The following is a 72,089-nucleotide window of genomic DNA, read 5'->3' as shown; positions in this document are numbered from 1 at the left end:
ACTGATGGAAGACATCTTGTTGCCCTTCACCAATGCATTCGTGGTGGTTTATTTAGAAGACATCTTGATCTTCATCCAGAGTTGGGAAAAGCACCTCCACCATATTTGATAGGTCCTTCAAACCCTTCGACAACACAAGTTGTGTGCTAACTTGGAGAAACACACCTTTGGCCTGACCCAGGTTCAATATATAGGGTACATCATTGATGAGCAGGGTGTACATGTGGACCCATCCAAGATACAAGTCCTTCAAGATTGGCCAACCCCAACCACTCTAACAAGCTCCGCATCTTTTTAGGTCTTGCCAATTTCTACCGTAGGTTCGTGTTGGGGTTCTCTCATAGCACTTGGACTTTAAGTCAAGTCACCAAGGGCGGAGCAAAAGAAAATTTGTTTTGGTCGAAAACCCAACAACGAGTGTTCTCCGAGTTGAAGAATCGTCTCCGTTCTGCACCAATGCTCACATTACAAAACCTACAACAACCATTTGAGGTTGAGACAGATGCCTCTGACTATGTTATTGGTGCAGTTCTTACTCAACACGGGCACCCAGTTTCTTACCACAGTGAGACACTTTTAGACACAGTGTGAAAGTAGCCCACTTACGAAAAAGAAATGTATTCCATTGTGCAGGCCTACCGTCAATGGAAGAATTACATTATGGGGAAGGAAACGATCATCCACATATACCACCGGCCTCTACAGTTCATACGGACACAAGGGAAGTTGCAGAACGATCACCATCAGAAATGGTCCACCTATCTGCAACAGTTCCATTTGAACATTAAGTATAAGAAGGGAAACATCAATAATGTCATTGATCAGCTACCCACCATTCATGGCACTAATCGCTGTGCTCGACTCCTATGGGAACGAGACATCGAGGTGGCCACACCTTTACAAGAGTAATCCAGAATTCAGAAGCATATACTGGACACTCCTGGAAGGGAAGAAAGTTCCAAATTTTCACCTTCACAATGCACCGTTATGCCACTTCAGACACATATGTATTCCTTCAAGTGAGTGTTCCAAGATGATATGGGAGGCACACTATAGTCAGGTCGCTGGATAATTCGAAGTAGAGAAAATAGTGGTGGTATTGCAAAAGTATTTTTACTGGCCGAAACTTCATCAGGATGTTGGGAAGTACATTAGATCCTGCACCGCCTACCCCATTGCCAAACCAACCATCAAGAAGCAAGGCTTGTATACTCCTCGACCTACTCCTAGTCGGCCTTGGGAATCTGTCTCCATGGATTATATGTCGGACCTTCCTTCTACTAAGCACGACAACTATTGCATTTTCGTGGTCATTGACAGATTCTCTAAGATGGCCATCATGGCGGCCTGCAAGAAGAGTATCACAATAAAGGCCACGTCTAAGCTCTTCTTTGAGCGAGTGTGGGTACAGTTTGGGATCCCACAGTCCATTATCTCAGATCAGGACAACAGATTCTTGAGTGAATTTTGGTCAAGTCTCTAGTCGATGTTGGATACAAAACTTACTAAGTCCACGACTTCCCATCCCAAAGCTGATGGCCAAATAGAGGTTGTTACCAGGATGATCGTACACATTTTGTGCATGTACAACTCGAAGCATCCACAAACATGGGATGAAATTCTCCCCTATGTCCAAAAAAGCTACAACAGAGCTCTCCACAGCTCAACAGGCCACAACCCCTTTCAAGTAGGGCTGGGATTTCAGCCATTATGCCCCATTAATGTGGTCATACCATTTGCATCCACTCAGGTAGATTCGACTCGTGTGTAGACCGACGCTGAAAGGGCTAACAACTTCATTGAGCGCATTCAACACATCTGCCAACAGGTCCATTATATATTGGACAGAGCCAATGCTAAGTACAAGTAGCTCCATGATCAACATCGAGTGTTGCACAAGTTCTAGGTGGGCGACAAGGTTTGGCTTCATTTGTAGAAGGAGCACCTTGTTGGACCCCACCACCATGGAAAATTTTAGGGGCTAATGTTCGCCCAGTGGGCTAATTTTCCATGATTTGTCCAAAAAAAAGATTCGCCAATTTCCAATTTTATAAAAGACGATTCGCCCAAATTTTAGAATATAAAATTATTTTACCTTAAAAATCGCCAACATTATATAGAGACTATATATAAAATAATTATAAATTTGATTAATTTTACAAATATATCAATAAACATTTATAATTTTCATATTATGGATTAGTGAGATTCGCCAATGTTTTAAACTTCAAGAAAATTTTCCATCCTTAAAATTTTCCTTGCCCACCACAAGCTTCACCCGCTCTGATATGGGTCATACACCATCACTAAGGCCGTCGGTGACAATGTCTTTGAGCTCAACATCCCATTGTTCCTTGGTCTGTACCCAGTGTTCAATGTAGATCGCATTTGGCCATACTTTCCACCATTGTTGGACACAACTAACATTGTCGAACAACTCACACCAACAGAGCTCAACCTAGACTGCATGGAATAGGCCACAACTGATTAGATCATGGACACACAGGTCAAGAACACTCAGCAACATAATACAACTATATTGAGGTTTCAAAGTAAGTCAACTCCTTCACAAGGGCAACTGGTTCACCACGGACTAGGTTCAACAGAAAGTTCCTCACCTCATTGAGGCTATGCATGCAATGGGGACAATTGCTTCCTAAGGGGGTAGGAATTATCTAGGTGGAGATTGGTGGCCCACCGCCTATTCCAGCTAGACCCCCCCAGTCAGTTTCATCTATTTCCTTAATTGTAGCACAATTTACTATTTTTGTAGTTTTTCGAGTCCTGAACTTCCAGAGCCATTTTGAGGTCCTAAACAATTTTTTTTTTGGAAAAATAGAAATTAGTGATTGTTGTGGAAATCTCATCCTCAGCTTTATTCCCTAGAAAGATGTTTTGAACAAGGTATCATACACGTCAAACATAGATAATATGACCAAGTGACGACCCCAGGAAGTTGGTTGCCCAACTAACCCCAAAGGGGCCTATAAACTCTTGGTGTTACATATCCTCGGGTTAGAGTTTTGGTTGTTTAGGGTTTTCTCTTATTATTCAATAATAAAATGGCCCTTGAGCCTCATTGTAACTCATTTCAGAGGTGTCATGCGGAAAGAGTCAATTTTTCGGACAAAACCGACCTTCCTAGCAACCAAAGGTCGTCTAGTGACAAACAAAACAATCAAGCACTATCTTTCCCTAAATATGCATTTAAAATAAAAGCAACCAGGTGTTTAAGGCTGACCTTTAGTCCAACGGTTGTTTGTTGTAGTCCATCCTCTCTGATCCAGATGAGCTCCTTCTCCTTGAAGCCTGCATTCACTAACAAGCAAACGATTACATAGCACCTGAATAACTCATATAATAAAACATTTTCATCATAAAGACCAAGGAGTTTATGAAACAAATTATATATAACAACTTGTTGAGAAAAATGAACTTTATTGTATTAATTGGAAACAAAAGAAACCATTACAACTAGTGCCTTGGTGTTGTGCAGGTCCCTTCCAGGGCCAGCAAGAGTTCTCCTTTACTTTGATCAGCTCACCCACTTCCAAATGAAGCTAGGAAAGGATTGGAATCTCTCCTCTCAAGCTCTATAAGAGAGTCCTAATTTCAGCAGCATCTACCCTTAGGAATGTTCATCTTTCAACCTCTCCTCCCTCTGGCCCAATGCCTGTACTTATAGTGCTTTGGAGGAAGTTAATCAGGTCCACCATCAATGGGATAAGCCCCTCTTTCAATGGGATAGCTCCCCTCTTGATGGGATAAGTTCCTCTTTCATTGGGATGCATGAACCATCTAGAGGCACTCAATACACGTCAAACCATCTTCTAGAATGCTCTAGAATTGACCACAAGTAAGTTTTTTGGAGTAAAACTTGCGCCTTTTGACCTTTGCAGGAGTACGCACCCACCCCTTTACAGACAGAGCGTACAAGTACGCAGGTATTATGAACAAGAGGTGCGTACACGTAGGTAAGGGTAAGAGAAACTGCGTAACCAGGGTTATATAGATTTTTAAGGACTTTCTCTCTTTCTTGGAGTTTGACATGAGAAGCAGAGGTATGAGACTTGCCAAGGAGGACAGTATGACTATTGACGAAGCCATACTGACTGTAAGTAATCATGGTGACAAATTTTAGTGTAACAGATTGCCCCCTAAAGTGCGAAGCCTGTAGTAGATTAGGGTTTCATATCATCTAGGAAGGGTGAAGTAATTTATCATTTCAAGGATTATCTTGTGGAGAGCCCAGTCGGAACCTGCAAATATTCAACACAAAATACATGTATGAGATCATATCATCGCTGAGGTAGGCATTCCCATACTTAGAGCAAAAAATTTAACTAACAAACTAACTACTACTCTGATATAGGAATGATTTCGCAGTACATCATAATCATAGACTCATGTAGACACAGTATGGACGCAGCCATCTGTTTATAATTAGTCTACTATATAATGAATACAAAACTCCTCGCAGCCTAGATGGCGGAAACTAGATCCAGGGTCTTCATTTCTACTTCCCGAAATAGTACGACCCTATCCATGTGAATAAATGAGTTGATGTCGAACATGGCAGAAACCACTAGTCAATGATGTAAACTGTTAACAAGTGTGAGAGAGACCACCAGTGATGTCAATGGTTCTCAAAGTACCCAGTACAATCCATGAGATGTGAATGAATGTGTTGATGTTGAACATGTCACGGAATCCTTCGATCGAAATTCAATGATGTAAACTGTCATCGAAGGCGAGAAATTTGCCATTGATGCATGTGGATTTCAAGGTAGTGACGATTTCTAGATAATGTGCTGATGTCGATAGAAAGCGATCTGTCGTAGGCAAGCCCACAACACGAAATCATAAATCAAGTTGAAGAAATGTAGCTGTAAGGACTGACTCAGGGATGGTCAAGATGGATGACAGGTATTTTGCAGATGAATGTTTTATTTGCAGTGACCTCTTGAACACATAACGACACAACAGATGGCTTGGTGACAATTGACCCAAAGTTAATACCCGGAACCCAGCTGAAGACTTTCAAATGTGGTTTGATCAACTGTGAGGCAAAGGATTTCCCAACCCAGGTGAACGAAAAGTGTCGTGTTCAAGAGTGGTGATAAGGTTTCTCTGAGACAAAGGATAACAAATAGGCTCATTTTTCTCTCTTTTCCCCCACCATTTCTGGCAAGTACCTCTTTATTTTTTACAAGCTTGAGGAGGATAACATTTGCTTGATTATAAGCTCATCCTTCGGATGAGTCCAACTTAGTTTAGATTCGAACCCTAAGAAGGAGTGGTCCGTTCCTGTTTGTAATCGAACAGGTCCTTTACTGTGAAATTTTAACGAGTCTAGTATAGGAGAAACTCGGCGTTTTTCAATTTTGGAGAGTCTGAAAAACTTAAGAAGACTCCAAGGTTGACCTTTTTCGTAAATTTGTGTCCCCCAAGCCAGAAAAAGTATAAAATAATACTTGAGAGAACCGCTTGATCTTTACGACCAAGGAGTACTTTCATGATTAGTGTCTCTGACCTGAAAAGTAAAAAGCGATCAAAGACACGTCGTTTTATTTCCAATATCGAATTTGAAACGACAAAAATCCGGCAATCTTTTCATGTTTTTACGGTCAGAAAAGGGCTATAAGAGGACCGTATTTTAATTCCGTTTTAATGAGTGTAAAATAAACGCTCGACAATCTTTTCATGTTTTAGGAGTCAGAAAAGGGCTTAAAGATGACTCTGATGTTTTTGTTTGTAAAAAATGACAATTTTCCTTGAAAATCCTTCATCTTGCACAAAAACCAACACATTACTCATACCTGTTGACGATAGATAAAAATACTTTGAAAAATACCTTTTCATGGTGAAAAATAAACAAATTTACCATTCATTTACCCAAAAAACCTATAAAAAGGGCTTTTACCAATTCATTTTTACCATTTTACTGTTGAGGAGAGAAAAAGGGCTTTTGGCAAGAAAATTCCCGTGGACATTGCGGAGAATCCGACCGTCAAAACCAAACGCCGTCTCTTTCAGGTATTCTACAACATCCTCCTCTTCATTTTCATCTGTTTGGAATTCGTTTTTAGGCCCTAGTTTCATTTTTTGGAGGCTTTGGGGTTTCAAGATCCGCCTTTCGGGGTACACAGGTGCTCCACTGGTGACCTGCGTACCCCGACATTTTCTCAGTTGGGAAAATGCCGGGCGTACGCACCTTACCTTAAGGGAACCCACGTACCCACGCTCTGTTCCTAAAGGCGGGGTGCGTACCCCGCAAAACGAGTTTGCAAACCTCAATTTCTTCAAAATGGACCAATTTTTTTTTATTTTATGGAATCTAACAGATGTTTTTTGGTGTGTAGATTGCCCACCATGCTTGATTGGCACGAGAGAGAGCACGAAGATGTTGATTTGGCTGCCATTAATCATCAACCATCAATTGATGCTTTAAAGGCGTGCGGCCTTTATAAATACTGGGCCATACCTGGCATGAGGGCCCAAGTGAGATTTCTAGAATGGCTGGTAGAAAGGTGGAACGTTCAAGACCAATGTTTTTATATTGGAGGGCACCAGCTCGAGATAGAGCCCTCAGATATTTACTTTCTCACTGGTTTTCCCAAGAGAGGCGAACACTTGACTCTGTTCGGGACTAGGCCGGGTGGCCAGTCCATCACTAGTTTCCGACTAGAGTGGTGTAACACTCAGAACCAGGAGAAGGGGATAGAGATCAAAACTATATCCCATCCTGAACTTATGGTGATTGCCTTCACAGTTACCAGACTTTGCGGGGCTACCGCTTTGCACATTGCTACAGGGTCCCAGATGCGGATGGCGATTGATTGCTATCGAGGTACCATTTTTAACTGGTGTGATGATGTGTTGGCCAATGTAAAAGGCCAACTAACTACAGCCAAAAACGGGCAGCTGAAGACTTTTTGTTATGGGCCTTTAGTTGTGAGTTTTGGCTTAGAGAGGGTTCCGATGCTGATCCCACAGCAGCTCACTGTTGGTGTTGGGCTTCCTCGAGAGCCCAAATTGATGCGATGGGTTATGGTTATGGCCCGTCATCCTGATGAGGGAACGGAGGTTGTTCGATTTACTGAGGAGTACTTTCACTGGTTAGAGGACCAGGTCTTTTCCATACAGGATTTTCCTTATGCCGGAGTAGATTTTCGTGGAGATCCGGACATGATTCTTCCACCAGGAGAACAATGGGATGATATAGGTAACTTCATTTTCCACAAGTTTTTAAACTATCTATTTTTTTTTGTTTTTATACCGTCTCAAAATTCACAGTAACAATTTTCAAAATGCAGATGTAGGCCCACATCGACCAGCCAATCTCCGACCTTTCGAGAGGAGACTACCAGTTGCAGCGACACCGGCCCCACAGGACGAGGCCACAGAGACTTTAGCTGAGTTGGAGCATGACCTAGAGCATCTTACAGCAGACATACCAGAGACTACCATAGATGATATTCCTATCAGGCTTCAGCGCTTTGTAGTCGGGGTCCCAGGACCTTTTAGGAGGTTCTTGTGTAGGGTGGCTCGTGCAGTGGTGTCATATAGAGATCATCACCAGTGATTGGATGGTCGTTTTTGTAGACACATGTGACATTTTGGTTTTTTGTACTTATCATTTTTGCCGATCATAAGGTGCTTTTCAACCTATGATCGAAGACGATGTATTTTTTGACAGACTCCTATCTATATATATCATTATTACCGGCTTATCTTGTAAATCATGTTATGGAATGGTTTTAAATTTGCATGTATGACTATTGCAAATGTCTATTTAACATTCGAGAAGCAATTGCATCTGCTAATGTATTTAAAGACCTTGGAATATGTTGATATTCAATGTAATCAAACTCACGTTCCAAGAGACGCACTCTCAAAAATAACCTTAATAACACTGGATTTCTAATGGCATACACTCTATTAAGCTGTAATACAACGAGTTCAGAATCTAACCTCACTATCAAACTCTGAATCCCAAATGAAACAGATTCAGACAATAACTCAATCACTGCACTGTATTCGGCAATGTTGTTTGTTGTTTGACCGAGGCTCACCCCATGCATAGAAACTAACTCGTCAGAGGGTGAATAGATAACCCAAGTTGCGGAAGAGATATTCCGTGTAATACGACAAGCACCATCAGCAAAACCAATGTATGTTTGGAGAGGCATCGACATCTGCATCACCAAGAGTAAAACCAAGATAAGCCAGAATAACGACGAAAACACACTTTCTAAGCTAAGCACACTGTCTAAACTAACAAACACACCAGCTAGAAAGAAAAACTAACCTAACTAAAATCTCCATACCCATCTTTTAAGCATAATACCTCTTTAGGTAAAGTTCATTTCTAGGTTTACCCAAAGAGTCCCCGTTAAGGTCTACCAGCTGATAGGCCCCTTTGGCAAGCTTTTGCTTGACAATATAGGGTCCATGCCACATAGGAACGAATTTTCCAGCACCTAATTTATCATTAGCTTGATCATATAATAACACTAGGTCTCCTTTCGAAAAATTTCGAGGGGTCACATTTCGATCATACTGAGCTTTCATCCGTTTTGCGTGAGTCTCGATTGCCAATGCAACATTACGTCGATTCTCATCTAATTGAGCTAAGTATAATAAACGCTTCTCCTCTTCGGAAGTAGCTAGAAGCAACTCGATGGCCATTTGCAGTGACGGTATTTCGCATTCAATGGGTAGCATAGCTTCCAAACCATAAACTAGTTGGAAAGGAGTGAACCCTGTTGATGTTTTCACTGAGGTTCGGTACGCCCAAAGCGCTGAAAATAACATGTTGTGCCAATTCAACTGATGAATACCAATGATTCGTTGGATCATGATAACTAAAACTTTGGCAAGCTTTAGCTTGACAATATAGGGCCCATGCCACATAGGAACGAATTTTTCAGCACCTAATTTATCATTAGCTTGATCATATAATAACACTAGGTCTCCTTCCGAAAAATTTCGAGGGGTCACATTTCGATCATACTGAGCCTTCATCCGTTTCGCGTGAGTCTCGATTGCCAATGCAGCATTACGTCGATTCTCATCTAATTGAGCTAAGTATAATAAACGCTTCTCCTCTTCGGAAGTAGATGGAAGCAACTCGATGGCCATTTGCAGTGATGGGATTTCGCATTCAATGGGTAGCACAGCTTCCAAACCATAAACTAGTTGGAAAGGAGTGAACTCTGTTGATGTTTTCATTGAGGTTCAGTATGCCCAAAGCGCTAAAAATAACATGTTGTGCCAATTCGACCGATGAATTCCAATGATTCGTCAGATCATGATAACTAAAACTTTGTTGATGGACTCAACCAGACCATTCGCTTGTGGATAATAAGGAGTTGAACTATCGTGACGCAAACCAAGCTGGCATGTAAGTTCTGTCATCATAACGTTTCGAAAATGGCGCCCATGGTCAGTCATTATCACTTGTGGGACACCAAACCTAGCAATTATGTGATTGAATATGAAAATTGCAGCTGTCTTGTCGTCTACCTCGAATGTAGGCATCGCCTCGACCCACTTAGTAAAATAATCTACCGCAAGGATGATATACGCATGCCCCCCGACCGAGCGAGGGTTACATGTAATAAAATCGATACCCCATTTGACAAAAGGACCAACGGAAATTATAGGGTGGAGAGGAGCAGGTGGAGTGCACATCTTTCGATCAAACACCTGACAGTTGTGGCATTTTCGGACCACAGTAATACAATCTTTAAACAAGGACGGCCAGAAGTAGCTAGCGCGCAATATCTTTTGCGCTGTGGCATACCCAGACATATGACTGCCACACGCTCTAGAGTGACAGTCATTTAGAACCCTTTCAGCCTCTTCGTGAGTTAAACAACGTCGAAAAACAGAGTCCGCCCCACGGCAATAAAGAGTATCTCCAATAATTTTGTATTGTTGGGACTGGAATCGAATTTTACGATGTTCCGACCTTGAAGCTTTGGGCCGAAAGGATTGGGTCTGGAGATAGACAATGATATCCCCATACCATGGATCTAAAGTGCTGATTAGAAACAGAGATTTGTCTGCAATGGGCTCCTCTGCTACAGTTTCCGTGTCAGCACGCGGGAAGTCACACATTAACTCTGCAAAAACTAAAGATTTCTTAGACTTAGATTTCTCAAACTCCAAGTCGAACTCCTGCAGGATAACAATCCATTTGGAGTATTTTCCCCCTAGCAATTGTTTAGTCAAAATGTAAATCATAGGGTTGCAATCCAAAATCACTGTGGTTTTACGGAGTAAAATGTAGTGACGAAAACGCTGGACAGCTTGAACGGCTACCAATGCCAATTTCTCCACATGTGAGTATTTTAGCTCAGTGGGATTTAATGTCCTGCTAAGGTAATATATCACATGTTCCGTTCCGAATTCATCTTCCTGAACTAAGACCATTCCAATGGTGGAATGATTGGAATGGGAGGCGACAAGGTACAAAAAGTAATCCTGGTTGTAGTTGGGAGGATGCAACAACGGTGCATGGGTCAACGCGTGTTTGAGCGCATCAAAAGATTTTTGAGCTATCTCATCCCAAGAGAATTGAGCGTTCTATTTCAACAACCGGGTAAAACCCTTTGTAACCTCGGCGTAGTTAGGAATGAATCGTCGTAAAAAGTCTGCTTTCCCCTGCAAACTTTGGAGTTGGCGAAGACTCGAAGGAGGAGGCAATTTGACGATAGCTTCTACCTTCGAGGGATCGACGCGAATGCCGGCTTTCGAAACTACAAATCCTAGCAATCGTCCCACTTCTATACAGAAGACACATTTGTGTGGGTTCAACCGAATACGATAATGCCTACACCTCATGAAGATTGCTCGTAAATGGACAAGGTGATCAGCTCGATGTAGTGAATGAGCGGGCAAATCATCGAGATATGGTTGCACGATGTGTTTGATGTCATGAAACGCATAAGACATCACCCTTTGAAAAGTTGCTCTGGTGTTCTTAATCCCAAAAGGTAATTTGCAGTAAGCAAATGTCCCCCATGGACAAATGAAAGCCGTTTTTGGTTGATCGGCAGGTAGAATATTGATTTGATTGTAACCGGAAAAACCGTCCATAAAGGAAAATATTTCATTGCCGGCACAATCATCAATGATTTGATCGATATAGGGCGTTGGGTAGTTGTCCTTTGGACAAGCTTGATTAATGTCCCTATAATCGATGCATATTCTTATTGTTCCCTGTTTTTTGTTAACTGGAACAATATTCGATACCCAATCCGTTAACGGGATCAGATAAATGAAACCCGCTTTCAACAGCTTTTCAACTTCTACTTTAATTGCAGCAGCTTTTCGTGGGTGAATCTGACGCAAACATTTCCGGATGGGTTTAGCATCCGGTTAAGTCTTGATCTCATGAACAAGAATTGCGGGATCAATTCCTGGCATTTCCTCATAGGACCAGGCAAACACGTCGCAGAATTCTTGAAATAGGGCCTTGTATGTCTGAATTTTGTCATCTGTACACGAGGCACCTATATGAATGTTTTCAACAATTCCGGGCTTGACTGAAATGTCAATGGGAATAGTACGAGAGATATTTCCCAAATTCAACTCTGAATCATGATGTTTTATGGGATTCTGAGCCTCTTTGACATATTCAGCTGTAAAAACTGATGAGAAATCATTTTCAAAACGATCGTCCTCGGGTAAAAACGAAGATCTATGATGGAGATCGTCCCATGGTAAGTCATCTATACACAGGACTTCACGAAGTTGTTCGTCAGATGACACAACTTCAGGAAACGCTATTAACTCCGAGGTTGATGTGAAAAGTGATTCCTCACAGAACACATTCATTTGGTCGATTCTGGTTGAACACGGGTCGGTAAAATACTGCACAGCTTCATAGGCAATTTCATATGGACTCAATGGCATATAATTACCAAAGGAGTCTATTTCAGATTCAGAAGGAACGATCCAAGGATCGTCGTAATAAATAATATCTAACGTAATCATATGAATGGCTGCAAATGAAGATGATGCGTTGAGCAGAGGAAAAGGAAAAGTTCCCAGTAAACCAGCATCTTTAACTAATCCTACACCAACATCCTTATATGGGATAGTCGTTTTACCGACATGCTGGATACTCTCTGAAGAGGTTGGGTCGGATGGAAAGTAAGTCAGCTGGTCTATTGTTACGATCTTTCCATTATGTGGAAACTTTATTACTCGGAAGACTGATGAAACGACCGCTGTCACAGCATAAGTCCAACTTCAACCCAAGAGAAGGTTGTAGTCTAGAGGGGCATCAACCACTTCCACATCTAGACTAATGGTTTTTCCTTCAACCCCTATAGGCAAATCCTATAAAATGCCAAAAGGACAGAACCCACGGCCATCAAAGGCCTTAAGAATTGTCGGGGATTGATTTAGTGAAGGAGAACCAAGCGATCTCCAACACTGCATCGACATAATACACGTGGAAGCTCCCTCATCAATTACAGTCCGATGAATAGGCCTGTTTTTTACTATCATTGGGATCTGGAAAGCCATTTGATGAGGCAAACGCGGTGTACTATTTTCTAGATCAAAGATTATTAGGTTCGGGTCCTGAACATCAATAGCTCCTATAGCCGACAAAAGTAATTTGCGTTGTGCTAGGCATGATTGCAGCACTTCCAAAGCCGACATTCCTGAGGGTGAAACAGCTAAGTCCTCAACAATGTTGTAATTCTGGGCCGCTCTCGCATGTGGATTGAAAGCATACCTTTGAAGTACACCCTTGGCGGGTGGTTTGATTACTAATTTTGGGTTAGGCTTCTCGATCTGTAGTGGATCGGAACCGGGAGCTGAGGTTGATGGATTAGAAGGAGAAGATTCTGCTTCTTTCGATCCATCAACAAGACTTTTACTACCATAATCTTGCGATCGAGTTGCAATCCTTACATGAGACATCATCAATATGGGTTCTTCAGTGGCACTCGAGGAAGAACCTATCATTTTGCTATCTTTCGGAAATGGATCCTTCAAGACAACAGGAATTTGGGAACCCTTGACGATTTTCGCAACCTCTGCTCGATGAGGGCAGTCTCTTGTAAAGTGTTCTTCTTCACAAATAAGACATGGATAACGAGGCTTGTGCTTTTCATCATTGGATTCCGCCTTTTCATTTTTCTCCTTTGGAGTTTTGTCTGCTTTATTCTTCTTCTTGCCTTTCTTCTTCCCACCGGATTTTGATTTAGCCGTAGATGACTCTACAGCGTGAATATCGGCGGAGAGTTCAGCAGAAGAATCTCCTGTCGGGGAGTCTGGTAAGGTTATAATTGGAGAAGAATTCTTGGAAGACTTCTTCTTGCTTTTAGTATTCACCGTACAATTCATGCCATCTGCAGCATGAGACCCTGACGGAGCAGCAACGATTTGATTTGACTTGGGAAGATCTGGGATCTTTTCGTGTAACGTACCTGACTGAGTATAAACTAAGTCAAGGTACTGTTCTTGAGCAATCACTTGCTCCTCAGTAACTACTCCGGCCTTAGCTACATCTTCAGTAATCTTCGGTAACAATGATTTAACAAACCATTCAGCTAAGATCTGGTCCGGGATAAAAACTTTCACTAACCGCCTTTGAAGTCTCCATTCATGAATGTGATCAGAAATATAAGTGGACGTCAATTATTTTAATGAAGTTAGTAACTCCGTGCCATTATCATATCTGACCGGCAACTGAAAATGAGTTAAAAACGAAGTAGCTAACTGGCTAAAATTATAAAAAGAGGCCCGTGGTAACTCAATGTACCACTTGGCCGCGAGACCAATGAGAGTGTGTTGAAAAAGACGCAAGCGAATCGAATCATCCAAGATGGAATTTGAGGCACACCAGAGGTGGTAAGTCATCACATGATTCGACGGGTCCTCTCCAGACTTACCCTCGAACTTGGGAATGTCACTGGGCAACTTATTCGGCATTGGCGGCCAAAATAGAAGATAATTGATTGGATCGTTCGTTAGGCGCGACAAGTCTGGTAAATCCAAAGTTGCGATAAACAACAGCTGCCGATTAGGATCCCTAAAACTCTGGGTCATTATACCAGCCCCAGAAGGAGGATATCTAGGATAACTAGGAATAGGAATCACATTCGGGATATTGTATCCTCCTAGAAAACCAGGATTAACCGGACCGTACTGGGGTTGTTGTGATTGTTGATAAGTGCACCCAGGATACGGTTGATACTGGTAAATTGGTTGTTGGACAGCAGGACCGAATTGGTACTGTCCCTGGTACGGTTGATAAGTGAATTGCGGTTGACTTGTGACAACCGTACTTAAACCAGGTTGTCCTACATGCATCTGAACTGTAGTTTGAATTGTGGATCCAGACGATGGTAAAGATGTCTGAGGAGTAGTTACAGGGACAGTAGAAACCGGAGTTGTCGATACTCTAGAAGTAAGTGTGGTAGATGGAACAGATGTTGCGGTAGTTGCAGCAGTCGTTTGAGATGGAGTACGAGGCGAAATAGGCCCAGACTAAGAGACTACCGAAGGTACAAAAGTTTGAATATTAGACTGGACTGGTTGTTGGGGTGAACCAAAAACTAAGGGTTGTCCAGTTTGAGATGACAACTGTACACTTGGCTGCAACACCTGTTGAACTTGTGATGGATCCCACACTATGTTTATTCCAGGGTATTGACCCATAACAGGTTGAGGATATTGAGATCCATAACCGGGTTGAGGGTAGGATTGATAATTGAAAGGCACATTTCCCGTACCTTGAACATAAGATTGACCTTGGGGTGGTTGGAAACCTTGACTCGAGTACTGACCTTGGGGTAGATACCCTTGAGGCATGTACTGATACTTGGGTTGACCTTGATGTATAAATTGATACTAGGGTTGACCTTGGGGTACATATTGAGTCTGGGGTTGACCTTGAGGAATGTAATGTACCATAGGCACGTACTGTCCTTGAGGTTGCCCCCCAGATGCAAATTGTGTACCTTGAGGTTGCCCCCCAGGCGTTAATTGAGGCTGCCCCCCAGGCGGTAACTCGCCACCTTGAGGTTGAGAAGCGGGAATAGAACCTGACATCATAAGAATGTCTTCTACACTCAACGGATTTTCACCATTGCTTCCAGTGAACATCCTTTGTTCAATGGGTTGAGGAGATGCTCCCGAAAAAGTACCAGACAGAGACTGATACCCAGCAGGAACAGAAGGACCGCCGTACAAAAAAGATTCAGGTGATTGAGTAAACATGGACGACTGACCTGACATATTTACAGGAGTATAAATACCCCTAGGTGGATAAGAAACATGAGGTGGTGAAAAACTCGACACTGAGTTGTCCAAATAATTAGTTAAAGAAAGATACCAAGTAGTACTTCTAGGTGGACTGTAAAAAATGGATTCACGCTCCCTTAGATCAATAGTAGGTTGATCTTCAGGGATAGGGATGCCTATTTCTTCTTCCGGAGCAAGTTCTTCAATAGCTATCAAACCAGAAGGAACATTTTCGGTGATGACTCTTTCTACCCTAGGTGAATTAGGAACACTAGAAGCCGGAGAGACTAACCCCGATGTTGGAGTAACAGGTTCAAATATCTCAGGTTCTTCGCCTATATCACTAGTAGATGAAAAACTACCAGCAAGCTCGGAAACCGAAACAGCTTCAGGATTATAACCTGTTTCTAGACTTTGGTAATCAGGATGAACAACCAATGAAGACTCTCCTTCTTCAGGTGACCTTACTTTACTGCCACTACGAGTTACAAGGACTTTCAAACCTTCGTAATGGCCTAGGACGTCTTCAGGAGGTTGGCCCCAAAGTCTACGGGACTTCCTCAACAAATCAGCCACGGTTACAACCTCAGGAGACTAGCCCCGAAGTCTACGGGACTGTCTTGGTAATTCAGCCACAGTTAAAAACTTTTAACTACTGCACACGCAAACAAAGTAAAATCTCAAAGCAAACCACCTAAAGTCTCTAAAGAACCAAAAAAATTCGAATCACACGCCTAAAGAATCTAGGGCGTCAAACCAAACACAAAAAGTAACCTTCCTGACCGAAAACACTAGTTGGTGATGAAATACAACATCGCCGAATTCAGTACAGAAGTGGCGGGTGGAATAGTTACCCGGCAACTTGCTTAATGAATAGACTGGACCAAGTTCCTCCACTTAAACCGTCTCGAGTGAAGTGAACCCCCCAGAAAATCCAAGTGAGTCTAGCCGACATCTGCTCCAGGTACAGTGGGATCTTCCCTCCACCATCACCTTAGGAAGAATCCTAAAGATAATAGTCACTAAGGTCACCAACAGCAACAAATATACCTGGGGGAACAGTCTACGATCCGATAGCACGCAAGGGCAGAGTAACAAGCTCAATCCCCTTGCTGGCTCCTTGACAATAATCCAAGGTTTACCGACAAGTGACCCCAGGCTCCTCGACAATGGTTAATCCAAGGTTTACTGTTTTTAGTACGTGCGTATCTGGCGTCGTTCCCAATGAAGGAGGATTGATTCCCTCACTGGTTCGGACACGATCTCGTGCTTCTCCTTTAAGAGGAGCTTTCCTAGAGTACAAATGAAACAGTTGGATTTATCCTACAACAAGATAAGCTACTTGTTTGGTTTTACTGTCTTGGAGAGTTAATTACTCTCCTACTCCAAGACACTAGCCTGATCTATATTGGTGTTTCAGAGCCCTAGTAAATAAAAAGTTACTAAGTTGATTTTACTTTAAGCGTTAATTTTTATGGCTTTTCTTTAGAACAAAAGGTAACGGAGATGAAACTGATGGTATGTAGACTCGACTCAAATCCACTAAAAAGATGCACCTAGGATGAAACAAAACAATCTTTCCTTTTCAATGAATTCCCTAGCTAAGAGAGTTGGAGAATGCAAAACTTATAAAGACAACTTTCTTGGCAATGAAAATCAAAGAAACAATCTCTTTTATCTTTTCCAAAGCACACAACACATGACCACTAATTATTTCACGAAAACTTCCTTTCTCTTTTCAAAGACTTCAAACGCTACTAAAACAAACTTTCCTCAAAAGAGATTTTGTATTTTTTTCTATTTAACAAAGCATGTAAAACTACTTAAAAAATCAATCTTAAGATCTATAACAATCAAATCAATCTAAGATCTATGAAAACGAAAACCAATTTTAAGATCTATGCAAATCTAAGAGAAATTCACCTAAAAGCAAATCTAATGAGGTAAAAGCCTACAAAATATAATTCCAGGATGTTTTACTCAGTTACAATCCAACCAAGGACTAATTCATGCAGAATCATAAACTAGTCAAAAACAAAATAAAAAGTTTTTGTTCTTTTTCTTAAGAATGAAATTCACAGCTTAACCAACAAGCCTTCTCGAAATTCCGCAAAGAGACAACACAAAGGTAGGTTTCTCACAAAGGTGGATTTTATGAAAGGTCTGACTCCTAAGAAGACTGAAAAGACCAGGGAGATCCAAGGTTTTTACAACTTCCAAAGCCAAAGTCACTACAAGACCAATGCAAAAATCAAACCTAGGGCTAGAATCTCTTTGAACTTCGCTAAAACCCTTGATGCTAATGAAACAAGCTTAGATGAAAACTTTTGACAGGTGAACAGTGGATATGGGCAGCAAAAACAAGTTATAAACAAAATCTAATAGGAGAAAAAGGAAAAAATGGAAATTTTCTAAGCTTTTGACAGGGGTATGCAGGCAGCCTGTTTGCACAGGTGCGGCCACGCTCTGTGTACACAGCAAAAGTGCGTATAGGTACACACTGTGCTTAACGCAGAGGGTGCGTACTGCTCTCAAAATTAAGAAAAATAAAAACTAACTTAACCCTAAGCTATTCCACCCAAATTCACAGTCAATCAGTCAAAAACTAGAAAGAAATCAACTTTTCTCAAATCAAAGTATCAATCAAAAGAGAAGTCAATCAAATCCATGGATTCCCTAGTGCAGTCGCCATTTTGTCATGCAGAAAGAGTCAATTTTGCGGACAAAACCGACCTCCCTAGCAACCAAAGGTCATCTAGTGACAAACAAAACAATCAAGCACTATCTTTCCCTAAATATGCATTTAAAATAAAAGCAACCAGGTGTTTAAGGCTTACCTTTAGTCCAACGCTTGTTTGTTGTAGTCCAGCCTCTCTGATCTAGATGAGCTCCTTCTCCTTGAAGCATGCATTCACTAACAAGAAAACGATCACATAGCACCTGAATAACTCATATAATAAAACATATTCATCATAAAGACCAAGGAGTTTATGAAACAAATTATATATAACAACTTGTTGAGAAAAATGAACTTTATTGTATTAATTGGAAACAAAAGAAACCATTACAACCAGTGCCTTGGTGTTGTGCAGGTCCCTTCCAGGGTCCAGCAAGAGTTCTCCTTTACTTTGATTAGCTCACCCACTTCCAAATGAAGCTAGGAAAGTATTGGAATCTCTCCTCTCAAGCTCTATAAGGGAGTCCTAATTTCAGCGGCATCTACCCATAGGAATGTTCAGCTTTCAACGTCTCCTCCCTCTGGCCCAATGCCTGTACTTATAGTGCTTTGGAGGAAGTTAATCAGGTCCACCATCAATGGGATAAGCCCCTCTTTCAATGGGATAGCTCCCCTCTTGATGGCATAAGTTCCTCTTTCATTGGGATGCATGAACCATCTGGAGGCGCTCAATACACATCAAACCATCTTCTAGAATGCTCTAGAATTGACCACAAGTAAGTTTTTTGGAGTAAAACTTGCGCCTTTTGACCTTTACAGGAGTACGCACCCACCCCTTTACAGACAGAGCGTACAAGTATGCAGGTATTATGAACAAGAGGTGCGTACACGCAGGTAAGGGTAAGAGAAACTGCGTAACCAGAGTTATATAGATTTTTAAGGACTTTCTCTCTTTCTTGGAGTTTGACATGAGAAGCAGAGGTATGAGACTTGCCAAGGAGGACAGTATGACTATTGACGAAGCCATACTGACTACAAATAGTAATGGTGACAAATTTTAGTGTAACAAGAGGCATGTAGCCGCGACATCTCTTCTCATAGATAAGCTACGATCGCTCGAGCTATCTTATTTCCTTTTTGTTTGTAAGCATAGTTCAGTATTTTTCTATTAATGAAATAAAGTGTTTTTCTGCTGCATCTCTATGTTTATTATTATATATGTAAGTTGTTGCATTCTTGTTTAAATTCATATCATTAATAGCTCGAGCTTGACATCACTCGCATTGCTTGCATGGAAAGTACAGTGGTGGGGAGTGTGCGGTACTTGGATAGAAGTGCCTTGTTCCACATAACAGGGAATAGAGAATTATTCAGTGACTTGGAGGAGAAACATCTCCATATACACATCGAGATGGGAGATGATGGAAGGTAAAATGTGACTAGGATTGGTACAGTCACCTTTCAGAGGAAGTCAAGCTCCCCTCTTAGACTCAAGGATGTGATGTTTCTTCCGAGTCTAAAGAAGAATCTCGTCTCCATTGCAGTTTTGGAAGACTGTGGTTATGATGTGATTTTTAGAAAAGGGAAATCATTCCTGAGACACATAGCCATGGGAAAAGTGAAGCAGATTGGGGTTTGTGTGAAGAACCTGTACAAGCTTGATGTGGAAAAGTATGTTGCATTAATCATAAAGGCGGAGAAGGTGTAGAGCCGAGATGTTGGTGAAATTTGGCATAAAATACTTGGCCATTTGCATCATATATCCCTGAATATTATCCAGTAGATAACCATAGGCCTCCCCAAAGGAGCACTTGAATAGTAGTATACATGCAAAGGGTGTGTCTTGGCGAAGTTCATAAAAGCCTCATTCCATGATCGGGACAACAAAGCACATGTAGTCCTTGAAAGGATCCACTCTGATGTATGTTGACCTTTCTCGATAGCCTCCACTACAAGGAACAAGCATTATGTTATCTTTGTAGATGATTTCTCATGGAAGTGCAGGATATTCTTCATAGTCATGAGACATTCTCCAAGTTTGTTGAATTCAAGGCACTATTTGAGAAATAAACCGATAAGAAGGTGAAAGCCCTCAGGAGTGATAATGTAGGTGAGTACATGTCGAATGAGTTTAAAAAAATTTGTGCAAAAGAAGGCATTTGACGGGAGTCGACAACACCCCACACCCCACAACATAATAGGGTAGCTAAGAGGAAGAATCATAGTATTGCGTGAGTAGCAAGGGCGATGTTGCATGACCAAGGCCTACCTCTATATTTGTGGGCTAAAGCATACAACAAAACGATATATTTGTAGAACATGATTCCTCATCAGATTCTTGGCATGACTACACTGGAGGAAGATTTCTTGTGGAGGAAGCCCGATGTGTTGCACTTTAGGATTTTTGGAGCCTTAGTTTACTGCCATGTCTTCAAAGAATCAAGGAAGAAGCTAGAGCTGACAACAGAGTTGGGGGTATTTGTTGGTTACACAAAAAATCCTCACAACTATCTTGTGTATTTTACATCTCTCAGAATGACAGTTGTGCAAACGGAAATAAAATTTGATGAGGAGAAAGCAATGAGATGTTCTCCTAAGGGATATGATAAGTTATAACAGGGTTGTGATAAGTTATGACATTTTGTAATAGGATTTTAAACAAGTTTTTTAATAAGGATACTGGTGGTATAACCAAGTATAGGTGGTATAATATATTTCCTACAAGGAATAGCAGGTTGGTAATAGGTCGCACTAGATTGGTCACAGGTGGGTGAGCGCTTCCTTGCAGGTTGTAAAAGACTTGTCATAAGATGGTGACAAGATCATTATAGGATTATAAATAGTGAACTAGTCATACGTAGGTGATAGTTATATTACAAGTTATAAGAAGTTGTCACAGGTAGGTGATAAGGTTATAATAGGTACTACTTGTTACAATAGGTGGATTGGTCACAGGTTTATCACAACATGATAAAAAGTTGTAACAGGTTTATAAAAAGTTTATCACAGGTTATGACAGGGCTTCTAAGAATTCATGAAAAGAATACAACAGGGTTGTAACTAGGCCATAATAGGCGTTATGGAAAACTTATGATAATTTGTTATAGATTTTATGGCAGTTCATAAAAAGTATGAATAATAAGGATAACAAGTGTTATAATAGCTTCTAACAACTTTTTAACAAGTTTGATACAACTTTGATAGGATAGGCTATTATATAAATTTAGACAGAGCAACATGAACAATGGTAGCCAGAAATGTGAGAATATCAACTAAATAAATATGTTTGTATACATGGATTGCATGTAGGAATTGTATGTAGGGACAGTGTTTGTGATTGAGGCACTTGACAGCTAGCTATGTCTTTTACATTACATGAAATTTTGTTTACCATATCTTGTTTTATTAATGATTGTATGCATTTGGTTGTTGTTTCTCTTTCTGAATGAAATAAAATGTATATGTCACCATATATACTTATATATGTGGGAATTAACTATTGCATATATTAATATGAATTGTTTGATTTCCTCTAGGTGCGAGGATGATGGTGCTAAGATTTCTCGCTCGTCAACATGGCAAGGACCTCCAAAACTTTTTTATGTGTAGATGGTACTAGACGCATGAAGGAAGCCATAAACAAGTACATGGAATTGCGACTAAAGAGTGTGAGCTCAAGTCATTTTGCAGCAACAGACTTAGATTATGGACATATGATGCATTGAGGAAAATGCATAATTAGGGGGCGGGGAGGAATGTAATACCCCTATTCGGACCTTGTGTTGTACATGCATGTATGTGTGATGTTGAGGTTAGTGTGCCTCTGGAATTATCCACATGATTAGGTTGATGGGATGAGTTATGACATGTTAAGGACAAAGTGCCTAAGTAATGGGTTTGAGGACGATGATATTTAAGTTGGTGAGTTAGATGTATGTGACTATTAGGTTGGTGAATCAAATTTATTTTGCGGGCCTGTGTGCCTATGTATTTATGCTTATAGGTGTGACAAGGTATATATATTATGGTTTTGACTACGTGGCTAGAGGGATGAGATTGTAAATATGATGTAAAATTTTGTACACATATTATAATAATAAAACAACCTAGTTGTGGAGCCCACTCAAAAGTAAAGGGTATGGGGGGTGGTATAACCCCATGGTGAAAAAAGAAACAGAGTGATGTGACAAGGTTGATGAAGAGGACACTTGGTGCACATGTGGTCTTGGAGGGTGCCACGTGACAAAGAGAGGCCATGCAGTTATGTGTGTGTGTGTGTGTGTGTGTGTGTTCTTGAGAAGTGGGGATGGATTGTTGTGGGGAAAAATGCCTATGTAGGACGATCCTATCCACCTAAGGTGTGACAATGCCTTAGCAACAAACAGAAACAGCTATTCTAGTATTCTTCCTTTATGAATTAAGAATGAAGAGAGATGGATGGACTAACCGGTGTCTTCCGTTTGTCCCTTGATCCGGTTTCTCTTCTCTTTGAGAGTTCCCAGCTACTTGCCTTCTCGCTTGCCCAGCTTCAACAGGTTTCTGCAGGATCACAAGAAGAGAACACTACACAAAGACATAGATTCATATTCATAACTAGTTCAGGATTAGAAATAAACTAAACATACTAATGCAATCATACATCAAAGACACATCAGCATATAGGAGAAACCAAGATAGCTTTATTGATGAATAACAAGGTTCAGGAAGAGATACAACCCAGAGGGCTCCAATCCAGCATCTCCTTCCCAGTAAATGAAATTCCTATCTTCACCTTCCTTCAAAGCATTAAGCACCCAATGATTCCAATCTCAAACCAACAACAATTCTTTGCAATAACAAAATTCCAGCCTCTAGATCTCATGGAGGGGAGATCCATATATAGATGTTTGGAGAGAGGATGAGTCAGCTTGAGATCTGACTAGTGTCCTCTCCCTCTGTCAGTTCTTGCTTCCACTTGGAGACTAAGAGCCTCTTACTCATCACTAGTCGAATTCCTTGAGGCAAGTGTCATTGGAGAAGATTCTGGAAGCTTCCAGGGTCTTTCCACCTCGTTGAATGAATTTTCCATTTGTCACTTCTTGCTCAGCGCACCCTGGTAGTGCTTCTACCTGCGTTGCAGTGCACCTAGCCAGTGTAATCTCTGCATTTCAGCGCAGACAGCTAGTGGAGCCTCTGAATTGATCCTGAATTGACTTGTTTTTGAGCAGTTTCTGGTGGAGAACTCCTGTGAATTACTGTGGTTTGTTAGCCTTGTTCCTCTAGGGGTAGGAACAACATGTTTAGGGACTTTGGATCCCTTAGATTATGGAAATTTCATGCTTATAGCTGTAAGGCACAAAAATGTCTATAACAGTTGCCCCCTAAAGTATGAGGCCGTTTATCGGGTGAAATGCTTTATTAGGAGGATCCGAAGTTCTTTCATTACTGGGAGGAGACCTGTAATACAATACAATACAATACATTATTTTTCATATTGCTTTTATGATCTAGCTGAGGCGGGCATTCCCATGCTCAACTTTATAAATTCATTTTTCTGTACATAGAACAGACAATCGTCTGATGGCAGACTGATAATTTTGATGAAATTATCATCCTTTGGGTAGGATGATTATCTGCTGCAATGATGTACATGTCAATGTCTTTATCTTTCATGAATATATATCGCAGCCCGGATGGATGAAACTAGATACGGGGTCTTCAAACTCGTTCGATCTTCACTCTAAGTACAAGCCGATCCATGTGAGAAATGTTCTGAAGTCGAACATGGAAAGACATCGCTTGATTACCGGTCAATGAGGTAAACCATTAACAAGCGCGAGAGGAATCACCGATAATGATAATGACCCTCAAGGTACTGCAGTACAATTCACGTGGTGTGAATAAAGGACTTGGCATCGAACAGCACGCAAAATCTTTCGGTCGAAGGTCATTGATGTATACCTGTTGCCGGAAGTGAGAAACTTGCCATTGAGGCATGCAAGCTTCAAAGTACTGAAGGGGTGTTCCTAGATCAACTTCTTGGATAATGAGCTGATGTCGACAAGAAGTGATCCGTCAAAGGAGGGCCTTAATGTATCCCACATCAGTGACACGGAACAGAGCAAATGATTTTGATGGAGGTGAAAACGATCTGATGATATATGATTCAGGGTGGCGGTCATGAAAGGATGAAGGATAATGTATGGCAGTGGATGGGACACGGTTGACTTCTTTGAACGACTTCTCTTGAACATATGGCGAAACTTATGCGATGGATCGGTAGCATTACCCCAAATATGGATGGTATGGCAAGACCATGCTGATGTGACTGGTGAATGAAACAACCCAACCCAACTGTGGTATGGAGGAAAAGCGTCATGTTCAAGAGCGACTTGCTACCATCAAAGTTTTCTTGAGTTTCTTCCAATTTTTCCCCAGTCATTGCTGACCAGTACCTCTTTATTTCTGTCAAGCTTGAGGAGGATAACATATGCTTGTTCTATAACTTGCCCTTCGGGCAAGCCCATCGCTATGTTTTAACGATCCTAGCGATAGTGAAACTCGTTCTCATCTAAAGACAAGTTTGTCGCTATTTAATGCTTTTAACGAGTCTAATGACAAAGATAACTCGGTCCTTTTCATTTTTAGAGAGTCTGAAAAGGTACGTAAAGTCAACTCCGGAAGTCCTTTTTCGTCATCTAATCCCTTAAGTCTGAAAAAGTATAAAACAATACAGAAGGGATGAGTTTTCGATAGTTTTAACGAGCCGAACAAAACAAGCGCTCGATCTTTTTGTGCAATAATCCCTCAGGTCCAAAAATATTAAAATCTAGAGGAGGGATAGCTCTTCCGGTCACTTTATCGAGCTGGAAGGCCAAAAATCGGCAATCTTTTCACATTTTACGAGTCAGATGAAAAGAGCTTAAAGAAGACTCGTCTTTTGAGGAACGAGTGATAAAACGGGTTAGCAGCTGATTCCAGGTATGGGTTAGAATTTTCCAATCACGACAGTGTCACAAGGATGGCTAATGAAATCACTCTTCGCAGCTGTTCCTCAGAATGGGTAAACAATCATATGGAGGTGAACGATCGGCCAATGAAAAGTGGAGGTGACGGTGCAAACACGACCAAGACTTTAATGGCTGATGATATTACATTCACGGTGGTTATTTACCGGAATAGTTCATTTTTTAACGAGCTTAAACGCGGGTGGAAACATTTGCTCGATCTTATGTTTATTTTTTAACGAGCATGAACTATGCGCTAAAACTGCTCGGATCTTGCGTTTATTTTTTAACGAGCATGAACTGTGTGCTAAAACTGCTCAATTACCCAGTTATATGATAAGAATGTCTCATTAAGATTCTATTTTTTATGGAGCTTCATCTTACAAAGCTTTGCTCCGGATCCTTTCGTTATGCAAGTTCGGAAACGACTAATCCTACAAGTTTAAAGGGTTAGACCTACAGGTTTAAAGGGAGGACCTAAAAATTTAAAAAATAAATAGTCGCCCCTTGCTTGCACTCCAAAAGGTTTGCATGCCCCCAAGCATAAAGTATGATTTCAAGGTTACCCCTTCTTAGCCCAATAAAACATTTGTTTTACCGGGAGAGGCCTACCTCTTTCAGGTTACCCAAAGATTGTCTCGTTAATCTTTCAAACAAAACACTTCTTCGGCGATATCTACCGAAATAGACAAAGGTGAGAGACTCCGTCTGTCAACTCACATAACTTTGACAAAAGAATCTTATTCCTGAACAACCCCACTTCCAACCACGGACGGGGTACGGACTAGTCATATTCTCCCACGGAAACCTACCTTATACCCAATGTTTTCCTGCCGAAGCATACCAGGATGCATGCCCCCTGGGTTCCAGTCATATCCTTCCAGATTACTCGCGCTCATCGGGAGGACGGACCGTGGGTTGAGACATTTCTTGCATGAAGAGACCATTTAGGGATGGTATATGACTATTTGCGATGCGTGATCCGAGAAATGAAAGCTGGTCCATGAGCTTGACCACTCTTCCTTCGTGCGGAAAACACATTACTCTAAAGAGTGAGGAGACGATAGCTCCCATGCAATATATATAGTCTCGTCCAAGGAGTAGGTTACAATCCAAGGGTCCTTGAACGACCATCACGTTCATTTGAACGGTCTTCCCTTTCAATGTAATAGGCACATTGGGGAGGATCCCTAAAGGTCGACTGGTTCCTTTATCAAAGCCTGTCAGATTTCTCATTTCAGGCAAAAGCACTGGCGAACCCAACGCTTTCTAAGCAATAGAGGAAAGGATACTCACAGATGCCCCCTCATCAATGATTGTGCCAGCCATTACCATTCTGTATATTTGAACGATAATCCTGAATGGTATGCTTGCTGGCAAACGGGGTCTGCCTAGTTGGTTCCAGTCGAACGAGACAACTAGGTTGCTTGGTGGAGGGACCGAATAGACGGTCGGGTATGACTCTGACGAAGTTCCTTCCTACGATAAAGGAATGGGCAAATTGCCCCCTTGTTCGTCGGAGTCTGTGTTGATGAAGAGAATTTGGACGGTGTCGTCTTTATTCTCCTCTGTGATGGTATCATTCGAAGATAGAGCCTCTGAAGGCAAAACCGGGTCAACTTCCGTCTCAACCTTTTGACTTTCGTCAGGTATGGATTCAGACGGTTCATCCTCAATGATAGGTGCTTCGGCTGACCACCTGAGCGGGCCAGCCGGGTTCTTAACTAGTGAAGGACTTGGCAGGAGTTTTTGATATCCAGGAGGAAGTTGCGCTCGTAAAATCGGGCGATCTTCCAAAACTCTTTTAGCCTCGTCTAAGAAGGGACAACGGTGGATGGCGTGGTTGCCTTCGCACAGTCTACAGGGAGATCTAGCTCTCCCTTTTTGTCCAAGGACTTCACTCTCGCTAGTTGACAGTATGCATTCAACATGGCTGTCAGAGGTTGATGCTACCGGATTGTGCAAACGGGGAGACCAGTCCCTTAGTATCCGAGGGATGCAGGGACAATCTCTGTGGAAGTGGTCTCCCTTGCATATGACACATGGTGATTTAGGCCTAGTCAGTGCTGTGTGTGGATTTTTGTCAGACGACACTTGTTTGCCCCCAGTCGCTTTTGGCTCCTTCTTCTTCTTCTCTTTCTTCTTCTTTCCCTTCTTCTCCTTAGGAACTTGGTTTTTTGTTTTACCAGTTCCGTCAAGCGAAGAGGAAGGAGGAGAGGAAGAATTAGATGAAGTAGAAGGCTGGTGGGTAACTCTGGTCTGGTCTAACTGTTGATTCAACTGTTCAGGAATAGTGGTGTTATGAACGACATTGGTTGAGAAGAGCCAGACCGGCAAGCCAATCTTCAGTCCTGGAAGCGATAATGTGGCCATATGGGGCGCACCAACATCTCCCCAAGAGGAGAAGGGACTAGGATTTCCACCAAGGGGAATTCCTTGGTTGGTATGCTCCATTTTCTCAACCTAAAGATCAATGCAGGAAGAAGGGGTGATTGTTCCATTTAAAATAAAATTTAACGACGCTTTAGACACAACTTGCTTTTTCAATTTTAAAGAGTCGAGAAAAATCTAAAGATGACTCTAGTCTCCTTCGATGTTTTAACGAGCCCGAAGTGACAAATGCTCGGATGGACTTTTTCTGTTATAGAGTCTGAAAAAGGCCAAAAGGAACTGCTCTGGAGTTCTAGGTAGAGGGTGTGCCAAACTTTTCGCAAAACCGCAGAATACTTTTTAAGGTACGGGCGGTCAATCTTCCTGAATGCCGTGTTCAGTGCATTGCGATCAGTAGGGCGGCCGACACGGCTTCCTAAGGATAAAGGTTTTATGCCTATAGGGGTCTCCCAATATATACTCGACGGTACGTGGGAGCACAATCCGTACTGGCGCTATCGTCCCTCAGGAGGAATCACCCACCATCAGCGAGATCGACAGTCACCAGGCTTTACGACGCCGGAACACGTCTCTAGCCTAGACCTCTATGTTGTGCATTAAGTTACAAAGCATTGTTAAGTTCATTCAATTTATTTTAGGTTGATCTTTTTAGAAGTTTTCCTTTTGAGGTTCACCACGAGATGTATGATACAATTCCTAAATGCAGTCTAAAGATGATAAGCAAGCTTTTATATCTTTTCAACAATGAAAATCCTAGCCACAAAGGGAAAATAAAGACACCATCTTTTCTCAAATATCAATCAGCACACTCTAATGCACTTTTCCTAAATCAAGCATGCAAACTATCAAGATGCAAATGCACAATGCAGGTGTTTGTTTTCTTCTCTCTTAATATTGATGCCTAAAAAGAGAGCTTTTTGTACAACTTTGAATTTGCTTTTAAATGACAAATACAAACAAGTTCACTTTTTCGAAATTAGAAAGGGTAGAAGAGATTACAACACTTAACGATTTTTGAAATGAATACTTGTTTTGACACTCAAAAGAGAAAAACTCAAACCAAAAGCAAAAATGAATGTATAACCAACTGTAAACAGCCAATGAACTCTCTCCTAAGATCACAATCAACAGATCTAAATCAAGGGCTACAGGATGACTATTTCACTCTTGCAAAGGAAAACTGGAAATGACGCCACAAACACATAAAAACACTCACAGTCTCTTCGTACAAAAGGAGGCGGAATTTAAGCACAGAAAAGGAGTTATCAGACAGGTACCTATGCTGGTTACAGGCTGCAAAAAAAAAAGATCAAAACAAGGCAAAACAGAGCAGAGAACCCCAGCTGCACAAGGCCTAACTGGATCAACGCACCCCTAACACAGAGGTTTTGACATTCAGCGTAGGTAGCCTTCACGGGACCTGCGTTGAAATGCAGAACCTCTTCACAGAGTCTGCACTGAAGGAGAAATGAGAGTTCCTCACTGGGTTCTGGGTCACAGTTTGCTATTTAATCTACAGTTTCAGGCCAAATCAAAGCAACAAGCAAGGTACAATCAAAGGGATGCTTTGAGGGAGGACTAAGATCTATCACAAAGGATCATCAAATCATTTGTGAGTCCATTGTTCAGATCATAGACAAATCCAGTGATTGGATCAAAGCAGCAGCTGTCTACTTTGCATCTGAGAATAGCAGATGCAGTTCGATTGCTGCTCTTGAGTTTATCAAACAAACAATGATAGAGACACAAATAAAATGACTAAGCAGATCTTCCCCAGTGGAGTCGCCAATTTGTTGTGGGGAAAAATGCCTATGCAGGACGATCCTATCCACCTAAGGTGTGACAGTGCCTTAGCAACAAACAGAAACAACTATTCTAGTATTCTTCCTTTATGAATTAAGAATGAAGAGAGATGGATGGACTAACCGGTGTCTTCCGTTTGTCCCTCGATCCGGTTTCTCTTCTCTTTGAGAGTTCCCAGCTACTTGCCTTCTCGCTCGCCCAGCTTCAACAGGTTTCTGCAAGATCACAAGAAGAGAACACTACACAAAGACATAGATTCATATTCATAACTAGTTCAGGATTAGAAATAAACTAAACATACTAATGCAATCATACATCAAAGACACATCAGCATATAGGAGAAACCAAGATAGCTTTATTGATGAATAACAAGGTTCAGGAAGAGATACAACCCAGAGGGTTCCAATCCAGCATCTCCTTCCCAGCAAATGAAATTCCTATCTTCACCTTCCTTCAAAGCATTAGCACCCAATGATTCCAATCTCAAACCAACAACAATTCTTTGCAATAACAAAATTCCAGCCTCTAGATCTCATGGAGGAGAGATCCATATATAGATGTTTGGAGAGAGGATGAGTCAGCTTGAGATCTGACTAGTGTCCTCTCCCTCCGTCAGTTCTTGCTTCCACTTGGAGACTAAGAGCCTCTTACTCATCACTAGTCGAATTCCTTGAGGCAAGTGTCATTGGAGAAGATTCTGGAAGCTTCCAGGGTCTTTCCACCTCGTTGAATGAACTTTCAATTTGTCACTTCCCGCTCAGCGCACCCTGGTAGTGCTTCTACCTGCGTTGCAGTGCACCTAGCCAGTGTAATCTCTGCATTTCAGCACAGACAGCTAGTGGAGCCTCTGAATTGATCCTAAATTGACTTGTTTTTGAGCAGTTTCTGGTGGAGAACTTCTGTGAATTGCTCTGGTTTGTTAGCCTTGTTCCTCTAGGGGTAGGAACAACATGTTTAGGGACTTTGGATCCCTTAGATTATGGACATTTCATGCTTATAGCTGTAAGGCACAAAAATGTCTATAACATGGATATTATGAATTCATTAATTCATGGTTATGGATTAATCCATCAGTCCTAAGCTTAGACTCTGCAAATGACTGGAGTTCTAATAAATTGGGTTTTTGTGAAACCAGCTGGAGAGCCCTACACTGGGCTCTGGAACTAGCTGGAAGTTATTTTAGTTTATGACCTAGAAAGATACATGGATGCCTAGAGAGAAGAACGAGCTCATGGAAGCCTAGAGCTAAGACTATCTTGGCTATCCATAAGGCGGCCTGAAGAGGTGGGCACTGCCAAGGGACTAACAGAGTGTAAAGAAGGGGTGTGCCACTTGGGTACAGGTTCAGGAGAGTGGGAGCTTGTGGTTGGAGATTTGTTTGTTGGGTTGGTAACTTATCCAATGAAATGTATTTTTTGTTTGGTTTTCACAAATTCACATGGAATTGTATCCCCGAGTCGAGGGTGACCCATGACTGATATATATGAACAATGTAGCCGTTCCTTGGGTGGAAAGTGGAGGGCCCACAAGTAGTTGGAAATTTTATTTAGAGAAGTGTTTATTGTGCATGATGGTATTTTTATATGTATTTTTATCTGAATATATGGATTCTAATTATAAACCCTAATTTGGGTATTTTTTGTAATTATTGAGTACGATGTGATGCATTTGCTTATATATTTATGCCTACGAACCCTAACTAGGAATTTTTTTTGTTTAGTTTAATGTTTTATTGTGCATTAATGTTATTTTGATATGCTTAATGTTGTCAATTGGATGAATATATACTTAAATTTCACATGGTGCTTTGAGGGTATTGCAAGTAATCTATTTGTAATCATTATAACCAAAATAATTATTGCTAAACACATGGATTTTGCCTTGGCAGACTGATATAAGTATGAGGACAAATTTATAGTATGGAACTAGCTACAAAGGACTAGTAGTGGTCAGTGGACCATTTGGTGAATTTTGGTTTCTAGGTCAGTAGCCTCACCGAGCCGAGGGCCAAGGATGTTACATTTGGCCCTGAATCTATAACTAATTACCATTTTTACTCTTTTAGAATTCCATAGCTATAAACATTCCCATGAGTAGAAGCAATATCACTCAATCCATATTCTTAATTCAAGGCAACCTTGATCAAAGTTTACTTCACAAATCCATATAAAATTATTGGGAAGAAAACTAAAATAAAAATAATGTTTTAAAATATCCATACCTAGGGAAACATAGCCCATGGATTCTTTTAAAGAAAGTGTTGAACTAAGAATATCATTGGAGTTTTCACCAATTAATTTTGCAATCCCAAATTCTATTACAAGGTCGAACATGTTTGCATCCAACAACACATTACTTGGTTTTATGTCACAATGCACTACCTACGCAAAATAATCGTGATGAAGATATTATATGCCATGGGCTTTATATATAGTGATGCCTAATCATGGTTTCAATCCCAACTCACACACATCCTCGACATTGTTGTCATTTTTATCATGATACAAATGCTTCTCTAAGCTTCCATGAACCATAAAATAGAACACTAAATCTTTGAAATGGAGAAATAAACATGAGAATATAACTCTTACAAGATTTCAAAATCAAACATTTTGCAAGATATTACACTTTTTTTAAAACTCTTCAAAACCTAGTCATTTTCGAAATTTCAAACCTTCACAATGACAAGCATACCCTCACCCAAAATTCCTTTTAACATTGATGCAAAACTAAACTTCAAGATATTACAATATGTTTTAAAAATCTTCACAACCTGGTCATTTCCCAAATTATAGACCTTCACAGTGACAAGCATACCCTCACCCAAAATGCCTTTGCACATTGATCTAAAATTACCCTTCCCCAGCATGTTGGTTTCAATAAATAAACCCATTAGTTTCTCTGAAAATCTCTTCATATGATTTGTTTTTATGCTCTGAATTATGGCAAATAACTAAGGGAAAATCAAAGTTTTTAATATGAAAATCACCACTTGAGAGAAAACCCAAATAGAACACAACATAACATAAAACCAATAGCACCATAAATTAGCAATATAATTTTTCTTAGAACATTAAAATGACTTCTTGGTGTTGGACATGTCAGTAAGGAAAATACTTGAAGTCCATAGAGACCTGAAGTCCCAATTAAGGATATGATAATGGTTTGATTTGTACAACATTTTCCTTTTGATATTTCTCCTTTGATATTGTTAAAAGATAAATTCTAATAGTGAAATCTCTTTCAACTAGTTAAGAGTAATTGGTATTGGCCTTGATAAGGAGTTAGAAGTGAGATAAAATTCCATGAGATTTTGTAGATATCCAAGTGAATCTGGGATGGAAGCTTCTAATGAATTGTTAGTTGGATTTAATGATTCAAGTGCAATGCAACTTCTAAGTGTTGGTGGAATGACAACAATCAATAGATTGGTAGATATATCTATAGCTAAACCATTTCCAAGTTTCTGTATCTCTATAGGTAATGGGTCATCCAAAAATTCCATGACAAATTCAAATAAAATTACAAGTAAGAAAGAATGGTGACTTCTCATGTTATGCTTCTACTAAGTCTATTGTAAGACAAGTCAAGCAATTCCAATTTTTTGCAATCTTCTAAACTAGTAGGTATTTTATCAAATAAGTAGTTGTGACGGAGAGAAAGGGTCCACATATGTTCAATATGGTGTAAGGAATTGGAAACTATTCAAGAAAGCATGTTTATACCAATATATATGAGACAAAGATGTTTTAATTGTTCAGTATCATAAGCGATGTTTCCTTCTAGTCTATTATTTCCTAAATCCAATACTTTTTTTTTCAAGGTTAACTAATGGTGGTATAGTGTCATTTAAAATATTTTTATTTAATTTAAGAAAGAGAATGCTACTAAGATTGCCAATATTTGGAGGGATGTAACTTCCTTCTATCATGTTACCAGATAACCACAAGTAAGAATTGGTGTTGTCATGTTTGTGTTTCCATTGATGTCACCTGTTGAAGTCATGTACTCATGAGTCTATATGTTAAGACTTGAATTTGTTGTATACTTGTTGAAGGCTATCATGCTGATGTAAATTGTTGTCAAGGTCTGTAGGAGAGGTGCCATGAGGTATTAAAGCCTCATCTGAAGTTGAGCTACACTTATTCTAGAAGTCTAGTTGATGTTGGACGTGAAGCCTTGTTGAAGTTATGCAGTTGGGTACCTAATGTCATGATGCATTTAGAAGGATGGTCTATAAGTCATTTTAATCCCCTGAAGCTCTGTTGCGAGTTTGAGAGTTGGATTCTTGATTTAAGTTATGTTTTTCCCCGTCCCATGGAAGGAGGCTCATCAGAGCAACTGGAACAATCCAGTCATCTGCAGGACAAGCCCATGTGAGTGACCAAACTTCCAGGCAAATTTGTCCAGGCTTGTGCATGCGACTGGGAGGTTTTATGAGATTTTCCACGCATTTCTTGCGCTCCTATGGTACCAATTTGTTTCTTGTGGAGTCTATTGTCAAAAAATTCCTAAAAAAGTTGAAATAAGTCGTGGGGCCTCTAGAAGGAGGTTAAAGTTGAAATATCAATGGGCTAGTGGAAGGAGTGGTTTGATATGGTCAATATGCCAAATTCAATCAATTCTAAAGTGTGTGAAAAGGTTTCGTGTGAGATCCATCATTTGAAAAAATAATTGACTTAATCATCTCCATATTCTACAAATATGAGTAGGAAAGAATCTCATTTGTTGGTTCTCAAGAACTGTGAGTGAGTGAGTGTGAAAGTAGAGAAAGTGCATAAATCAATGATAGTAGCAGTGATTTCAGAGTTTCAGAATTATCTTTTAGTTTTGTTTTCAAATTTTTGTGCAAAGATTGAAGATCAGATTGGAGAGTGTGTGTTGAGAGAATTATTCTCTCATTTGGAGTGTGTATTTGAGGCTGAATGAGTGTGTTTATTTGTTGCATGTCTTGTTTATGCAGTAATATTTTCAGTTCTGAATTTCATTATCATATTGCAAAATTGTTTGTACTTGGAGTGGGGGCTTCAAGCTAAAAACCTAGAACTACCTAGAACTACCTAGAACTTGTTATAACCTTCAGAATCCAATCCTCACCACTACCTAGAACTTGTTATAACCTTCAGAATCCAATCCCTAAACCGAGACTTTTCCCTCAGGCTTTACTGTGTATCCTGCCAAAACCAGTCAAGAGATTCCTAGGCCTTTGGGAATGAAACTTGAGACCACATCCGCCCCATATTCTGAAATCCATCAGGAAAACCAAAGCTCAAAACTAAGATAAACATACCAACATACCATGGAATTCGGAAAAATGAAAGGCTAAGCTAAAAACCATTGTCATAACCTAGCAAAACCATGCCACCGACAGTAAGAGAACCATACACCAACATGCAAAGCCATGAATGGCCAAACCAACTAGGAAATCACACATGCAAAAGATTACCTGCAAGTATTCTTGCTGAAGCTGTGGTTGATCATGCTTTCTTTTCTTTTATCATCGCTTTCCTTCCTTTCCCTTGATTTCTTTTATTTTCTTGCTCCAAAACTATAGTGCTCCAAGAAAACTCTAAGTGACCAAGAGTGAGTGAGAGAGAGAGAGAGAGAATAATGAGAGAGCTCTAAACTTGAACTAAAAAAAGGTTACCAACTGATCCTCATAATCCTTTTTATTATTGAGGCCTCTATTTTCTTAATTTTCCATTATTTTCCTTCAATTTCCTCCTCACATGCAACCTGTGACCTTTCACCTTACTTTTCTCCTAATTTCCTTTATTTTCATAAAAAAATGTGCCAAAAATACCTTTTTCCTTTTAATGCCTTTGCCTTGACCTTTTCCAATTTCCCTTATCCAAAACACACATCCAATTATGCCCACAAGGATATCTTTTCCCAACATTCAGCTTGGAATAATTGTCCCTTAATCGTGGTCTTATTTTGCCTTTATTAACTTTTATTACATGAAATTTTCACCAGGGCTATTACACTCAAAATGTGCTTTATGTTGATGGTTTGAAGAACAATGTCCTGAGTGTGAGTCAAATGTTTGATAATGGGCATGAGTTGACTCTCAGATCTAAACAATGTGAGATTAGAAATGCACATTCAAGAAAGTTGGTGGCAAAGGCTATTAGAAGTGACAACAACATGTATGTTTTTTATAACACTAAACACAGTTGTTGCATGAGAAAAATATAAGAATCTTGGATATGGCATAGAATATTGGGACATGTTAATTTTGATAATCTAATCAAAATTAGAAAGAGTGGGGAAGTTAGAGGTTTACCAAGATTGGCCAAACCAAAAGCACAATATGCAAGTCATTCCAATTTGGGAAACAAACAAGAGTGCATTTCAAATCTAAGGAATTCACTACAAGAAGACCATTGGAGCTAGTGCACATAGATGTATGTGGTCCTCAAGGAAAAAAAGTCCAAGTGAGAAGTATTCTATATTATTGGTTGATGATTTCACTAGAGCCACCTCGATTATGCTTATGAAAGAAAAATCTGAAGCTTTAAGCAAATTTAAATATTTTAAGGCACTTGCTGAAAATGAAGTTGATTTGAAGATAAAGTGTCTTAGATATGATATAGAAGGTGAGTTCATGTCCAAATAATTTGATGAATTTTGTGAAGAGCATGGGATCAATAGGCAATACTCCATAGCTAGAATTCCACAACAAAATGGAGTAGTGGACAGGGAAGATAGGTTGGTCCAAAACATGGCACGAGCAATGTTAGATGAAGCTGGTGTATTAGATAATATTTGGGAAGAAGTGATCCAGGTGCATATTGGTGGCCGCCCACCTATTCCACGTGGACCCCCACCATTGTTTCTTTCAGTTTTTCAGTTTCCTTAATTGTAGCATAGTTTATTATTTTTCACAGTTTTTTCAGGTCCTAAACTTCTAGAGCCGTTTTGAGGCCCTAAATGACATTTTTTTGGCAATATTCCTCCAAGATCTTTTATTGAAATTGTATTTTTAGTTGTATTCCTCATAGATATATTTCCAATGAGGTATCATGCGTGTTAAACATAGATAATATGACCAAGTTATGACCCCGGGAAGTTGGTTGCCCAACTAACCCCAACACGACCCATAAACTCTTGGTGTTACATCTCCTCGGTTTAGGGTTTTGGTTGTTTAGGTTTTTATCTTATTGTTCAATAATAAAAAGGCCCTTGAGCCTCATTGTAACTCAGTTCAGAGGCATGTAGCCGCCACATCTCTTCTCAGAGATAAGCTACTATCGCCTAAGCTAGTCTCATTTCCATTCTATTTGTAAGCATATTTCAGTATTTGATATTAATGAAAGATAGTGTTATTTCTGTTGCATCTCTGTACTTATGGTTATATCTATAATTTGTTGCATTCCTATTTAAATTCAAATCAGTGGTATCAGAGCGGTCTGCTCTTTCTCTGTTTTTCTTTGCATATCCCCAACGAAGTCGGGATATAAGGAGTTAGGGCTCAAACTGGTCGAATCTTTGCAAGACCAACCTCGGAAATCCCGAAGACCTCCCATGGGGTAAGAAAAGAAATACAAGGGAGCAGGATATCTTATCAAAATATTGCTTGAGTAGGCCCTTGCGAAACAAAGGAACGCGATGATGGATAACTTTGCCGAGATCCTTCAACGGTTGCCCATCGACGGCACATCCACATCCAATCGCCACTCTAGAGGCTCCACACCTTTTAAGGTACAAGTAAACTTTGACATTCCCATATTTGAGGGCCAAATACATGCAGACACAATAGATAAATGGTTGAATCTAGTAGAAGGATATTTTTCTATTCATGATTTTTCCAGCTGATAAAATATTACTTTTGCTCTTCTCAAAGCCACCCCCCACGTCAAGGATTGGTGGGAAACCTATTGTGAGCAGAAGGATGAAGGTACAAGCTCATTGTTTTCATCCGCTCCCACGTGGAATTCATTCCGAGACGCCATCAAGGAGCAGCACTACCCTGTTGGGAGCTACGAGGACAAATACATAAAGTGGACCATGCCGCGGCAGGGAAGGGACCAAAATGTGTCGAAGTTTACCAATTTTTTTCATACCCTTCACACGAAGTTGGGTATCAAGGATTCTGAGAAAAATTTGGTACTAAAGTACTGCAACTGCCTACTTAGATACATCTAGGATGAGATGGAGTTCTTGGACATCTCCTTGCTTGGCATGGCGTACCAATACGCCGTCAAGATCAAGAAAAAGTTTAAATAGAAGAAGCGATATTTTGGATCTGCAAATTCGAAGCAAGGGAAAGGTGCCCCCAAACCGCAGAACAAAGGACAAAGCCAATGCAAGATGCCCTATGACAACCCGCCAAAGGCACAAGCAAAGGACAACACTACGAAGCTGAAGAAGGACATGGGAAAGTGGTGTGAGTTCCATAAGAAATCCACCCACAACACAAGTGAGTGTCGGGCCAAGCAGTCATTGGTGGCCAAACTGAAGGCTTTAGAATCAAATGCGTCTTCCAATTTTGAGTCAGAACCTAACAAGGGGAATGACAAAGGGAAGCATATTATTGATGCAGAGCCCAACTCGACCATTGCCACCACAAAGATCCAAAATGAGGAACTCGAAGGCCCAGAGAAGGAGGAGTGTCTCTTCCACTCCCAGATGTGGGTAAAGGGTTCCCCGCTACAGTTCATTTTCGATAGTGGGAGCCAAAAGAACTTCATTATAGCAGAGGTCGTGAAGCAGTTGGGCTTATCAACCACAACACACCACAAACGTACACCATCGGGTGGCTTTACGAAGGATAGGATCTGCGCGTGAGCCAACAATGTTGCCTTCCATAGAGCATCAAGCCCTTCACGAATGAAGTATTATGTGATGTTGCTCCCCTTAATGTTTGTGATGTATTATTAGGCCATCCATACTTGTGGAAGTGACATGCTGTGTATGAGTCAAGGCCTCGTGTTGTTTTGTTACATTGGGAAATAATTTGTACAGGATACTGGAGGTAGCACCGCCTACCACCATCTCTCTGGTTACTACAAAACAATGCACTAGGCTCACTTCCAAAACCGGGAAATTTGTTTTCCTGATGATATGCCCTCAAGAAAAGAAGAAGATGGTGGCCACTACCTCCATACAGGGCCCTTCCACATGATAACAATAGATGGACAAGTTTTTGTAGGAGTACGAGGACATCTTCACCTCCCCCACAGTGGTTCCTATGCATTATCAGGTCAAGCACTCCATCGATATAACCCCTGGTGCATCGTTACTCAATCGACCAATTTATCGGTGCTTCATTCTGGAGAACGATGAAATCAAGAGGAAAATTCAGGAGTTGTTGTAGCAAGGTCACATTCAGCTGAGTTCATTTCCCTGTGGGAGCCTGGTTGTGTTGGTACAGAAGAAGGATGGGACTTGGAGATTATGTATTAACTATTGGGCTTTGAACAAGATCACTATATGAAGTAGGTACTCAATCTTGAAAATTGATGACCTTTTGGACCAACTCAAGGGGGTGGAATATATCAGCAAGATCGACTTGAAGTCCGGATATGATCAGGTACCAATCGAACCCTCTCTTGTGTGGAACACTGCCTTCAAATCCAAGGAGGGCCTTTTCGAATGGTTGGTTATTCCTTCCAGGTTGACGAATGTTCCTGCAACCTTCATGAGGCTTATGGATAACATCTTATGGCCATTCACCAACTCATTTATAGTGGTATACTTGGATGACATCCTGATCTTCAACCAGAGTTGGGAAGAGAACCTCCACCACATTTGACAGGTTCTCCAAATACTGCGGCAACACAAGCTGTGTGCTGATTTGGAGAAATGCACTTTTGGCATGACCAGCCATGTGGATCCAGCCAAGATCCAAGTCAATCGGGATTGGCCAGCCCCAACCACTTTGACGTAGCTCCGCAACTTTCTGGGTCTTGCCAATTTCTACTGGAGGTTCATGTTGAGGTTCTCTCATATCACTTGGTCCTTGAGTCAAGTCACCAAAGGAGGAGCGAAAGCAAAATTATTTTGGTCTGAATCTCAACAGAAGGCATTCGAAAAGTTGAAACATTGCCTCTGCTCAGCACCAACGCTCACATTACCAGACTTGCAACAACCATTTGAGATCGAGACAGATGCCTCTAGCTATGCTATTGGGGTACTTAGTGGCATATCACAGTGAGACACTTTCAGACACAGTATGGAAGTATCCCACTTATGACAAAGAGATGTATTCCATCATGCAGGCCTGCCGACAATGGAAGCATTATATTTTCGGGAAGGAAACGGTCATCCACACAGACCATCGACCCCTGCAGTTCATACAGATGCAAGGGAAGTTGCAAAATGATCGCCATCGGAAGTAGTCCACATACCTGCAACAGTTCCATTTGAATATGGAGTACAAGAAGGGAAGCACAAATAATGTTGCAGACTGCCTCATCCGACCATCGATCATGGCATTAATCACCGTGCTCAACTCTTGTGGGCACGAAACTTCTAAATGGCCACTTCTCTACAAAAGCGACCCAAAATTTGGCCACACTTACCATATGCTCTTGGAGGATTAGCAAGTTCCATATTTTCACCTCCAAGATGCTCTGTTATGCCACCTGGGACATGTTTGTGTTCCTTCAAGCAAGCATGCGAAGATGATTTGGGAAATGCACTATAGTCGGGCCACTGGGCATTTCGGGGTCGAGAAAATGGTGGCAGTACTGCAGAAGTATTTCTATTGGTTGAATCTTCGACAGGATGTCGGGAAGTACATCAGATCCTGCACTACTTGCACCATTGCCAAACCGACCATCAAGAAGCAAGGTATCTATACTCAATTGCCTACCCCTAATCGACCTTGGGAATCCATCTCCATGGATTACATGTCAGGCCTTCCTTCTAATAAGCATGGGAATGACTGTATTTTTGTGGTCATCGACGGATTCTCGAAGATGGCCATTATGGCGGCTTGTAAGAAGATTATCACATCAGAAGCCACTACTAAACTCTTATTTGAATGAGTGTGGGTACACTTTGGGATCCCACAGTCTATCATCTCAGATCGAGACAACAAGTTCCTCAGTACATTTTGGTCTATTCTCTGGTCGATGTTGGACACCAAGATCACTAAGTCCACAACTTTCCATCCCAAAACTAATGGCCAGACAGAGGTCATCAACAAGATGATTGTACATATTTTGCGCATGTACAACTCAAATAATCCACGCATATGGGATGAGAGCCTCCCTTATGTCCAACACAGCGACAACCGGGCTCTCCATAGCTCGACTGGCCACAACCCTTTTCAGGTGGGCTTGGGATTCCAACCACTATGTCCCATTGATGTGGCCATATCATTTGCAGCGACTCAGACAGATTCGGCTCATGTCCAGTCTGAAGACGACAAGGCAAATAGCTTCATTGCGCACATTCAACACATTCACCAACAGGTCCATGAAATATTGGACAAAGCCAATGCTAAGTACAAGCAACGACATGATCAACATCAGGTGTCACACAAGTTCCAGGTGGGCGACAAAGTTTGGCTACATTTGTAGGAGTGCCTTGCTGGGCACCATCGCAAGATTCACCCCTTTCAATATGGGCCATACACCACCACCAAGGTTGTGGGAGATAATTCTTTTGAGCTCATCATTCCCCCATTCCTTGGCCTACACCTAATGTTCAATGTGAATTGCCTTCAACCATACTTTCCACCATTATTGGACACATTTGACATTGTCGAACAACTCACACAAACAGAGTTAAATCCAGACTACATGGAACAAGCTGCAACTGATCAGATCATGGACATGCAGATCAAGAACACTCGCCAATAGAAGATCCAACTGTATCGAGCTGTTAAAGCCGACCAACTCCTGCACCAAGGAAAATGGCTCACTAGGGACCAATTTCAACAAAATTTTCCTCATCTCATGGAGGAACTCAACGCAATTGTTGGGGGGAAAAGTATCTAATGCAGAATGCCTCTATCCCTACTCTGAAGGTGATAGTACTCCAGCAACAACTGAATGCAAAGCTATTCAAAGTTTCTTCTTTATGAGATGAGAGAGGGAAGAAAAGGATGATCTGCTAACCGTTATCTTGCGCTTATAGTCGATCCAGTCTTCACTCCTTGCTGCTTGCTCCTAGCTCCTTGCCCTTTCAGCGGCCCAGCTACACACAGATCCTGTAAAAGCACAAGAAAAGGAAACTACAAGAAGCATACATCCATAATAGATTATAGGATTAGCATAAATCAAATGTACAAACATCTATTCATCATAAAGACACATGCACATAGAAGAATCTTGAATACTTTATTGATAATAGAAGTAAAGTTATGAGAGAGTTACAACCACAATGGGCCCAATCCAGCAACACCTCCCAGCTGAAATAAATCTCCTCTTCACCTCCTTTAAGCAAACACCCAATAGCTCTAATCACAAACCAACAGCACTTCCTTACTTGCACAAAATTCCAGCCTCCTTAGACCTCATGAGAGAGCTCTATATATAGGAGATTTGGAGAAAGGATGAGTCAGCTTGAGGCTGGCATAAAGCTGACTAGTGTCCTCTCCCACTTTAGTTAATCTTCAGTTCTTGAGTCCACTTGGAGAATCTTGCTTCCACTTGGAGATCAAGACCCTCTTACTCATCATAGGGCGAATTCCTTGAACCAAGTGTCAGTTTGGAAGCTTCCTGGGCAGTTGACACCTTGCAAAATGACTGTGCCACTTGGCCAATCTCGCCCAGCGCAGGTAGCCTTCATTGATTTTGACCTTCAGCGCAGGTACAAGGAGGAACAGTTGACATTCAACGCAAATGCTCAGTGGAGCAGCTGACATGATCCAGAAATAGCCTGTTTTTGAGTGGAGAACTGATTCTCAGTGTTGTGGTTTGCAGACCTTGTTCCTCTAAGGGTAAGAACAACATGTTTAGGGACTTTGGATCCCTCAGATTATTGACATTTCATGCTCCATGCTGTTAGGCACAAAAATGTCTATAGCAGTTGCCCCCTAAAGTATGAGGTCGTTTATCGGGTGAAATGCTTTATTAGGAGGATCCGAAGTTCATTCAATCGGCTGAGAGGTGCCCTGCAATAAAATACAATACAATACATTATTTTTCATTCTGCTTTCATGATCTAGCTGAGGCGGGCATTCCCATGCTCAGCTTTATAAATTCATTTTGGTACATATAACAGACGACCGTCTGATGATAGACTGATAATTCTCTGCTGAAATTATCATCCTTTGAGTAGGATGATCATCTGCTGCAACAATGTACATATCAAATGTCTTTATATCCTGAATATATATCGCAGCCCGGATGGATGAAACTAGATCCGGGGTCTTCAATCTCGTTCGATCTTCACTCTAAGTACAAGTCGATCCATGTGAGAATTGTGCTGAAGTCGAACATGGAAAGACATCGCTTGATTACCGGTCATTGATGTAAACCGTTAACAAGCGCGAGAGGAATCACCAATAATGACGATAACCCTCAAGGTACTACAGTACAATTCATGTGGTGTGAATAAAGGACTTGGCGTCGAACACCACGCAAAATCTTCTGGTCGAAGGTCATTGATGTATACCTGTCGCCGGAAGTGAGAAACTTGCCATTGAGGCATGCAAGCTTCAAAGTACTGGGGGGGGTGTTCCTAGATCAACTTCTTGGATAATGAGCTGAAGTCGACAAGAAGCGATCCGTCAAAGGAGGGCCTTAATGAATCCCACATCAGTGACACGGAACGGAGCTAATGACTTTAGTGGAGGTGAAAACAAACTGTGAGATATGATTCAGGGTGGCGATCATGGGTGGATGAAGGATAATGTATGGTAGTGGATGGGACATGGTTGACTCTTTCTGAACACATCTCTTGAACATATAACGACACTAATGTGATGGATCGGTAGCATTACCCCAAAAACGGATGGTTTGGCGAGGACCATGGTGATGAGACCGGTGAATGAAACAACCCAACCCGATGTGATACGGAGGACAAAGTGTCATGTTCAAGAGCGACTTGCTACCATCAAAGCTTCGAGATTCTCCCAATTTTTCCCCAGTCATTCCTGACCAGTACCTCTTTATTTTTGTCAAGCTTGAGGAGGATAACATATGCTTGTTCTATAACCTGCCCTTCGGGCAAGCCCATCGCTATGTTTTGATGAGCCTAGCGATAGGGAAACTCGTTCTCGTCTAAAGACAAGTTTGTCGCTATTTAATCATTTTAACGAGTCTAGCGACAAAGACAACTCGGTCCTTTTCATTTTTAGAGAGTCTGAAAAGGTACAGAAAGTTAACTCCAAAATTCCTTTTTCGTCATCTAATCCCTTAAGTCCAAAAAAGTATAAAACAATACAGAAGGGATGAATTTTCGGTAACTTTAACAAGCCGAATAAAACAAGCGCTCGACCTTTTTGTGCAATAATCCCTCAGGTCCAAAAAGATTAAAATCTAGAAGAGGGATAGCTCTTCCGGTCCTTTTAACGAGCTAGAAGGCCAAAACTCGGCAAACTTTTCATATTTTACGAGTCAGATGAAAAGAGCTCAAAGAAGACTCGTCTTTTGAGGAACGAGTGATAAACAGTGATAGCAGCAGATTCCAGGTACAGGTTGGAATTTTCCAATCACGGCAGTGTCACAAGGATGGCTAAGTGAAATCACTCTTCGCAGTTGTTCCTCAAAATGGGTAAACAATCATATGGAAGTGAACGATTGGCCAAATGAAATGGAGGTGGCGGGTGCAAACACGACCAAGGCTTTTATGGCTAATTAAATTTACGATCACAATGGTTATTTACCGGAATAGGTTCATTTTTTATTTAAAAATGAGCTTAAACTCTGGAGGAAACATTGCTCACTGCGTATATTTATTTTTTAACGAGCATGAAGACCGCGTTAAAATTGCTCGGATCTTGTGTTTATTTTTTAACGAGCATGAACTTTATGCTAAAACTGCTCGATATACCAGTCATAAGATAAGAAATGTCTTCCTGCAAGATTCCAATTTTTATAGAGCTTGCACCTCACATAAGCTATGCTCTTTGGCAATTTTTTGACCTTTGCCCCTCATCCTTTCTTTATGCAAGTTCGGAAATGACTAATCCAAAAAGCAGATAAATAACCGCTCTTTGCTTGCACTCCAAAAGGTTTGCATGCCCCCAGGTATAAAGTAAAATTTCAAGGCTGCCCCTACTTATCCGATAAAACATTTGTTTTAAAGGGTGAGGCTTGCCTCTTTCTGGTTACCCAAAGAATGGTTTCATTTGCTGCCGCAAACGAAACTCTTTCTTCGGTGATGTCTATCATTAGGTTACTCAAAGATGGTTACTACTTGTTGCAGCAAAGAGTCCCCTTCTTTGGGGGCTGCCCCTACTTATCCTCTAAAACATTAGTTTTAAAGGGTGAGGCTTGCCTCTTTCTGGTTACCCAAAGAATGGTTTCATTTGCTGCCGCAATAGAATCTCTTTCCTTCGTAGCCTACCTTTTTAGACAAAGATGAATGACCTTTGTCAGACAAGTAACCTTATCAAAAGAATCCTATTCTAGAACAACCCCTCTTCCATCCACGGACGGGGTAAGGACTAGTCATATTCTTTCGCGGAAATTCTACTTTATACCCAAGGTTTCTTCTGCCCGAAGCAGACCAGGATGCATGCCCCCTGGGTTCCAGTTCTATCTTTCCGAATCACTCGCATTCATCGGGAAGGAGGACTGGGGGTGGAGACATTTCTTGGGTGAATAGACCATTGAGGGTTGGTATTTGACTATTTGCGATGCGTGATCCCGGAAATGAAAGTTGGTCTACGAGCTTGACCATCCTTCCTTCGTGTGGAAAACACATTACTCTAAAGAGTGAGGAGACTATAGCTCCCATGCAATATATATAGTCACGTCCAAGGAGTAGGTTATAATCCAAGGGTCCTTGAACGACCATCACGTTCATATTAACGGTCTTCCCTTTCAATGTAACAGGCACATTGGGGAGGATCCCTAATGGTCGACTGGTTCCTTTATCAAAGCCCGAGAGATTTCTCATCTCAGGCAAAAGCGCCGGGGAACCCAGTGCTTTCCAAGCAACAGAGGAAAGGATACTCACAGATGCCCCTTCATCAATGATAGTTCCAGCCATCACCATTCTATAAATTTGGACTATGATTCTGAATGGTATACTGGCTGGTAACCGGGGTCTGCCCAGTTGGTTCCAATCAAAGGACACAACCAGGTTGCTTGGTGGTGGGACCGAATACACGGCCGGATACGATCCTGACGATGTTCCTTTCTGTGATAAAGGAATGGGCGCATTGCCCTGATGCTCATCAGAATCTGTGTTGACGAAAAGAATCTGGATGGTGTCATCATTATTCTCTTCCGTGAGGGTGTCATTTGAAGATGAATCTTCAGTGACGGTGTCATTTGAGGATGAAACCTCTGAAGGAAGAACCGGGTCAACTGCCGTATCGACCTTTAGACTTTCGTCTGGTCTAGATTCAGTAGGTTCATTTTCAATGACTGACGCTTCAGCTGACCACTCGAGCAGGCCAGCTGTATTTTCAACCAATGAAGGACTTGGCATGAGTTTTTTGTATCCAGGAGGAAGTATTACCGGAGAAACCGGACGATCTTCCAAAACTCTCTTCGCTTCGTCTAAGAAGGGACAACGGTGGATGGCGTGACCGCCTTCACACAGTCTGCAGGGGGATCTTGCTCCCCCTCTTTGTCTTGAACCTTCACTTTCGCTGGTTGACGGTAAGCAATCAACATGGCTATTAGAGGTTGATGCTCCCGAATTGTGCAAATGAGGTGACCAGTCCCTTAGTATCCGGGGAATACAGGGACAATCTCTATGGAAGTGGTCTCCTCTACATATGACACATGGCGATTTAGGCCCGGTCTGTTCTGTGTGTGGGTTTTTGTCAGATGTCTTTTGCTTTCCCCCAGTCACCTTAGGCTCCTTCTTCCTCTTCTCTTTCTTCTTCTTTTCCTTCTTCTCCGTGGGAGCTTGGCTTTTGCCAGCCCTACCTTTTGAAGATGAAGGATTGGAGGAAGGGTTAGAAGAAGTAGAAGGCTGGTGGGATGCTCTAGACTCATCTAACTGTTGACTCGACTGCTCAGGAACCATGGTGTTCTGAACTACACTAGTTGAGAATAGCCAAACAGGCAGGCCAATTGTCAGTCCTGGAAGCGACAATGTGGCCATGTGGGGCACACCAACTTCTCCCCAAGAGGAGAATAGACTAGGACTTCCATCATGTGGAGTTCCTTGGTTGGGGCGTTCCATGTTCTCAACTTTAAGATCAACGCGGGAATAGGAGGTGATTATGTTCCGTTTAGAATAAATTTTATAACGACGTTTAGACACAACTTGCTTTTTCACTTTTTAAGAGTCGAGAAAAAGCTAAAGATGACTCTAGTCTCCTTCGATGTTTTAACGAGCCCGAAGTGACAAATGCTCGGATGGAATTTTTCAGTTATAGAGTTTGAAAAAGGCCAAAAGAAACTGCTCTGGAGTTCTAGGCAGAGGGTGTGACAAACTTTTCGCAAAACCACAGAATACGTTTTACGGTACGAGTGGTCGATCTTCGTGAATGCTGTGTTCACTGCATTGCGATCAGTAGGGCGGCCGACACGGTTTCCTATTGGATAAAGGCTTTGATCCTATAGGGGTCTCCCAATATATACGCGACGGTACGTGGGAGCACAAGTTCGTATTGATACTTATCGCTTCACCGTGGAGGAATCACCCAACCACTCAACGCTAAGATATCACGTTTAACGATGCCGGAACACGTCTCTAGCTTAGACCTCTAGATGTTTGAGTTATGTTTCAATGCGTTGTTATGTAAATTCAATTTATTTTAAGGTTGATCTTGTTTAGCAGTTTTCCTTTATGGATCACCACGAGATGTATAGAAACACTCCTGAATGCAATCTAAGATGATAAGCAAGCTTTTCAATCTTTCAACTTTGAAAACCTTAACTACTGAGGGAGAAGGAAGATAACACCTTTTCACACAGATCAAAGAGCACACACTAATGCACTTTCCTAAATCAACATGCAAACTGTCATAATGTACATGCACAATGCAAGTATTTCTTTTCTCTTTCTTAATGTTGATGAAATGCAAAAAGAAAGCTGTTGTATAACTTTGAATTCAATTTCAAGCGAAAGCAAACAAGCTTGTCCAAAACCGAATGACACCTTACGATTTACTTGTTTCGACACTTAGAAATATGTAAATTCAAACCATATAACGAAAGCGAAATTACTCAATCAGCTATGACCAGCAAATAAGCTAACTCTTAAGATCAGAAACGACACTTAATCACAGATCTAGATCTAAGAGGTCAATGCAAGACTGGTTCACTTTTGTTATGGGAAACTGTAAATGACATAAGAAATACAAAAGAACAAATACAGTTTCTTTATACAACTGAGGCGGAATAATGACAAAGGAAGATGGTTTCAGATAGGCCTACTGACTGGCAGCAAACAGCAAAAACAACAGTGAAAACAAATCAAGACACAGCAGGAAACCCCAGGAACTCAAGCCAAGACTGGTCCAGCGCAGGTACAACACTGCCTGTTTGACCTTCAGCGCAGGTAGCCCCTTCGGGAACTGCGCTGAAATGCAGACTGCTAGTGTACAGCCTGCAATGAAGAACGAGACTTTCGTCCGTCTTGGTTTCCGGGTCACAGATTGCTCAAAAATTCACAATTTTTGCTCAAATCAGAAGCTATCAGTCAAGGAGACACTAAGGGATGTAAAGGAGGATGAAAAGCTATCACTAAGAGATTATTAGAGTCCTTGTGGATCAGCTCTTCAAATCATAAACTTGCTCAAAAACTGAGCCAGAGTAGCTGCCCTCTACTTTGTGTTTGATAGATTCAAACACAGTTCGATTCGGTACTCTCCTTGTTTATGAAATGAATAGCAAGAAACACAACAAACTAACAAGATCCTCTCCCCAGCGGAGTCGCCATTTTGTTGGGGGGAAAAGTATCTAATGCAGAATGCCTCTATCCCTACTCTGAAGGTGATAGTACTCTAGCAACAACTGAATGCAAAGCTATTCAAAGTTTCTTCTTTATGAGATGAGAGAGGGAAGAAAAGGATGATATACTAACCGTTATCTTGCGCTTATAGTCGATCCAGTCTTCACTCCTTGCTGCTTGCTCCTAGCTCCTTGCCCTTTCAGCGGCCCAACTACACACAGATCCTGTAAAAGCACAAGAAAAGGAAACTACAAGAAGCATACATCCATAATCGAATATAGGATTAGCATAAATCAAATGTACAAACATCTATTCATCATAAAGACACATGCACATAGAAGAATCTTGAATACTTTATTGATAATATAAGTAAAGTTCTGAGAGAGTTACAACCACAATGGGCCCAATCCAGCAACACCTCCCAGCTGAAAGAAATCTCCTCTTCACCTCCTTCAAGCAAACACCCAATAGCTCTAATCACAAACCAACAGCACTTCCTTACTTGCACAAAATTCCAGCCTCCTTAGACCTCATGAGAGAGCTCTATATATAGGAGATTTGGAGAAAGGATGAGTCAACTTGAGGCTGGCATAAAGCTGACTAGTGTCCTCTCCCACTTTAGTTAATCTTCAGTTCTTGAGTCCACTTGGAGAATCTTGCTTCCACTTGGAGATCAAGACCCTCTTACTCATCATAGGGCGAATTCCTTGAACCAAGTGTCGATTTGGAAGCTTCCTGGGCAGTTGACACCTTGCAGAATGACTGTGCCCCTTGGCCAATCTCGCCCAGCGCAGGTATCCTTCATTGGTTTTGACCTTCAGCGTAGGTACAAGGAGGAACAGTTGACATTCAACGCAGATGCTCAGTGGAGCAGCTGACATGATCCAGAAATAGCCTGTTTTTGAGTGTTTTTGAGTGGAGAACTGATTCTCAGTGCTGTGGTTTGCAGACCTTGTTCCTCTAAGGGTAAGAACAACATGTTTAGGGACTTTGGATCCCTCAGATTATTGATATTTCATGCTCCATGCTGTTAGGCACAAAAATGTCTATAACAACAATGGAGACCATTGCTTCATAAGGGGGAAGGAATGATCTAGTTGGATATTGGTGGCCACCCGCCTATTCCACGTGGACCCCCACCATTGTTTCATTCAATTTTTTAGTTTCCTTAATTGTAACATAGTTTACTATTTTTGGCAGTTTTTTGGGTCTTGAACTTCCGGAGCCGTTTTGAAGTCCTAAACGACATTGTTTGGCAATATTCATCCAAGTTATTTTATTGACATCACATTTTTAGTTGTAGTCCTTGGAGATATCTTTCTGACGAGGTATCATGCGCATCAAACAATGATAAATCATAATATGACCAAGTTACGACCCCGGGAAGTTGGCTGCCCAACTAACCACAGCAGGGCCCATAAACTCTTGGTGTTACATCTCCTTGGGTTAGGGTTTTATCTTATTTTTCAATAATAAAAATTCCCTTGAGCCTCATTGTAACTTAGTTCAGAGGCATGTAGCCTCCACATCTATTCTCAGAGATAAGCTACCATCACTCGAGCCAGTCTCATTTCCATTCTGTTTGTAAGCATATTTCAATATTTGATATTAATGAAAGATAGTGTTATTTCTGCTGCATCTCTATATTTATGGTTATATTTGTAATTTGTTGTGTTCTTGTTTAAATTCATATCAAGAAGCATCTCAAACGACAGTATATTTAGCCAATGGAACTCTTCTTTGGCCAAATAGTGATAAAACTTCATGAGTTGTGGAAAGGAAGACCAGAAAAAGTTGACCACTTCAAAATATTTGGGAGAAAGTGCTACATCAAGAAGACTGAGGAAAAACTTGGGAAGTTCGCACCCAGAGCTGATGAGGGCCTATTCCTTGGTTATTCCTTCAATAGCAAGGGATACAAATGTTACAACAAGAGAACTATAAAGGTAATTGAAGGTATTGATATTGTTGTTGATGAAATTTTTCCTAAATCTAATGATTCCCAAGATGTTGTAGTTGATCACGATTTCATAGAATATGAGGACCAGGAATTTTCTGAAGAAGAGGAAGAAGAGAGAAATACCTCCACTACAAAGAAAGCTCCACTAAGTCACATTCAAAAGAAGCACCCGGAAAGTCAAATTCTTGGAAGCAAAGATCTTGGAGTGCAAACAAGGAGAAAGTTGTTGGATAGCTTCAATCAAGCACATTTTTCATTTTTGTCTCAAGTAGAGCCCAAAAGCTTCAATGAGGCTAAAGAAGATCAATTTTGGGTCAAAGCAATGAATGAAGAACTAGATCAGATTGAGAAGAACAACACATGGGAGCTTGTGCCAAGGCCAAAGGATAAAAACATCAATGGAACCAAGTGGGTGTTCAAGAACAAGCTAGATGAAGAAGGAAAAGTGGTAAGGAATAAAGCAAGGCTTGTGTGCAAAGGGTATACTTAGGTAGAAGGTATTGATTTTGATGAAACTTTTGCACCTATAGCTAGATTAGATGCTATAAGAATGTTTTTGGCCTTTGCATGTTACAAGAAAATTAAAGTTTATCAAATGGATGTAAAATCAACTTTCTTGAATGGTGATTTAGAAGAGGAAGTGTATATAGAGCATCTTGAAGGTTTTTTGTTGGGTGATGATGAGAATCTAATGTGTAGTTTGAAAAAGAATCTTTATGGCTTGAAACAAGCTCCAAGAGCATGGTATGCAAAGATAGACTAACATCTACCACAACAAGGCTTCAAAAATGGATTTACAGACAACAATTTATATACCAAATTTGAGGATGATCATTTTCTAAAAATTGTTGTGTATGTAGATGATATTATCTTTGGGAGCGATTTGGAGATGATGGGCCAAAATTTTGGCCTTGAATCTATAATTAGAAACTAATTGTCATTTCTACTCTCTTAGAATGTCAGAGCTATAAACATCCCCTTGAGTAGAAGCCCTCTCAATCAATCCATATTCTTATACATCCACGGAAAAGTTTATAACAATTTACTTAACAAATCCATATAAAATTATTGTGAAGAAAATACAAATAAAAATAATGTTTTAAAATATCCATACATAGAGAAATGTAGCCCATGGATTCTTTTAAAGCAAGTGTTGAACCAATTAAATCACTAGCTTTCACAAATTAATTTTGCAATCCCAAACTCTATTACAAGGTTGGACATGTTTGCATCCAACATCTTGGTTTTATGTCATAATGCACTATCTGTGGAAAATAATCATGATGAATATATTCAATGCCATGGGCTACATCTATAGCAATGACTAATCATGTTTTCAATCCTAACTCACGCACATCCTCAACATTGTTTTCATCTTTATCAAGATACAAATGCTTCTCTAGGGTTCCATTACCCATAAACTTGAACACTAAGCCTTGGAAATGTGTTACACTAAAAAATGTCACCATGGCTATTTACAGTCAGTATGGCTCAATCAACAGTCATACTACCCTTTTGAGCAAGTCTTATGCCTCTACTATTCATATCAAACTCCAAGAAAGAGAGAAAGTCTTTATAAAACATGTTTATCTCTGGGTACGCAGGTTCTCTCAAGCCTTGCCTGCGGGTACGCACCTTTTGTTCATAAGGTCTGCGTCCAAGGACGCTCTGTATCTAAAGGGGTAGGTGCGTCCCTCTGAAAAGGTTAAAATGCGCAAGTTTTATCTTCAAAAACTTACTTGTGGTCATTTCTAGAGCATTCCAGAAGATTCTTGGATGAGTATTGAGCGCCTCCAGATGGTTCATGCACTCCTATCAAAGAGGAACTTATCCCGTCAATAAGGGAGTGATCCCATCCAAATAGGGGACTATCCCATTGATGGTGGACCTGATTAACTTCCTCTTGAGCACTATAAAAAGAGGCATTGAGCCAGAAGGAAGAAGGTTGAAAGCTATAGATTTCTAAGGGTAAATGCTGCAGGAATTAGGACTCCCATTTAGAAGCTTGTGAGGAGAGATTGTCATCTTTACTTGTTCTATTTGGAAGTGGGTGAGCTTTGTCAAAGTAGAGGAAGACTCTTGTGGACCCTGGAAGGAGCTTGCACACCACCAAGGCTCAGGTTGTAATGGTTCCTTTTGATTACCTTTAATGCAAATTGGTCCATTCTTCTCAATAGCTTGTTGTTAATGGGTTATTTCATGTACTCCTTGGTCTATATGTTGAATATGCTTTGTTTTATGTTATAATCAGGCGCTATTTAATTGTTTGACTGTTGGTGATTGCAGGTTTTGGAGAACGGGAGGAGCTCATCCGGATCAACAAAGCTTGGACTTCTACAACAGCGTTTGGACAGAGGTAAGAACGAAACACTCGATTTCTCATATCATAATGTATGTTTAGAGAAGGATAGCTCCAGTTTGTTTTGTTTGTCATTAGAATGTCTTAGACTTCTAGGAAGGTCAGCTGTGTCCGCACCCTTGACTGATTCCATGTGACAAATTGGCGATTCCGTGTTGGCATTATGATGCATGTGTTGTACTTGATGGCAACCCCCCTCATAGAAGACCATCTCACTTATATACATTCAGAAGAGATATCAGATGTAACATAATACATAGATGCAGGACAGCTCAAAGGAATCAAATGGCAAGTTCTTAGTAAGCTTTACCATCAAGTCCAAAGGGGGAGATTGTTGGCATTATGGCTAAAGTATTGTCCTTGATGGCAACCCATTCAGGTGGTAGTTCACTATTCTTCAAGTCAGTAGCAGAAGTTGATGATCAGCTCTCATTTTATTGAAAAATTATGAAGGACGCAGGAAGCCAGTTCAGAAGGTGCGTACCCGCAGGTATACCATGCAGAACCCACGTCCAAGGACGTAGGCCAGCCGTTCAGGGGGTGCGTCCACCCAGTGCACACATTTCAAGACAGAGAAAAGCACGTGGGGGTTTCTTGTGTGGTATCTAGCCGACGGTTTTGTGTTTCTATGGTGTCGGCTCGTGGTATTGTTCCATGTTTTGGGGAGGAGCTTGCCTATATAAAGCAAAGGAGTTCATTTGGATTAATCATGTTTTTGGTTGAACATCTTATGAGGGCAAGATCTGGTCTAGATCTAAACAAGGCGAATCTGATGGACCGAGATCTCTTCGGCTCTTGCTCGGATCTGTAGATCTGATTGTCTGGGTTACTTCTAAAGTCTTGAAATCATCTTTGCCCAGAGGGACGCAGGTGCAGTAAGGGTTCAGGTGCGTCCGGGACGCAGGAGCGAAGCGTTTCAGGTGCGCCGGACGCAGGTGCAGGAAGGGTTCAGGTGCGGCGGGACGCAGGCAGTTCAATAGACTCAGTGCGAGGGACGCAGGCAGTTCAATAGACTCAGTGCGAGGGACGCAGGCTAGCAGTTGAGTAGGGTGCGTCCAGGGACTCAGGTCAGCAGTTGAGCAGGGTGAGTCCAGGGACTCAGGCTAGCAGTTGAACAAGGTGAGTCCGGAATCAGGCTGGCAGTTGAGCAGGGTGCTTCCTTCTCTTAAAATCTTTGTTTATCATTGTTGTGTTCTGGGTTTGGTCCTATTATTGTTGATCTGGTTACTTCAGTTGATTGGGTGTTTCAGAAGGTTGTTTGAGCTTCAATGTTGTTGTTGGGTCCAGTATGAAAATTGGATGAAATGTGGCCTTTCAGTTTATGGGTTGTGCTTCAGTGTATCCAGTATGAAAATTAATGAAACATGGTACTTGAAGGAGAGAAGATCGTAGGCCGACACCTACGTACTAGTATCTAAGCTAGTACAAGAGCTAAAGGAAATCTATGGAGCATTGTAGCAGGTAGTAGCCTGCGTACTAGTAAATGGATCGGCTAGTACAAGAGCAAAGGGGGTTGTAGCTCCCGTACTGGTATAAGGCTGCACCAGTACAAATATTGTAAAAGAATTTTCTTATTAAGAAGAAGATTGAGATGACTTGCAGCAGGTGGTTTTTCTCCCGCATTGGGTTTCCACCTTACATCATTGTGTTCATGTGTGTGCCTTATGTGTGATGATCTACTTTATGTTACTGCATCTGTTAACTGATAATATGGTTGATAATGTTCTAATGCACTCATTGAAGATCGATTAACTTAATCATAAGAAGTTGTGGAAGTAGCATATATGAATCTGATTATGGAAATGAAAAAGTTTTATTAATATGATAATACTGATTCACCCCCCCCTCTCAGTATTATTTCCAACAATTGGTATCAGAGCAGGTCCTTTGATAAAAGCTTGATCGCTTGAAGGAGATCCGTGGAACAATGGGAAAGAAGCTTAAGAAGAAAGCTAATAAGAAAAAGAAGTCATCTCAGAAGAACTATGACAGTGGAAGAATCGATTGGGGATTAGGCATAAGAAGCTCTTCATATTCAGAATCAGATTCAGAGTCATTATCAGGTATGAATGTGTTATCCTCTGATGTTCCAGCTATATTTCCTTGTGAAAGAGATGAAAGTGATAGCGAAACTACTGAATTTGCTCTTATGGGTGAACAAGAAAGATATCAAATAGAGGCAGAATTTAAAAGGCTGACAGACAAAATTAGAGATCAACAAGATCTATTGAACAAAAAGGAATGTGATTTCAAAGAAGAAGCTACCAAACTAAGGGCCCAACTAGAAGAAGGAAACAAGGTAAGAAAGCTACTCAAGGACAAGGAAGACCAATGTCAAAAATTGCAGCATGAAGTGACATCATTAAGAAAAGAAGTCAACGAAAGAAGCACAACCATCAAGAAACTCAAAGATAGATCCAGCTACTATGAAAATCTTGAAGCTACAATCCTCTCACTAAAAGGAGATCTTGAAGAATCAAAGAAGCAGAATACAGATCTACTCCAAGCTATTGCAAAACAAGAAAACGAAGTCACCAGCTTAAAATCTCAACTAGAATGTGCCTTCCGAGTTCGTCAAATGCAGCAGGATCTGTATGAAGAACAAGAAAAAGAAATTCTCAAACTAAGGGAACAAATGGAAGAAGGAAGGAACGGTGAAGAAGTTTTGAAAAAGAAATCTCTTGAAAAGGAAGAACAGCTTCAGGTTGAGGTAAATATCTTGAAAAGTAAACTAGAAGAAAAGGATAAGCTTTTACGATTTCAAGATAGCTCTAAAGTATTGGATGATATTCTTAGTAGTCAAAGGTCCCCTGCTATAAAGACTGGTCTTGGTTTCCATGAAGGTGAATCTAGTTCACAAGGTGAGGCAAGAAATTCTAAAGAAAAATCTAAAATGATCAATGAAGAAATAAAAGACCAATCTCATCATCAACCAAGGAAAGAAATTCCTCAAAGAAAATCCTTTACTCCTTCTATGAATAATGTTGAATGTTATGTATGTCATAATCTTGGACATGTTGCAGCTAGATGTAGAAGAAGAAGAGTTCAAGACCATTATGCAGAAAGGTCATCTCAATCAAGGTATTTTTATGGATATTGCTTTGCTTGCAATATGTTTGGTCACAAAGCTACTGATTGTTACAGGAGGAATATGAAACATGTAAGATGTTATGCATGTAACAAGCTTGGACATATAGCCAAGGAATGCAGGAACAAAGTTTGGGCACCATATCAAAAGGAGAAAATGTTATCATCACGCTTGAAGATATGGAGGAAAAAGGAAGTACAGTCAGAAAAGGATGGCACAGTACAATGTACAGACATACCAGAATCAGAGGAAGCTGAAAGTACAGGACGCAGTGCAGTAACAGGAGACCTGCGTGCAGATGCAGGCCAGACCAAGTCCAGGTGCGTCCAGGACGCAGTTCAGTAACTGAAGATCTGCGTGGGGATGCAGAGCGACTGAGGATCAGGTGCGTCCCTGAAGCAAAAGGACGCGACGCGATAGTAATTTTGGGTGCGTCCCTGAGTAAAAGTACGCGGCGCAATAGTGTTTATGGGTGCGTCCCTGCAGCAACACGACGCAGCGCAGCAGAAGATGAAGTGCGTACCTGTCTCAAAGCATTTATTGGCTGATTCTTCTTGATATGCATGATCAGATTTAATAGATGGCACTGGTTCAGGGGGAGAATATGTCCTAAATGCATTGTTGGCATTATGGTCCTTGGTGACAATGCTTATGATTCATCTTGCTATTATGAGTTGGTCACATGATCAGATGTATGGTTGATTCTCTAATGATGCTTGCATGAAGTCTTTATTATCCTTGGCACATATATGGATGAGGTTGGCTGATTTCGTGGATGATTATTCAAAGTCGCATTGTTGGAGACATGATGATGATGAGTTACTCATGTGCATTTCATGATGATGTTGACATGAGCATAATGCATGATTTCTTTCTTGGCACAAATAGATGAGGATTGTTGGCTGGATACAGAGATGATTATTCATACATATGTTGATTGATGCTGATGCTTTCATTTGATGGCTCTTGATTCATGTAGATCTGGATGGTTATGAGTTGATGTTGACAGATACTATGGAGCAGATTATACAGTGCTGTTGTTTGTCATGATCTTTAGATGTTTAGAAGGTCGTAGCAAGACTCATGTTGTAATAGTCTATCTATTATCGTCATCTCTTCAGGTCATGTAACGGCCTATGCCCCCCCACTATGCATGGGATGAAGATGTAATGTATTTGGTTCTCATATTTCTGATGTATTCCCACTTGGTTGGATGGATGATCCTTATTGTGATGGGTGATGGATGTATGTATTGAGTCTTTTGGTAATAGGAAGGTCATTTATGATATATATAGAGTCATGTTCTTCTTGTAGAACACCTTTTTGCAGACCTTGCTCACAGTCAGAGGGAGCTTGACCATGAAAAAACACCATACAGCAGAGCAGACATCTCAGCTGGTTCTCAGAAAGACCATTATCAGATTGGAGCACCATGACATATACAAAGGGGGAGCTCATTCAGAGACTTCAGCAGATCTGGTTCATAGTCAAAGGGAGCATGTTCTTAGGGGGAGCATACCCCTTTGCCCTTGATGTCAAAGGGGGAGATTGATTTGGTGTTGTTGCCATCAAGTCCAAAGGGGGAGATTGTTGGCATTATGATGCATGTGTTGTACTTGATGGCAACCCCCCTCATAGAAGACCATCTCACTTATATACATTCAGAAGAGATATCAGATGTAACATAATACATAGATGCAGGACAGCTCAAAGGAATCAAATGGCAAGTTCTTAGTAAGCTTTACCATCAAGTCCAAAGGGGGAGATTGTTGGCATTATGGCTAAAGTATTGTCCTTGATGGCAACCCATTCAGGTGGTAGTTCACTATTCTTCAAGTCAGCAGCAGAAGTTGATGATCAACTCTCATTTTATTGAAAAATTATGAAGGACGCAGGAAGCCAGTTCAGAAGGTGCGTACCCGCAGGTATACCATGCAGAACCCGCGTCCAAGGATGCAGGCCAGCCGTTCAGGGGGTGCATCCACCCAGTGCACACATTTCAAGACAGAGAAAAGCACGTGGGGGTTTCTTGTGTGGTATCTAGCCGACGGTTTTGTGTTTCTATGGTGTCGGCTCGTGGTATTGTTCCATGTTTTGGGGAGGAGCTTGCCTATATAAAGCAAAGGAGTTCATTTTGATTAATCATGTTTTTGGTTGAACATCTTATGAGGGCAAGATCTGGTCTAGATCTAAACAAGGCGAATCTGATGGACCGAGATCTCTTCAGCTCTTGCTCGGATCTATAGATCTGATTGTCTGGGTTACTTCTAAAGTCTTGAAATCATCTTTGCCCAGAGGGACGCAGGTGCAGTAAGGGTTCAGGTGCGTCTGGGACGTAGGAGCGAAGCGTTTCAGGTGCACCGGACGCAGGTGCAGGAAGGGTTCAGGTGCGGCGGGACGCAGGCAGTTCAATAGACTCAGTGCGAGGGACGCAGGCTAGCAGTTGAGCAGGGTGCGTCCAGGGACTTAGGTCAGCAGTTGAGCAGGGTGAGTCTAGGGACTCAGGCTAGCAGTTGAACAGGGTGAGTCCGGACTCAGGCTGGCAGTTGAGCAGGGTGCTTCCTTCTCTTAAAATCTTTGTTTATCATTGTTGTGTTCTGGGTTTGGTCCTATTATTGTTGATCTGGTTACTTCAGTTGATTGGGTGTTTCAGAAGGTTGTTTGAGCTTCAATGTTGTTGTTGGGTCCAGTATGAAAATTGGATGAAATGTGGCCTTTCAGTTTATGGGTTGTGCTTCAGTGTATCCAGTATGAAAATTAATGAAACGTGGTACTTGAAGGAGAGAAGATTGTAGGCCGGCACCTACGTACTAGTATCTAAGCTAGTACAAGAGCTAAAGGAAATCTATGGAGCATTGTAGCAGGTAGTAGCCTGCGTACTAGTAAATGGATCGGCTAGTACAAGAGCAAAGGGGGTTGTAGCTCCCGTACTGGTATAAGGCTGCACCAGTACAAATATTGTAAAAGAATTTTCTTATTAAGAAGAAGATTGAGATGACTTGCAGCAGGTGGTTTTTCTCCCGCATTGGGTTTCCACCTTACATCATTGTGTTCATGTGTGTGCCTTATGTGTGATGATCTACTTTATGTTACTGCATCTGTTAACTGATAATATGGTTGATAATGTTCTAATGCACTCATTGAAGATCGATTAACTTAATCATAAGAAGTTGTGGAAGTAGCATATATGAATCTGATTATGTTAATGAAAAAGTTTTATTAATATGATAATACTGATTCACCCCCCCCTCTCAGTATTATTTCCAACACTCCGCTGGGGATAGTTTCCATTAATGAGAAGAGTCCTTTCTTTTGTTTGAACTTTGCTTTGAGAAAATTGGTTTATTTTTCTGGTTTTGGCTCTGTGATCTTGTCTCTGGGTGGGTTAGCTTAGGATTAGTTTTATTTTTGGTTTTCTTGAGTTTTTCAGTAGGACGCACCCTCTGAGTGCTGCACAGTGCGTCCCTGGACGCACTTTTGCTGTGTGCACAGAGCGGGCCTGCACCTGTGCTAACGGGTTGCCTGCGTCCCCTGCCAAAATTTAAGAAAATTCCACTTTTTGCCTTTTTTGCTCTTAGATTTTGTTTTTTCTTAGTTTTTTCTGCCCAGATTCATTAGTCCCTTGTCCAGAATCTTCACCTGAACTAGTTTCATTAGCATTAAGTGTTTTAGTGGATTTCGTCGAAGTGTAAGCCCTAGGGTTTGATTTTGAGTAGGTCTTGTAGTGACTTTCGCGGTAGGAATTGTCAAGCCTTAGATATCTCTGGTTTTGTCAACTTTCTAAGAAGTCAGACCTGTTCTAAAGTCTACCTGTAGAAGTAACTTACCATCAAGTTGTCTTTTGGGCCATTTTCGAAGTGCTTGTTATTTAAGTCTTGAATTCCATTTTACGAAAAGAACAAAAAGATTTGAGTTTTGTTTTGGCTAGTCCTTGATTTGATTTTTGATCAAGTAAAACATCCTAGAATCGCCTTTATGAGCTTTTGCCTTGTTAGGTTTACTTAGAGTAATCTCTCTTTTGGTTTGCTTGTGAGTCAAATTTTCATAGTTTTGTAGCTTTTGAGATTGTTTTTTGTTAAAGGTAGGTTTACATGCTTTATTGAAAAGAGAAAATACAAAAATATCTCCTTTGAATAGTTTTGTTTCAAGTAGCTTTAAAAGTTTTTGAAAGAAAAAGAGTTTTTCGTGCAAGTAAAGAGTGGTTATGTTTGTGTGCTCGAAAAGAAAAAGAGAATTGTTTCTTTGATTGTCTTTTCTAAAGGAAGTTGTTTTCTTTAAAAATTGCATTCTCTCAACTCTCTTAGTTAAAGATTTTCATTGAAAAAGCAAAAATAGTATAGATCATCTTAGGTGCATTTTTGTAGTGGTTGGAGTCGAGTCTGCACACCATTGGTTTCACTTCCATCACCTTGTGACTTTAAAGAACAACCTTAAAAGTAACGCTTAAAGTAAAATTGAACTAGTAACTTTTATTTTCTAGGGCTCTGAAGCACCAACATAGCTTAGGCTAGTGTCTTGGAGTAGGTGAGTACTTAACTCTCCAAGGCAGTAAAACAAACAAGTAGTCGATCTTGTGATAGAATCAAATCCAATTGTTACATTTACACTCTGGGAAAGCTCCTCTTAAAGGAGAAGCACGAGCTCGTGTCCGAACCAGTGAGGGGATCATTCCCCCCTCGTTGGGAACGACGCCAGACAGTACGTATTACAAACGGTAAACCTCGGATTAACCATTGTCGAGGAGCCATGGGTCACTTATCGGTAAACCTTGGATTACTGTCAAGGAGCCGGTAAGGGGATTGAGCTTGCTACTCTGCCCTTGCGTGCTGTCGGAGTTTAGACTGTTCCCCCAGGTGTACTTGTGGCCGTTGGTAACCTTAGTGACCATAATCTCTAGGATTCTACCCAAGGTGACGGTGGAGGGAAGGTCCCACTGTACCTGGAGCAGACGTCGGCTATACTCACTTGGATTTTCTGGGGGGTTCACTTCACTCGAGACGGTTAAAGTGGAGGAACTTGGTCCAGTCTATTCATTAAGCAGGTTGTCGGCGTAACTGTTCCACCCGCCATTTCTGTACTGAATCCTGCGAGGTTGGACCTAATCACCAACTAGCGCTTTTGGTCCGGAAGATACTGTTTGTGTTTGGTTTGACGCCCTAGATTCTTTAGGCGTGTGATTCAAATTTGTTTGGTTCTTTAGAGACTTTAGGTGGTTTGATTTGAAAGTTTATTTTGTTTTCGTGTGTAGTAGTTAAAAGTTTTTAGCTATGGCGGAATTGCCGAGACAGTCCCGTAGAATTCGGGGCCAGTCTCCTGAAGTTGTTTCTGTGGCCGAATTGTTGAGAAGATCCCGTAGACTTAGGGGTGAACCTCCTCGAGACGACCCCAGTAATTTAGAAGGTTTAAAGGTCCTTGTAACTCCTCCTAGTGGCAGTAGAGTAGGTTCACCTGAAGAAGGAGAATCTTCCTTGGTAGTCCATCCAGATTACCAAAGTTTAGAGACAGGTTATAATCCCGAAGCTGTTACAGTTTCTGAACTTGTTGGTAGTTTTTCGTCTGCTAGCGATACAGGCGAAGAACCAGAAATATCCGAACCTGTTACTCCGACTCCTAGTGTTCCTGATTCACCGAGAATAGAAAGAATTATCACCGAAAATCTTTCTGTTGGTTTGATTGCTATAGAAGAACTTGTTCCAGAGGAAGAAATAGGCGTCTCTGATCCTGAAGATCAAATTACCCTTGATCTAAGGGAGCGTGAATCCATCTTTTACAGTCCTCCTAGAAGTACCACTTGGTACCTTTCGTTAACCAATTATTTAGACAACTTTGGGCTAGGTTTTTCTACACCTCGTACTCCTTTTCCACCTGGAGGAATTCATACTCCTGTAAATATGTCTGGTCAGTCATCTGTGTTTACACAAAGTCCTGAATCTTTTTTACATGGCGGTCCTTCTGTTCCTACTGGGTATCAATCTCTTTCTGGTACCTTTGCGGGAGCATCTCCTCAACCCATTGATCATGGGTTATTAGTTGGAAACAGTGGTAATGTACCATTGAGTGTAGGAGACATTTACATGATGTCAGGTTCAGTTCCCGTTACCCAACCTCAAGGTGGCCAATTACCGCCTGGGGGGCAGCCTTCGTTAATGCCTGGGGGGCAACCTCAAGGTACTTCATTCGTGTTTGGGGGGCAACCTCAAGGTCAGTACGCTCCTATGGGGCAATACATACCTCAAGGTCAACCCCAGCCTCAATATGTACCCCAAGGTCAACCTCAGTATCAATATCAACCTCAAGGATGGCAACCTCAAGGATGGCAACCCCAAGGGTATCAACCCCAAGGGTATCAACCTCAAGGATACCAACCTCAAGGTCAAGGTCAACCCCAGTACCCGTATTTACCTCAAGGTCAATACTCAGGTCAAAGTTATCAACCACCTCAAGGGCAATCATATGGGACTGCACCTTACAATTATCAACCCTATCCTCAATCCGGCTATGGATCTCAGTACCCTCAACCTGTTATGGGTCAATACCCTGGAATGTTAGTGTGGGATCCGTCACAAGGTCAACAGATGTTGCAGCCAAGTATACAGTCGGTACCTCAAGCAGGACAACCTGTAGTTCCTGGTCCACCCCAGCAACCGCAACCTGTCCAGTCAAGTGTTCAGACCCCTGTAACTTCGGTAGTTACTCAGCCGCCAATTGCACCTAGTACTCCATCTCAAACGGCTACAGATTCTATCGCCACATCTACCATACTTACTTCTGGAGTATCGACGGCTCCGGTTTCTACTGTCTCTGTAACCACTCCTCAGACATCTGTACCGTTGTCTGGATCTACGATTCAAACCACAGTCCAGATGCCTGTAGGCCAACCTGGTATAAGTACGGTTGTTACTACTCAACCTCAATTTGTTCAACCTCCGTACCAGGGACAGTATCAACCCGGGCAAGCTGTCCAACAACCGGTTTACCAGTATCAACCGTATCCTGGGTACACTTATCAACAACCTCAGCAACCCCAGTACGGTCCGGTTAATCCTGGTTTTCCAGGAGGATATAATATCCCAAATGCAACTCCTGTTCCTAGTTATCCTGGATATCCTCCTCCTGGGGCCGGTATTGTGACCCAGAGTTTTAGAGATCCTAGCCGGCAGTTACCGTTTATCGCAACTTTGGATTTACCAGACTTGACGCGCCTAACGAACGATCCAATTCAATATCTTCCGTTCTGGCCGTCAATGCCAAATAAGTTGCCCAGTGATATACCCAAGTTCGAAGGTAAGTCTGGAGAGGATCCGTCCAATCACGTGATGACTTACCACCTCTGGTGTGCTTCAAATTCCATCTCGGATGATTCGATCCGTTTACGTCTTTTTCAGCGTACACTCATTGGTCTCGCGGCCAAGTGGTACATTGAGTTACCACGGGCCTCTTTTTACAATTTTAGCCAGTTAGCTACCTCGTTCTTAACTCATTTTCAGTTACCGGTCAGATACGATAACGGTACAGAGTTATTAACTTCACTAAAACAATCAACCTCCACGTATATTTTAGATCACATTCATGAGTGGAGACGTCGAAGAAGGCTAGTGAAAGTTTTTATCCCGGACCAAATCTTAGCTGAATGGTTTGTTAAATCATTATTACCAAGAATTACTGAAGATGTAGCTAAGGCCGGAGTAGTTACTGAAGAGCAAGTCATTGCTCAGGCTTAATACCTTGACTTAGTTTACACGCAATCGGGTACATTACACGAGAAGATTCCGGATCTTCCAAAGTCGAACCAAATCGCTGCTGCTCCTTCGGGATCTCATGCCGCTGATGGTATGATTGGTATCGTGAATACAAAGAGCAAGAAGAAGTCTTCCAAGGCTTCAACTACTCCTATTATCACTTTTCCCGATTCCCCGACAGGAGAGTCTTCTCCTGAACTTACCGCCGATATTCACGTTGTAGAGTCATTTACGGCCAAATCAAAAAACGGTGGGAAGAAGAAAGGAAAGAAGAAGGCTAAAGCAGACAAGGCTCCAAAGGAGAAAACTAAAAAGTCGGAAACCAATGACGAAAAGCGCAAACCTCGATATCCTTGTCTTATTTGTGAAGAGGATCATTTTACGAGAGATTGCCCTCATCGGGCCGAGGTAGTGAAAATAGTCAAAGGTTCTCCCACTCCTGCTGTGTTAAAAAATCCATTTCCGGAGCAGGAGAATAAGATGATAGGTTCTTCCTCGAATGCCAGTGAAGAACCCATTTTGATGATGTCTCATGTAAGGATTGCGACTCGATCGCAAGATTATGGTAGTAAGAATCCTGTTGATGGTAAGGAAGCAGAATCTTCTCACTCTAACCCATCAACCTCAGCTCCTGGTTCCGATCCACTACAGATCGAGAAACCTAACCCAGACTTAGTAATTAAACCGCCCGCCAAGGGTGTACTTCGAAGGTCTGCTTTCAATCCACATGCGAGAGCGGCCCAGAATTACAACATTGTTGAGGACTTAGCTGTTTCACCCTCAGCAATGTCGGCGTTAGAAGTGCTGCAATCATGTCCAGCACAACGAAAATTTCTTTTGTCGGCTATAGGAGCTGTTGACGTTCAGGATCCGAACCTAATGATCTTCGATCTAGAAAATAGTACACCACGACTCCCCCATCAAATGGCTTTCCAAATTCCAGTGATAGTAAAAAACAGGCCTATTCATCGAACTGTGATTGATGAGGGAGCTTCTACGTGTATTATGTCAATTCAATGTTGGAGATCCCTTGGTTCTCCTTCGTTGAACCAATCCCCCACCATCCTTAAGGCCTTTGATGGCCGTGGGTTCCGGCCGTTTGGTATTTTACAAGAATTGCCTATAGGGGTAGAAGGTAAAACCGTTAGTCTGGATGTGGAAGTGGTTGATGCCCCTCTAGACTACAACCTTCTTTTGGGTCGAAGTTGGTCATATGCTATGACAGCGGTCGTTTCATCGGTCTTCAGAGTAATTAAGTTTCCACACAATGGTAAGATCGTGACTATTGATCAGCTGACATACTTTTCATCCGACCCAGCCTCTTCAGAGAGTATCCAGCATGTCGGTAAGACGACAATCCCTTACAATGTAGGTTTAGTTAAGGATTCTGGTTTACTGGGAACTTTTCCTCTCCCTCCACTCAGCGTAGAACCTTCGTTTGCAACGATTCATATGATTACATCAGAAAACATTATTTATGATGATCCTTGGTATGTTCCATCTGACTCTGAGATAGACTCATTCGGTAATGCTATGCCTTTGAGTCCATATGAAATTGCTTATGAAGCTCTTATGTCTTTTACCGACTTTCATTCAACCGAAGTCGACCAAATGAATGTGGTCAGTGAAGAATCACTTTTCACCTCAACCTTAGAACGGATAGCGTTTCCCGAAGTCGTGTCATCTGACGAACAACTTCGCGAAATCCTAAGTGTAGACGATCTACCATGGGAAGATCTCCATCACAGATCTTCGTTTTTACCTAAGGATGATGCATTTGAAAATGATTTTTCATCTATCTTTACCGCTGAATATGTCAAAGACGCTCAGGATCCAACGAAACATTCTGATTCAGAGTTGAATTTAGGGAATATTTCTCGTACTATTCCCATTGATATTTCAGTGAAGCCCGGAATTGAGGAGAACATTCATATAGGTGCCTCATGTACAGAAGAAGAAATCCAAACTTACAAGGCCCTATTCCAAGAATTCCGCGATGTGTTTGCATGGTCTTACGAGGAAATGCCGGGAATCGATCCTGCCATTGTTGTTCATGAAATCAAACCTACCCGGATGCTAAACCCATTCGGCAACGGTTGCGTCAGATTCACCCTCGAAAAGCGGCTGCGATTAAAGCAGAAGTCGAAAAGCTGTTGAAAGCAGGTTTCATTTATCCGATCCCGTTAACGGATTGGGTATCGAATATTGTTCCGGTCAACAAGAAACAAGGAACAATAAGAATCTGTATCGACTATAGGGATATCAATCGAGCTTGTCCAAAAGACAACTATCCTACACCTTATATCGATCAAATTATTGATGATTGTGCCGGAAGTGAAATGTTTTCCTTCATGGATGGTTTTTCGGGCTATAATCAAATCAATATTCTACCTGCCGACCAACCAAAAACGGCATTCATTTGTCCATGGGGGACATTTGCTTATTGCAAATTACCTTTTGGGCTCAAGAATGCCGGGGCCACTTTTCAACGGGCGATGTCTTATGCATTTCACGACATCAAGCACATTGTGCAACCGTATCTCGATGATTTGCCTGCTCATTCTTTACGACGAGCTGATCACCTTGACCACTTACGAGCAATCTTTATGAGGTGTAGGCATTATCGAATTCGGTTGAATCCCCACAAGTGTGTTTTCTGTATAGAAACAGGTCGATTGCTGGGATTTTTTGTTTCAAAAGCCGGCATTCGCGTCGATCCCTCGAAAGTCGAAGCGATCATCAAATTGCCTCCTCCTTCGAGTTTGCGCCAACTCCAAAGTTTGCAAAGGAAAGCGAACTTTTTACGTCGATTCATCCCAAACTATGCCGAGGTCACTAAAGGTTTTACACGGTTGTTGAAACAGAACGTTCAATTCTTCTGGGACGAGATTGCCCAACAATCTTTTGATGCACTTAAACACGCGTTGACCCATGCACCGTTGTTGCATCCTCCCAACTACAACCAGGACTACTTCTTATACCTCGCAGCTTCATATTCCACTATTGGAATGGTGTTAGTTCAAGAAGATGAATTCGGAGCAGAACATGTGATATATTATCTCAGTCGAACCTTAAATCCCACTGAGTTAAAATATTCGCATGTGGAGAAATTGGCCCTGGCAGCCGTTCAAGCTGTCCAGCGTTTTCGTCACTACATTCTTCTCCGTAAAACTACAGTTATTTCGGATTGCAACCCTATGATTTACATTTTGACAAAACAATTGCTAGGGGGCAAGTACTCTAAATGGATCGTTATCCTGCAAGAGTTCGACTTGGAGTTCGAGAAGTCCAAGTCTAAGAAATCCTTAGTCTTTGCGGAATTGATGTGTGATTTCCCGCGTACTGACACAGAAACTGTGGCAGAAGAGTCCATTGCGGACGAATCTTTGTTTCTTATCAGTACTTTAGATCCGTGGTTCGGGGATATAATCATCTATCTCCAAACCCAAACCTTTCGGCCTGAAGCTTCCAAAGAGGAACGGCGAAAAATTAGGTTTCAATCCCAGCAATACAAAATTATTGGAGATACACTTTATCGCCGGGGGGCAGACTTAGTTTTTCGACGTTGTCTAACTCACGAAGAGGCTGAGAGAGTTTTGAATGATTGTCACTCTGGAGCATGTGGCGGTCATATGTCTGGGTATGCCACAGCTCAGAAGGTGTTGCGCGCTGGTTACTTCTGGCCATCTATGTTTAAAGATTGTATCATTGCAGTCCGGAAGTGCCACAACTGCCAAGTGTTTGATCGAAAGATGCGCGCACCACCTTCTCCTCTCCACCCTATAATTGCCGTTGGTCCATTCGCCAAATGGGGTATCGACTTTATTACTTGTAACCCTCACTCGGCCGGGGGGCATGCGTATATCATCCTCGCGGTTGATTATTTCACTAAATGGGCCGAGGCGATGCCTACATTCGACGCAAGCGGCAAAACAGCTGCAGTTTTCATATTCAATCATATAATAACTAGGTTTGGTGTCCCACAAGCAATTATTACTGACCATGGAAGCCATTTTCGAAACACCATGATGACTGAACTTACAAGCCAGCTTGGTTTGCGCCATGACAGCTCTACTCCTTATTATCCGCAAGCCAACGGTTTGGTTGAGTCTATCAACAAAGTTCTGGTTATCATGATCCGACGAACCATTGGTATTCATCGGTCGAATTTGCACAACATGTTATTTTCGGCGCTATGGGCATACCGAACCTCAGTGAAAACCTCAACAGGGTTCACTCCTTTCCAGCTAGTTTATGGCTTAGAAGCAGTGTTACCCATTGAATGTGAAATCCCATCACTTCAAATGGCTGTCGAATTACTTCCAGCTACTTCCGAAGAGGAGAAACGTTTATTGTACTTAGCTAAATTAGATGAGACTCGACGTGACGCTACATTGGCAATCGAGACTCACGCGAAGCGAATGAAAGCTCAGTATGATAGAAATGTGAGCCCGCGAAATTTTCCGGGGGGAGACCTAGTGCTCTTATATGATCAAGCTAACGATAAACTATGTGCTGGAAAATTCGTTCCTATGTTGCATGGACCCTATATTGTAAAGCGAAAGCTAGCAAAAGGGGCTTATGAGCTAGTAGATTTTGATGGGGACTCTTTGGATAAACCCAGAAATGGACTTTACCTAAAGAGGTATTATGCTTAAATGGTGGGTATGGAGAATTTTTAGTTAGGTTAGGTTTTCTTTCTAGCTAGTTTGATTGTTAGTTAGTCAGTGTGCTTAGCTTAGTGAGTGTGTTTTTCGTCGTTATTCTGGCTTATCTTGGTTTTGCTCTTGATATTGTAGATGTCGACGCCCCTCCAAACATACATTGGATTTGCTGATGGTGCTTGTCGTAATACACGGAATATCTCTTCCGCAGCTTGGGTTATCTATTCACCCTCTGACGAGTTAGTTTCTATGCATGGGGTAAGCCTCGGTCAAACAACGAATAACATTGCAGAATACAGTGCAGTGGTTGAATTATTATCCGAATCTATTTCATTTGGAATTCGACGTTTGATAGTGAGGTTAGATTCTGAACTTGTTGTATTACAGCTTAATAGAGTTTATGCCATTAGAAATCCTGTGTTATTAAGGTTGTTTTTGAGAGTGCGTCTCTTGGAACGTGAATTTGATTACATTGAATATCAGCATATTCCAAGGTCCTTAAATACATTAGCAGATGCAATTGCTTCTCGAGTGTTGGACAGACATTTACGATAATCATGCAAGTAAATTTAAAAAACATTTCATCATACATGTTAAACAAGATAAGCCGGTAATAGTGATATATATATAGATAGGAGTGTGTCAAAAAATATACATCGTCTTCGATCATAGGTTGAAAAACACCTTATGATCGGCAAAATGATAAGTACAAAAAGACAAAAATGTCACATGTGTCTACAAAGTGACTAGCCAATCACTGGTGGTGCTCCCTGTACGACACCACTGCACGAGCTACTTTGCGCAAAAATCTCCTCAACGGTCCAGGGACCGCGACTACGTAGCGCTGAAGTCTGATAGGAATATCATCCATAGATGTCTCCGGTATATCCGCCGTCAGACGCTGTAGATCATGCTCCAACTCAGTCAGTACCTCCGCAGCCGCCGCGTCCTGTGGGGCCGGTAGCGGTGCAACTGGATGTCGCCTCTCAAAAAGCCGGAGGTTGGCTGGACGCTGTGGACCAACATCTGCATTTTGAAAATTTTACTGTCAGTTTGAGACGATATATATAAAAAACAAAAAAATACATAATTTGAAAACTCATGAAAAATAAAGTACCTCTGTCATCCCATTGTTCTCCCTGTGGAAGAACCATGTCCGGATCACCTCGAAAATCTATTCTGGCATACGGAAAATCCTGGATCGCGAACACCTGGTCCTCTAACCAGTGAAAATAACTGTCAGTGAATCGAACAACTGCCTCACCCTCGTCCGGATGCCGGGCCATCACAACAACCCATCGTACCAGCTTTGGCTCCTGAGGACCCGAAATATCAACAGTGAGATGCTGAGGGATCAGCATTGGTATCCTCTCTAAGGCAAAGCTCACGACTATAGGCCCATATCCAAAGGTCTTTAGTCTTCCGGTCTTTGCCTTGGTCAGTTGGACTTTCAAGTTAGCCAACAGTGCATCACACCAGTTGAAAATGGTGCCTTGGAGACAATCAATTGCCATCCGAAATTGAGACCCAGTAGCAATATGTAAAGTGGCTGAACCACAAATTCTGGTCACAGTGAAAGCCAAGACCATGAGTTCATGTTGAGAGACATATTTGATCTCTATGCCTTTCTTGTGCTCTTGATCAGGTAGGCACCAATCTGCTCGGAGACTATCAAGGGATTGGCCACCTGGCCTAGTCCCAGCCAGGTTGAGTTGCTCACCTCTGTTCGGCAAGACAGTAAGAAAGTAAATGTCAGCAGGCTCTATCTCGAGTTTTTGCCCGCCGATATAAAAGCATTGTTCCTGAACGTTCCATCTCTCGACCAGCCACTCCAAGAACCTTACCTGAGCTCTCATACCGGGTATGGACCAGTATTTGTATAAACCACATCCTCTTAGGGCATCGAGGGAGGGTTGATGATTGATTGCAGCTTCATCAACCTCCTCATGCTCTCTTTCTCTCCAATCCAGCATGATAAGTGCCCTATACATGAATAAACAGGCATTAAAATTAGTTTTGAGGATTTTCAATGGTTGGTTTGGGAGTTTGGGGTTTCAAAACCCGCGTTTTGCGGAGGACGCACCCCGCGTTTGGCACACAGTGCGCCGGGACGCAGGTGGCCTGAAGGCAACCTACGTCCCCCGACCTTTTCCCTGTGTAGGAAAAAGTCGGGGGACGCAGGCCAACCTTTAGGAAAGCTGCGTCCCCCGCAGGGCGGTTTCCAAAACCCAAAACCCCCTAAAAATAAAAAATGAAACTTAAAACAAAATTCTAAACGGATGAAATTGACAAGGAGGATGTTGTGAAATACCTGGAAGAGACGGCGTTCGATTCTAACGGTCGGATTTTCCGCAGCGACCACGGGAAGTTTCTTGTCAAAAGCTCCTTTTTCAACCTCAACAGTCAAACGGTAAAAATGACATGGTAAAAAGTCTTTTTATAGGTTTTTTGGATGAATTTGTTCATTTTTCACCATGGAAAGATGTTTTTCGATGAATTTTTGCCTATCTTAAACAGGTATGAGTAATGTGTCGCTTTTGTGCAGGACAAAGGGACTTAGAGGGAAAATTGTAATTTTTCACAAACAAAATATCAGAGTCATCTTTTAAGCCCTTTTCTGACTCCTAAAACATGAAAAGATTGCCGAGCATTTCTTTTACACTCGTTAAAACAGAATTAAAAGACGGTCCCCTTATAGCTCTTTTCTGACCGTAAAATCAGGAAAAGATTGCCGTGTTTTTGTCGTTTCAAACTCGATACGGAAATAAAACGACGTGTCCTTGATCGCTTTTTACTTTTCAGGTCAGTGACACTAATCATGAAAGTACTCCTTGGTCGCAAGATCAAGCGGTTCCCCCAGGTATTATTTTATACTTTTTCGGGCTTGAGGGACACAAATTTACGAAAAAGTTCAACTTGGAGTTTCCTTAAGTTTTTCAGACTCTCTAAAATTGAAAAACGCCGAGTTTCTCCTATACTGGGCTCGTTAAACATTTCACAGTAAAGGACCTGTTCAATTACAAACAGGAACGAACCACTCCTTCCTAGGGTTCGAATCAAAACTGGGTTGGACTCATCTGAAGGATGAGCTTATAATCAAGCATATGTTATCCTCCTCAAGCTTGTTAAAAATAAAGAGGTACTTGCCAGAAATGGTGGGGGAAAAGAGAGAAGAATGAGCCTATTTGTTACCTTTTGTCTCAAAAGAAACTTTATTACCACTCTTGGACACGACACTTTTCATTCACCTGGGTTGGGAAATCTTTTACCTCACAGTCAATCAACCACTTTTGAAAGTCTTCAACCGGGTTCCGGGGATTAACTTTGAGTTATTTAGCACCAAACCATCTGTCGTGTCGTTATGTGTTCAAGAGGTTTGCAAACAAAACTTTCATCTGCAAAATACTTGTCATTCATTTGACCATCCCTGAGTCAGTCCTTACAGCAATATTTCTTCAACTTGAACAATGATTTCGTGTTGTGGGCTTGCCTGCAACGAGTCTCTTTCTATCGACATCAGCACATTATCTGGAGAGATGACTTAGAAATCGTCAGTACCTTGAGGTCTGCATGCATCAATGGCAGGTTTCTCGCCTTTGACGTCAGTTTACATCATTGACTTTCGATCGAAGGATTCCGTGAAATGTTCGACACCAACTCATTCATTCACATCTCATGGATTGTACTGGGTACTTTGAGAACCATTGACATTACTGGTGGTCTCTCTCACACTTGTTAATAGTTCACATCATCGACTGGTAATCAAGTGGTTTCTACCATGTTCGACATCGACTCATTTATTCGCATGGCTAGAATCGTACCAATTCGAGAAGTAGGAATGAAGACCCTGGATCAAATCTTTACCATCCAGGCTGCGAGGAGTTTTGTATTCATTATCTAAGTAGACTAATCATAAACAGATGGCTGTGCCCATACTGTGTCTACAAAAGTCTATGATTATGATGTACTACAAGACCATTTCTGTATCAGAGTAGTTAGTCTATTAGTTAAAGTTTTTATCTGAGTATGGGAATGCCTACCTCAGTGATGATATAATCTTATCCATGTATTTTGTGTTGAAAATTGCAGGTTCCAACCAGGTTCTCCATGAGATAATCCTTGAAATGATAAAGCGCTTCACCCTTCCTAGATAATACAAAACCCTAAT

The sequence above is a fragment of the Pinus tabuliformis genome, chromosome Q (genome assembly GCF_031772625.1).
Source record: "Pinus tabuliformis cultivar Carrire ecotype Pingquan chromosome Q, CPIR1, whole genome shotgun sequence".
Lineage (NCBI taxonomy): Eukaryota > Viridiplantae > Streptophyta > Pinopsida > Pinales > Pinaceae > Pinus > Pinus tabuliformis.
Note: the sequence above shows the minus strand (reverse complement) of the source record.